The 72,089-nt window shown below is 37.4% G+C and overlaps 4 protein-coding genes and 1 long non-coding RNA gene across 5 annotated transcripts; 4 read left to right on the top strand and 1 right to left on the bottom strand.

Moving 5' to 3' along the window:
* Positions 1-1,338: 1,338 nt before the first annotated feature.
* Positions 1,339-6,896, top strand: LOC110738085 (O-acyltransferase WSD1-like). The gene is made up of 4 exons (XM_021918457.1): positions 1,339-1,584; positions 4,284-4,583; positions 6,275-6,412; positions 6,557-6,896. The coding sequence occupies exons 1-4, from the start codon at positions 1,366-1,368 to the stop codon at positions 6,707-6,709; spliced, it is 810 nt and encodes a 269-aa protein (XP_021774149.1). The 5' UTR covers positions 1,339-1,365; the 3' UTR covers positions 6,710-6,896.
* An 8,573-nt stretch (positions 6,897-15,469) lies between these two features.
* Positions 15,470-24,243, top strand: LOC110738104 (O-acyltransferase WSD1-like). Its single transcript, XM_021918473.1, has 5 exons — positions 15,470-15,751; positions 20,319-20,918; positions 22,663-23,013; positions 23,346-23,483; positions 23,877-24,243. The coding sequence occupies exons 1-5, from the start codon at positions 15,533-15,535 to the stop codon at positions 24,018-24,020; spliced, it is 1,452 nt and encodes a 483-aa protein (XP_021774165.1). The 5' UTR covers positions 15,470-15,532; the 3' UTR covers positions 24,021-24,243.
* Positions 24,244-33,435: 9,192 nt separating this feature from the next.
* LOC110738163 (uncharacterized mitochondrial protein AtMg00810-like) lies at positions 33,436-34,302 on the top strand. Its single transcript, XM_021918536.1, has one exon. The coding sequence runs from the start codon at positions 33,436-33,438 to the stop codon at positions 34,300-34,302; it is 867 nt and encodes a 288-aa protein (XP_021774228.1).
* Positions 34,303-34,818: 516 nt separating this feature from the next.
* On the bottom strand, positions 34,819-42,234 carry LOC110738105 (V-type proton ATPase subunit e2-like). Its single transcript, XM_021918474.1, has 4 exons — positions 41,881-42,234; positions 40,399-40,446; positions 36,159-39,126; positions 34,819-35,219 (listed from the first exon to the last, which is right to left on the bottom strand). Exons 1-3 carry the CDS (start codon positions 41,976-41,978, stop codon positions 39,060-39,062), a joined length of 213 nt encoding a protein of 70 aa, XP_021774166.1. The 5' UTR covers positions 41,979-42,234; the 3' UTR covers positions 34,819-35,219; positions 36,159-39,059.
* Positions 42,235-42,619: 385 nt separating this feature from the next.
* Positions 42,620-43,639, top strand: LOC110738106. The gene is made up of 3 exons (XR_002514560.1): positions 42,620-42,832; positions 42,973-43,381; positions 43,459-43,639. It is a non-coding gene; the product is annotated as an uncharacterized LOC110738106 (long non-coding RNA).
* Positions 43,640-72,089: the final 28,450 nt, after the last annotated feature.

A 72,089-nucleotide genomic window follows, 5' to 3' on the forward strand; every position in this document is an offset into this window, starting at 1 on the left:
TAGATCTTGTGAAGCCATCTTAGAGGTACTCTCCCCACAAATGACGCCAAATGTTTTGGGGTTTTTATGTCCCTTGGGAGAGTTACAACTCAAAGATTGGATTCGACAAGGGCGCCTATACCTGCAAAACAAACGGAGCTCCGAATGGTCGGATCGGAGGTCTGCCTCCGAAGATTAAGTTAGTACGAAATCGGAGTAAAATGTGTGGAAAATAAGTTATCTGCTCGGATTCCAAGATCAGGTGTTCTCTGTTTTAGAGAGCAATAAATGCCTTAATGATTAAGACGTAATGATTGAAAGTTTCAAGATCTCCCAATAATTGAGGGAATCTTCCTATTTATAGGGTCCTAGGAAAACGTGCCCTACCCTAGGGTTTGATGACCTAGGGATTAGGGCAGCGCCGTTGCAGCACCCCTTGGGATTTGGGCCTTGAAGGCCTTCATTCCATGCCCGAGTGACACGTGTCGTCCATCTAGAAGGTCCATTTGGACGTCTCTCAGAGGGACACGTGTCGCTCTCTGTTTGGTCCACTTAGGGGTATTAAATACCCCAAATCATCATCCTTCTCATTATAATGACCTTCTCATTTGACCCTAATTTTATGAGTGCATTTGGCGTGAAATTTTGTATGAGAAAGCGACACATTTATAGTTTGGAAGAAAGGATGATGTCAACAGTTTTCTGTTTTAGAAAAAGTTAATAGATAAGGGAATTAAAATTAAACAAGATCCCATGTGACAATGTTTTGTCAAAACTAATATTACAAAATATTATCTAATATAATTTTATATCATCAATAGGCAAAAGTATGTCATGTATATCAACTAAAACAGAAGGAAGGAAATAGTTTGGGGTTTCGGTGATTCTCAATGTTGGAAGAACAAATGAAATCTTTTAATCTCTGATGGAGAGGTTCTAATAAATCACTGTCGAATACGACCCGTGAATGATGGTATCTAGCTATATGGTGATTGTTAATCGATTTTGAGACTTGTTATATTGATTACTCGACTAGTAACGTATGTCATGACGCATTCTTGTCATGGATCATCCGAGGTAGGAAAATTCCTCAAACAAAGACAATCAAATACGAAGTAGAGTATTATTTTACACAACCATGAATTCTGATTTAATAGTAAAAGACCATTCCAAAAACGTTTATTAAAAATTACATTTTTTTTGGTTTTCTACAGGATTTTTATATCATATCGTACGTACTTGTCACCAATACAAGGTTTGCTACTTATTACGTACCTTAGCCTCTTGAAGTATCTATAAATATGGATCATTTGCTCAACCTTTCTAAATTATAAAATTAAATAAGTGTTGTAGTTTATTTCATAAAATAAAAGAGTTTTTTAAAAAATGGACTATTCAAAATTGAGGGTTAACACCAAAGTTAAGAACGAGAGCTTAGAGTTGGATGAGCCAGCAAGTCCAACTACTGAATACTTTTTGAGTGAGGTGGTAACACTCTACGTTCTTGGTTTTATGGAGTTGGAAATTCCTGTTGATTTTTTAACTATCTTTGATTTCATCAAGGATGTCTTCGCTAAAGCTCATCCCCGTTTTTATTCTATTGTGGTAGTTTTTTCTCTCTATCTCTCTTTCATTCTATTATATTTTACATGCATAACGTGTGACAAATAAACAATAATATATATGTTCAGTTATTGATATTTTTAATGGTTGATATATATTTTAGAAATATATACTGAGATGATTGTAACAAAGTTAAAATAACTATTTTTCATTTCATATAAAACAAAAACAATAGTAAAAATAAAAATGTGAAAGATGTTGTGTTTATGAATAATTTTAAGTTAATTAAAATGTGACAATACATGAAAAAAAATAAATGTTTGTGGTTATAATGTTTGTGGTGACTAAGTCAAAATGCATATCATAGGTACACTTAGCTTGTCATCATGGTGACTAACTTTGTTCATGAATACGTAGTATATCTAATTACACAGTGATAAAAAATTTAACAAAAATGTAATAATTTTATTTTAGATGTAGTATTTGGTATATACTATATTTTAATGTCAAATTTATTTATATTGTGTGTAATTAAATTTTTACAAGTACTACTGTACTAATAAGTAAGGGATGTAAAAATTTTGTAACTACTACATTAAACAAAATAACTTTTTAAATAAATAAGTAATAATATAAGAATCTTTAAAAAAAAAAAATTCCTCATAGCAATACTTCTTACACTTTTATTTGAGTGGTCTACCATATATAACATGGTTGAGCTTATGGACTATTCATAGCTATGTTGCCTATGTAGGAACATTATTCATTTGGTCAACACTAACAAGGAGAAGGAAAAAACAAAAAAAATTAATTAATTAATTAAAAACTAATGTAATGAGTCTAGATTTGAATTAAATTTTGTAACACTGTATCTGTATTAATTGGCTAATAGAACTAACAGTCAAATGAAAGTCATACTCTATATAAAATTAACTTAATTGTAGGTAGGTTTACAAGGAGCGTTATGATGATTACATATCATCTATAGCTACTTCACAACTTCCACAACACAAACCTCTATGGGAACTTCACATTATCAACAACCCAAAACACATCAATGCAAAAGGAATTTTCTTATTCAAAGTTCATCATGCAATTGGTGATGGTACTTCTCTAATGGGAGTTTTTCTCTCTTGTGTTAAACGAGTCGATGATCCTACACTACCTTGTACTTTCCCTTCTAAAAGTAGTTCGAGTACCATTCAAAGAAAGATGTCTAACACAGAGCAAATTGTGATGAACATGTTCAATATCGTTCCTAGATTTATAGCACCTATCATCTATTCATTGTATGATTTTGGACAAGGTGTTGGGTCAGTATTTATTGAAGATGATCAAACCCCAATAAGGTCGGGAAATATAGACACGAGTCTTCCAGGTTCGACTAGAGTTTGTTCAATGTCTTTTTCTCTCGATTATTTCAAAAGAATCAAGACACTACTTGGAGTGGTAAGATAGTTTTTTATAAAATTTATATATATATATATATAATTAAGAAAAGTTTTAAAATTACCACCAAAAATGAAACCATTTTCGAACTAATCACCCGTTTAATTTTTTATTTTAAATTACCACCCTTTAAATTAAATAAATGCTCAGATTACCAGCTATTTCAAAAATCTGGTGGATTTAACGTATGTGGGCCCCACCTAACGCTTATTTTGACCCTTTTGATTGATTTTATCCCGATTTTTCTCTTTAAAAACGATCTCCTAACTTCAATTCACATTTTTCTCTTTGAAATTTGGTAGAATTTGGTGAAGGAAATGTGAATTAAAGTTATGAGAGCGTTTTTAAGGAGAAAATCGGGGAAAAATCAGTCAAAAGGGTCAAAATAAGTGTTAGGTGGGGCCTAAAGACGGAAAATCCATCAGATTTTTAAAATGAGTGGTAATCTGAGCATTTGTTTAATTTAAGGGGTAGTAATTTAAAATAAAAATTAAATGGATGGTAAGTTAGAAAATAGTTACATTTTTGGGTGGTAATTTTAAAATTAACCTTATTTTTATGTTTTTTGTTAATTAAATTTATTACTCCCTCTGTGTTTTAATAAATGTTACAGTTTGATTTTTTTCACTATTTACATAATGGATTTGACTTGATTAATTTACTAATGTATAAAAAAACAAATGTTATTGTATAATACTCCATCCGTCCCATAATAATAGACAAATATACTATTTTGGGTGTCCCAAAATGTTCCTCCTATTACTAAAAATAACACCTACTACTTTTTAGCTTTTCAATATAAATTACACACATCTAAAAAATCATTACTTACTTTTTCTCTTTTTCACACAAAATACACACATACCTAAAATAGCACTACTTATTTTTTTTAACTTTTTCATACAATATTCTCTACTTTTGATTATCCCCATACAACATTCTTCACTTTTTATCTTTTTCATACAATATTCCTCTATTTTTTCCATCCTTTTTAAAAACCATACTTTTTACTTTTTTAGAGTTATTTTCCTGTAATTATGGGACAAAAGGAGTACATTGTTATATTTGTTATAACGTATACTTTCATATAATCAACTTTCCTATAATTTTATTAACATATGATTAGATAAATTAACGGCCAAAGTCGTGTCTCGACAAGCGTGTTTGGTCCAATTGTAACACTTATTAAAACATGGAATATAACTTCCTATTTTAATTTATGTATTTTTGTTGTGAAATAGACCGTAAATGATATCTTTGTTGGGATAATATTTCTTGGAACTCAATTGTAGATTCGAGAAAAAGACCCAGGACAACTACGGAAAAAACAATCGACAGCAACGATATTTATCAACGTTAGGAGTATGAAGGGAAATTTTAACGCAGAAGAGATGCGCAAAGGAAAGTTATTTGGAAATAGAATTACAAATATTGAAGTACCATTCCCACATTTGGAGGATATTGATCTTATAAAGCCACTCCAATTTATCAAGAAAGCACACAATATTATCAAAAGGAAGAGGAATGGTGCACTTGGTCTCCATCTCATGGCTGGCCTGCTTGAGGTTATAAGGACAATTGGAGGCCTAAAGGTTTGTTATCTTATTTATTTTCAAAAATTAATTTTTTTTATGCTTTTAACAATTACATAATCCCCTAATTCCGTATTGTTTGTAATATGAACTCACTTTTTCCTGAGATTTTTTTATTAAATGTTGCAAATAATAAGAGACCGAGGGAGTTATAATGAGAAATATATTATATAGTAATATTTAGAGTTAAGATTACAAAAGGGGTCCAACTTTTTAGAAAATATTTTGTTTAGGGTCTAACTTTTTTTTTACTTTGTGCTTGGTTCTAGAATAGGTTTTTCGGTGATATTTAATTCATTGTGTACCAAAAAGTTAAATCCTTAGTTAAAAAAACTTGGACCCTTCTAGTTAACCAATAAAGAAATTTCTTTTTAAAAAACATAAAAATAAAACAACCAATTAGAAAAATCGAAAAACAATTTAACCCTTTTTTTGTAGTGCAAGCACACTTTTAAAATATATATTTAGCTAATTATTAGTACTTTAATAATAAATTAATAGTTCAAGCTTCATTTCATTGAATCTGTAATTTAGAAGAAAATCAATAAATTTTGTTATATTCACAATTTTTGTAGACTATTTTTAACTAATTAAAAGTGTAAAATTGATAATAATACTAAGAATTAAAAAATTTCATAAAATAAGAATTCAATAAAATATGAATCTTATTTATAAACTTAGATTTCAATAGTTAATGCATAACTGACATACCCAATTATTGTGAAAAAATTTGGATATTTTTATTGCACCCTTATTCTAGAGAATTCAGGTACAACAAAAAATTAAAAATTATTTTGTAAATAATTATGATAATTGTAATAATTTTTTTATGAAAGTCATTTATTTTATAAATTATAAAACCTTACGAAGTATTACTAAAACATTTTATCGTTTAAAATAAAATCAGTTTTTTTTTGGAAAAAATATCAATGATTTTAGTTTAATTTAAATTTTTATCATTATTCCAAAAAAAAAGGTTTTTGTCACCTATTTCTATAATTAAATGCATTAAGGGTCTAAATTTATTAGATTAGCAGGGTCTAACTTTTTTTTTTTTTTTTTATCTAAGATTAACGGTGAGTTAAACTAACAAAATTTCCAACCTAGACCCCATACACAAAGTAAAAAAAAGAAAAAAGTTGGACCCCAAACACAATAATTATCAAAAAATTGAACCCCATTTGTTATCTTTTCTCGTACTTCCTCCGTTTTTTTAAATGCATCTCTTTGATTTTTGCACTATTCACATATTACGGTTAATTTAATTATATAATATATCATTAGATTAGTCGTAATGTCTAGTTTTATAATATAATTCTGTTACAATTTTTACTAATAGACAATAAAATATATTAGTAGTCAAAGATGTATCTCAACAAATGTGCCGATCAAACTAATGCAAATATATATATATAAAAATAAAAAAATAAAAAAAACAGAGGGAGTTTTATTTAATGTTTTGCGTTGACAAACACAAGTGTTATAAAACATATTACTGGGCCTCAACTAAAAGTTTAATTTGATGGTTGAGAGTGAGGAATATATTTTATACTCTATCAACAAGTTTGAAAATCAAACTGTAAAAACAGAAAATAAAAAAATAAATAAATAAAAAGGCTTATTACAATGTTTAAATTAAATGAACACAAACAATATAGATGTATAGATGACATAAATGTTCACCTTTGTAGGCTGCTGCACGAACACTTGAACGAAGATGGAAGAATTGTAGCTTTGCAATCACGAATATGATTGGGCCAACTGACCAAGTTAGTTTTGGAAACCACCCTATCAATGGCTTTTACTTCGTACCAACTGGAATTAATATGGTAAGATAATTTGTGTATCTTTTTATTTGATTACCAAAATTATCTATGTTTTACAGTTTTTGTTGTTGAACTTTTAGGACAAGATTGATTAATCTATTTATGAATCTCAAAAAGTAACATATAGTTTCTCGTGTCTTATTACAGAGTTTAATAGTGTCCGTGCTGACCTATATGGATAATATAAGACTTGGTTTTGTTGTTGAGAATCGCTTCATTGATCCCCACAAGTTTATGCCGTGTGTTGAAAAGGCGTTCCAATTAATTTTCGAAGCTGCAACAACTACTTCAAAATTATAAATATGTTTTATATATTTAAGTATATATAGAAAATTCTTCTCTACTCTATTTAATTTTTAATATTTTCTTTATTGTACTCAATTGGTTTTGAGTTTTTCATGCTACCCACCAATAATATATATGAACGGGTTCATAAATAATTCATAAGGAGAAAGTTTGTGTATAAGTAAAGCTTGTATAAGTAATAATTTACAGCCTTATTATATATGAATGAAAGATTTGTAACTTTTTTATTCTTTATTTATTAACTTTCTGTTTATTCTTAATACATACTTTTAGAATACTTAACTTCCTTCTTGAGGATTTGACTTAATTTATGGTTTTCCCTAACTAATTTTATCTTGAAGAGAAAAAATAGATAAGAAAAGACAAAGAGAAGCTAGTAAGATTGTGCGCAACAAAGAGCTCTTGATACAATTTTAATGCTTTCAAAAATGTTGAATCTTGTTAATACTTTGATTAGTCAAATGAAGATTAGGATCAATCAAATGAAAGTTTGGATCAATAAAATGAGAATCATAATTATGAAAATGATAAAATTAATGATTTGATAGTTCCTAGTGACCTACTAAATGCATGATGCATCAATTTTTGACAAACTTAGACTTAGCACTGTTCATTTTACCTTAAGAAAATAATATTAAATAAAAATAATTTCAGTTCAGCAAAAGTAAGTTCAGTTATATTAAATTAGTTTCAGTTTAGTAAAATTCAATTTTCTTAAACAAGAATTATGATAGAAATTCAGTAAAAAAAATAATTTCAGTTCAGCAAAAATAATTTCAGTTCAGTAAAATTAATTTAGTTCAGTAAAAATAATTTAAGTTCAACAAATATAATTTTGTTTCAGTAAAAATAATTTTAATTCAGCAAAAATAAGGTGAAGTGAATGGAGCCTTAATAAAGAAAAAATAATTCCTCATCTTGTATTTATCAACTTAACTTTAAGGAAATTTCAGCAAAAATAACACCTGCTAGGCTACATAAGACAAGTCATCTAATAATGCATATTGGTGCAGATTACAAAAACTTAGATATACTAGTCTATTCCTAAGTAATTGATACGTTCTCTTAGATATATAAGAAAATATTAGGTAGGAAATAAGCTTAGCTAGGATTAATAAAATAATTCATTCATCCATTCATAATATAATATAAATTCCTCTCTTTCTCTCTCTCTCTCTCACGGTGTCTAACTTTTGGGGGTCAATTTACGTACCCTGTTCATTGTTGAGATTAATTAAATGCCCTAACTATTCACCTTACAGATGCCAAAAGAACAGTCAAATTACTTCTTTATATGAATAAGGTATTTTGTTTCATCAATTGAAGCACATTATTCAAATGTTCAATATGCCTTCAATACCAAAGAAGCTAAGGATTGTACACCAATATGTCATCAAAATAAAGACACATTTTCTTAAGATAGAGAGGAATGAAAATGTGGTTCATCCATCCTTGAAAGGAAGTCTAGTAATCCCAAAAGGAATTTCTAGAAATTCATAGTGCCCATACCATTGTGAGTCTGAATCCACGCACCTTAAATTGGCGATATCTAAGATCGATCTATCTTGCAGAATAATTGAATACATAAGCACTAGATGATAGCTCATCAAAAATCATCAAAAAGCTCATCCATCACTAGTAAGGGAAATATATCATGTACATTTTTTTTTCTCGTTAGCTCTATCTATATATATATATATTTCGCACACACATCCTCCAAGAACCATTCTTTATTCCCACTACTAGTACGACAAGATCAAGATGCAAATGGGCTTCAAGCATTCAGCCATGTTGAATGATACCTTGAGTTAGCTAGCATGCATTTCACCCCCAAGGTTTTCAAATTTCAATGATGTCTCTATGCTTCAAACGATATCTAATAGGGTCTTATATTGATTACTTGACTAGCACCACACTCCTATGGTATCCTATGATCAAACAAACCTCTAGCAAGAGGTAAACTTTTAAGATCCTTAGATTAAATTAGTTGTCACTTGTAAAAAGTACAATTAAGCAGATTCATACAGATGATGTGAACCAAGCACCGCAATCAAATTCCCACTATACTAGTATACTCAAAGAGTAACAAAAGTATGTGTTATCGATTTGATGTTCAAAGTGGATTTGTTGTACCTTCTAATACACAATTAAATAAATTTATTAAGGTGAAATCTACATAATATTTTTATTAATGTATGTTTCAAATTATGTAAAGAATCTGATTCTTGTCCTACATTAAAGATGAGAGGAGATATTTGGGAGATTAGTTGCAAAAGCATATATAACTCTTAACGTTATTCATGATAAGTCAAAAAATTTAATGTTAATTTACATGAACATGCTTGATTTAAGAAAATGCTTTCTAACACCGATAAATGAGAGAAAGATAGGTATGATAAGTCAAAGAATCTAAAGTTATAAACCATAGATTAGAGAGTAAAGCATAGATTTGGGGTCTAAGTTTTAAAGAAAGTTTGTGTTTAAGATCCAATTTGTTTTTTTATTTTTATTTTGGTTTTCAGGGTCTGAGTGCAATTTTCAGGCCAAAATTAATTAAATAACAGAGGATGAAAAACTTAAACCCTTAATTAGAAAACTAGTCCCTTTAGTTAACTAATGAATAAACTTGGACCCTTCAAAGTTCAACCTTTTCATTTACTAATTTCGGCCCTAATCACTTTTTTTATAAAAATAATATTAAGTATAAATATTTTCATTTCGGTAAAAATAATTAAGTTCGGTTAAATAAAATTATTTTGGTTTAGTAAAAGAAATTCAAGTTGAGTAAAGATAATTTCAGCAGTAAAAATAATTTCAATCCAGTTAAAATTACTTAAGTTTGACAAAAATAGTTTCAACTGGTGAAGTGAATACGGCCTTATACAAATCATGGCTAAGTAGCTAGCTGCTCACGAATTTTTAATGGTGAAGGAAGGTCTCTAACAATGGCAGAGGTATTTAATGGTGATGTTGACGACATAAATTCCCTAGTAGAGTTGTACACGCTCAATTACAATTATATCCTTAACAGTACACTTGAATATACTATTTTGCTCCTCAAGGTTATAAACTTAGATATTCTCTTGTTACACAAAATGTAAAACAGAGATAGGTTTTTTTCATTATAAAATGTCATTTATTTTGTAAACATACGTTCACCAAACATATCAAGGCTAGGAAGAATTAGGAGTTTTCCTTAAGACAATGGCTTAGTGGTTAAAACTTTAGCTTTAAAACTTGAATACTGAATTAATTGAGAAGAGCATCATGTGACACTTAAACTAGTACCATTATATATATATATATATATATATATATATATAGAGAGAGAGAGAGAGAGAGAGAGAGCTGTCAGTTTCTGACCCGAACCGTTAAACCCGACTGTTTCGAACCGATCCGAAAAGGAACTGAACTGTTTAAAACCCGTTTTTTGGAAATCGAAAACTGACCTGACCCAATTTTTTCCAAACCGAAACTGAACTAAACCGAATTTGTGCAAACCGTTACTAACCCGACCCGTTATCAAGCCAAACCGTTACAACCCGAAACTGAAAGCAACCCAAACCGATTATGTTTAAACCCGATAGTAACCCGACCCGTTTTAAACCGAAAACCGTTAAAACCCGATAAACCTAAATTGTTCCAACCCGTAACCGTTGTGACCGAACCGGTTATAATCCGTAACCCGTTGTGACCGAACCGTTTACGACCCGTAGCCCGTTATGACCAAACCGTTTAAAACTCGTAACCTTATGACTGAGTCATTTACAACCTGTTACCCAATATGTTTATGATCTAATCTATTTCAACCCACTACTCGATAAACCCAACTTATTTATGACTTGACTTGATTATAACATGACTCGTTCCTACCCATTATCTGACTAATTCGACTCGATAATCATCCGACTCAATTTTAACCCGATATGATTTTGATTAGAAACCCGTTTCAAATTGGGTAAACTCGTTTTCAAACCAACCAAGTTCAATCTAAACCGATTATAACCGAAACAATAATGGTTGGACCCGATTTCACCCGATCTATTTTGAACCGAAACCCATTTTCGAACCGACCCAGTTAAACCCAAACTGATTATGACCCGAATCAATTACGACCCGTCCTGATTAAGACCCGAACTGTTTTTAACTGAAACTCACATTAAATGGGCTAAACCCGTTTTCAAACCGACCCAGTTCAACCCAAATTGATTATGACCCGAACTGACTAGAACCCGACCCGATAAGGACCCGATCCGAATAGAAACTGCAATTAAAAAAACCAAACCGAACTGACCCGATAATTTTCAAAACCGACCCAAACCGACCCGCTTATTATTTCAATCCGTTATAAACCGACCCGTTATAACCCGAAACTGATAAACCCAACCCAAACCCGAACTGTTTAACCGAATTGACACCCCTATATATATATATATATATATATATATATATATATATATATATATACTTGGTTATAATAAGAACTCAACATGCTTCCCGTGTCATTAATGATATTTTTGTAATATTTCAACTTTACAAAGTGATTTCCAATTTCATTTCTAAAAATCAAATGAAAAGTTAGTAAAAGTAAATAAAATCAGTCATAAAGTAAATAAAATTGCCTTAAAAGTTAAAAAACTGGAAAACAGTTTTAAAATTTGCAAAATTACGAAAATATCATATCATTAATGAATGCGGGTGAGATGTGAGCAGTCGTATGAAACGTGATTAAAGGCTCCTTATTAAAAAAAAAGTTACTCCCTCCGTTTCAATTTATTAGTCCCATATACTATTTTGGGCGTTTAAAAAAGATCTACCCATATGGAATATATTCTACTTTTAACTTAGTTTTTATTTCCTATTTTATACATAATAAATTCTGATTGCTTAGATTAATTGATTGTGAGTTAATGAAATGACTCTAAGTAAAGAAATTACTCCCTTGATTTATGCAATTATGGCTAATGCTTTCCTAAAAAAAATCAAAAAAAATTAAATAAAGCAAAACTATTTGTGAATTGTTTTTTTTACTTTAATGCTAGATTCCAAATATTCTCCTTTTCTTATTTTATGTGATTGATTCCATATGGGACTATCATATTGAAACGGAGGGAGTATAAGAAACTACGTTATATAAAATTTAAGGTATGTGAAAAATTACCTTATTAAAAAAATGTCATAAGAAACTACGTTATAAACACTAGATGTTGTAACTACCTTGTAAAACACTTAATGTTGTAAAAAGCTCCTTTTACTGGATTATTGCATTGAATAAGGGACGCTTAATGACCCATTTTCAATCATTTTTTCTCCTTTTCTCACCCCAATCCCTCCAAAGTTTCCGTATGTATAACCCCTAATTCTCAATCTCTTTTATTGTTAAATCAAGCACAAGATAGTAACTTATAACATTTAGTTTTTATAAGATAGTTTTTTACAACAATTTTCTTATAAAGTAGTTTTTCACAAAATTTGATGTAAATAAGGTAGTTTCTAAAAAAAAAAAAAAAAAAAAATCTATTAATTTATTTGTTTCATACTCTTGTCTTATAATTTGCCTTCCTTCTTTATTACTTGCAAGTCGCAACTACTAAAACCTTCTCCTCTTAATTCTCGTTTCCACTTGACCACTTCATGAAGTTTAGAAGTTGGGATGTGGAAATTTCTATAGACGTGTGGTTGTTCAATTGCATGGCAGCAGCCAAGCAATAGCAAGTAAAGTTTTAGTGATGTGCTAAGCTTCAATCTCTACACATCCCATCAATCTCATTTTTACCTCCAACTACTATCCACCACCCACCATAACTAATGCGAAGTCAATAATTAAACTTTCGATTTTCTTAAACATGAAACTAATTTTTTTCAATTGTAAACAACACTTGACACGAAATATTTCCTATCAATTCTTTCCAAACCTAGCAAACTCACACATTCATACACGGTTTTTGGACCATATATATTTTATCTAAAATGCAAACTATTCTCTAAATCACTGGATTTGATTTGACCCAACCCTATTTGATTATTGAATTGAAATTGGAATAATTCATTTGAAGAGACAAATTTTGATCATAATTTTCTTTTTTAAACAAGAAATTCATTGAACAGAATAACAAGATTATAATCCAAAACACACAAGACAAGACAACTACATTAACTGCATGTTCTCTTCAGCTTATTTTCAGTACAATTCAGTTCAGTTCTTAATTTCCTTATCTCATAAAATATTCAGTTCAGCTCTGCTCAGCTCTAATAAATTCAGTCTAGTTCAGCTCAATTCAGTTAATCAGAATAGACCCTAAGTGACAAAGACCCAAGAAGGACCAATGCGAGCAAGCTTCATACGGGCCAACTTGTTGGACTCCAAATCAAGAGACGAAGCCGGATGTTTGAGCCTGCACAATCCATCTTACAACCTATAGAAAACCTATCATAACATACCTTACCTAGCATCTAAGGAAGAAATTGAGAAATAGTCATTTGTTGGTGATTCAAGCTGAGTCAAAACTTTGAGCCTCGATGGAAAAGCTAAAAATTGGAATTTTGGTTCCTATTGACTTCCTACAAATCCCTGAGAAGCAACCTCTTCCATCAAACTAACGTGAAAGGTTTGAGTCATGATCAGCTCTCCTGAAACATGATTAGAAACATCAATTATAATCGATTGGGAAGAAGCACAAGACCGTTTGAGAGGGAACTGCTTGGTGCTTTGAGCCACCAAAAGGAGTGATCGAAGAAATCGAGGCCTCTGCTTCTCTGGCCTCGATTATCACCTTGGGGATACCTTTCGAATTTTTAGTTTAATAGGGACAACCCAAATCATCGTTACAAATTAAACATGAACCTCGAATGGTAAATCTGAGCACATTAACGTGCATAAGACGCTGCAAATTAGAGGTAATAATCTAAAGAGAAGAACCGATAATAAAGAAGATCTAAACATGTGCTTTAACTTTGGAAAGGACACACTTTCCAAATCTTTAGAAACCTTATCATCTGACACTAGCGAAGAAACTCCACTTATAGAACTTTTGGCAGCACACTCCATGCCATTCTCATTGGGCAACAAATCTACAATGGCCTCTAAGTTATCACAGACTTCTCAATAGAAGCAAATATAGATTTTGGTTTAGCCCTTGAACTCCCCAATGTTTGACATGCAAAAGAGGCACAGTCTAAAAGCCTCTCAACCTCCTGTAATTCATTTAACCTTCCAAGCTCCTCGGATCACTATTAATTGCGCATGCCTTGCAAAGGTCGGATTTAGTTGATAAATCGATCCACCCCTTAAATACCAAGGTTCTCCTAAACAAGCCTTTGGGCTGGCTGGAATCAAATCCCAAAACAAATGAGCATATTACTTAATTACTCTATCAAATCCTGTACTCAAGGCACATGCAACCAGATTGAGATTTAAGGCAAAGGTTGAAGATCGAAGCATAGGGAAAAAATTTAATTTTTAAAAAGAAATTTCAACCATATATAGTTATCCATAAGTAAATTATACGAAGTATATACTAAAACAAATCTTGTTTAAATCATCTCAATGTATAATTTTTAAAATATTAAATTTCATATTGTTAATCAAAGATATGTATTATTGAAAACATTGAAATTAGTCTTCTTGTAAACAAACATTAATTAGCAATGTAAGGTACGATTCGTGAGTATAAGTGATCATAAGATCAAAAAAAAGGTTAAGGTTGGTGACATTATGGAGAGTTAGCAGTGAAACTTCATAATGTTTGTGTTCGGAGGTTAAAGTGAGGTGTACTTGCTATATCATGTTTGCTAATGATTAACATCTCAAATTATCAATAAGTAAACATTGCATATAGTGAATATTAATAAAATATACATCGAGACGATTCAATTAAAAATATCCCACATGAGTATATTTTGTCGTAACTAATATTATAAAACCTAATATAATACAATACTTCCTCTGTGTTTTTTTTACTTGACCTGTTTCTTTTATCACGTTTGCCAATGCAAAACTTTAACGGTTAATAACTTTAATTCTTCATAATTAAAAAATATAAAAGTTATATATTATGATAGTATTTATTGAGACAAATTCAAAATGATCCAACATAAATATGTTTTTCCTTACATATTATTCACAAAACACGGTCAAAGCAGGTCAAGTAAAAAAGAACGGAGGAAGTATGTGATTAAGCGCATCAATAGCAAAACATGTCAACTAAAATAGATCGGTAGAAGTAATTTGAAGGTTCGATGATGTTCAATGTTGGAAGAACATAAGAAACCTTTTAATCTCTGGTGGAGAGCTTCTAAGAAATCATTGTCACCTGTGAATGATGGTATGTATACGGTGATCGTTAATTTTGGTTTTGAGACCATTTTAAGCTTAAGGGGAGGGCAAACAAGGTAATTAATGACTTGTTACATTGAATGATGGTATATTATAAGTCATCCGATATAAGAATATTCCTAACACAAATTAAAGACAATCAATTACTAAAGTTTCTTTCAACCATGAATTCTCATTTAAACAATGAAGTTTCCCGCAAACTTCTCCATAATGTCACCAAAGTTCTTTCCAAAAAAATGTACGGAGTAATACAAGACCATTCCAAAAACGTTTATTAAAACTAACATTTTTTTTGTATTCTAAAGGACTAATAAATTGTCAACAATCCAAGGTTTGCTACTTATTATGCACTTTAGCTAGCCTTTTGAAGTTTCTATAAATAGGGATCATTTGTTCAACCTTTTTAAAAATATAAAATTAAATAAGTGTTGTTGACTTGTAGTTTATTGCATACTTTAAAAAAAAAAATAAGTTTTTAAAAAATGGATTATTCAAAATTGAGGGTTAATACCAAAGTTAAGAACGAGAGTTTAGAGTTGGATGAGCCAGTAAGTCCAACTACTGGGTACCTTTTGAGTGAGGTGGTAACACTCTATATTCTTGGTTTTATGGAGCTCGAAATTCCTGTTGATTTTCTAACTATCTTTGCTTTCACCAAGGATGTTTACGCTAATGCTCATCCCCGTTTCTCCTCTATTGTGGTAGTTTTTTCTCTCGCTCTCTCTATATCATTCTATTATATTTTACGTCTATAATGTGTGACAAACAAATAATATGCGTATATATTCAATTATTGATATCTTTAATTAGTGATACATATTTCGGAAATATATATTGAGATGATTGTACATAGCATAAATAACTATTTTTTATTTTATGTAAAAAATAATAATAAAAATATAAAGGTGAAACAGATTGTGTATATGAAAGTTAAACTGTGACAACAAATGAAAAAAATAAGGCCAAATTAGAAAATAACACCTGCAAAAGACCCGATTTTGATTATAACACCTTAACATTTCGAAATTTTATTATAACACCTACAAAAATCCCAAAATTTTGGTTTCACCACCCACTAACGGATTTTTGGATGGAAACCGTTAGTGGGACCCACTAGGGACACGTGTCAGTTGTTTATTGGCTTAAAAATAAAAATTAATAAAAAAAAAACCCTAACCCCCTAACCCAGCCAGCCCCACCATCGGCACCACCTACCCAGCCGCCGGCATCACCTGCCCTCGCATAATCCGGCGATACCAGGCCCAGCCCAGCCCTGAAGTTGAGCAGCGAAAAACCTTCCGGATTAACGCTTGCAATTGACGGTTTCCTGAGCAGTGAAATCGCCGGAACTTCACCGACGAAACTCACCGGATTCTGCAGGATTTCAGCCCGTTTCTTGAGCCACGAAATCTTCCGAACAACCACCTGCGAATTGACGGAGAACCACCTGCGAATCTGCTGAATTTCGCAGCGATTTCAGCCGGTTTTTGCGAAGCAACACCACCGGAATTTGGCTAAGACAACTTCCCGTTTGACGCCTGAAATTGATGGAGAACCACCTGCGAAATTTCGATTGGTGCTTGTAGCGGTTGTTGACGGTGGTTTGGTTATGGGTCTGAAAGAGGCGAAGGGGCTAGGTGGTTTTCGTGGAGGGTTGTGGTGGGTTGGGGTGATTTTTCGGGGAGAAGGAAGGGGGAAGGGGATTTACGGGGGGGCTGATGTTGGTGGGGGTGACGGCCGGTGGTTTCGCCGGAGAAGGAATGGAATCCAACGACAGTGGGGGGTCTCCGGCGGTGTAGTGACGGTCGGCGGTGGTGGGGCTGGTGGCTGGGTTAGAGTTTAGGGGTTTTTTTTTTTAATTTTAATTTTTATTAATTTTTATTTTTAAGCCAATAAACAACTGACACGTGTCCCTAGTGGGTCCCACTAACGGTTTCCATCCAAAAATCCGTTAGTGGGTGGTGAAACCAAAATTTTGGGATTTTTGTAGGTGTTATAATAAAATTTCGAAATGTTAAGGTGTTATAATCAAAATCGGGTCTTTTTGCAGGTGTTATTTTCTAATTTGGCCAAAAAATAATAATGAAGTACAATTTAACTTCATAATAATAATAATGTTTTCTTTGGTGTAACAATAATTTTGAAGAAAGAATACAAAAGTTAGGTGAATCTTCACTCAACGTTATACTCAAACTTATCTACTCCCTCCGTCCCAAAAAGAACGACCCATTTGGCCAAAACTTTGTCCCAAAAAGAATGACTCATTTGCATTAATACACTCACCAATTTGCTACAATATTTGTGCAAAATTAGCTTTCCCATATAAAAATTTGATTTTCCATGTTATTTTATTACTTTCTCTCTCTATTTTTTTACAAACCCCATGTAAATTTATCTTTCCAATATACTTTTACTTCTTTTTACTTAACTTCCTTAATACCCGCGTAATCAACCCAAATGGGTCGTTCTTTTTGGGACGGAGGGAGTAATAAGCAATAATTTAATGCATGTCAATTTACAGTGTGTATACATTAAATTGCTACAAGTACTAATAAGCAAGGGGTGTAAAATTTTTGTAACTATTACATTAAATAAAATAGCTTTTTAAATAAATAAGTAATAATATAGGAACCAATTACATAATACTAAAAGCGAATCTGACATGAAACTTGTCATGTTTCGACTAAAAACTTTCCCGCCACTTTTTTCTTTCTATTTTTTTTCTTTTTTGTACAAAATATTCATTAATATTATTTTATATATCCTATTATATTTAACTTTCAATTTGGCAACTATATACGAAATATATTCTATATGAATATCTTTCATATTTTTTATAATAGGTATTTTTCTATAATAAACAAACACATAATAAGGTAATATATTAGAATAATAAAATGTACTACTCCCGTACTTCGTTATCATTCTACAGCGTATTTTTTCTTTGAAAGTTTTTTTTCTCTAACCAGGATTTGATACTTTAGCTATGAAGTAATAACATTACAATTCAATAACTATAAACATAAATATAAAACAAAATTAAAAAATCATGATTATTAATTTTCATAAATATTAGTCAATTAAATTTGTAAAACATTGTGTCAGTTATAGTATGCTATAAAATATTGTGTCGGTCAAAACATGCCAACAAAATAGGGACATATGGGTATATAACTACATTGCACGAGTTATAATTATAAATTGCATTCTCATATAAACCACTATAATCATTAAATTTTTGTGTTTTTTTTAATGTTTAATAATCAATAACTTTTGATAACAATATAATATTAATTCAATTTTTTTTTTTTTTTGAAAAGAAATTCAAGTATTTGTTCCAATTAAACATATTGTTTTTTTAAAAAAATAAAAAATAAAATTATTGTTGTATTAACATTATAATTCACTGATTCATAATTTGATTAAGTAAAAACCGTGCGTTGCACGGGATTTAAACTAGTCTTTAAATAAATAAATAAAGAAAAAATTCCTATTATGATTTAGACATTTAGGCCTATGTTATTTCTTTTGGTATAATTTATGTGAAATAATAAATGCACATTATTAGATAGGTAGCATAAACCCTTGCTTACACTTCATATATACTTTGTACTCGTATTTATTTGGGTAGTATGCAATTATATTATACTAGGTTAAGTCCCATGCCATGCACAATAATTTTAAAAATAAATTTTTTAAAAAAAAGTCTAATTTTTTACTTTATAAAATGAACTTGTTATGAAAGAGTCTATTATTAGCAAAAATAGATATTTTAAAATACTCATATATGCATATTTATATATTTCACTTACATATTTATATCATTTTCTTCTTGTTAACTAAATAAATATCTTAAAATATTGTATAACCCGTAAATAGATTTCCTTTTAACTGTACAGTATTATTCATTCTCTCTTATGAAATATTTTTTTACAATAATTAACTAACTTAATATTTTTTTCTTATATTTCTCGATAAGTTTTTCATACACAATTAAATACAAAAGTCTTTAATTGAAATAAATAAATAATTAATTAATTAATTAATTAAAAAAAATCCCTTGTTGTAATAATGGTCAGTAGTACATATTACATGTCAGAAATTAAGTTAAGAATTTGATTTTTTTTTTAGTTTTTTACTTAAGCTTATTATTTATGGTATTATTATATATTGTGGAAGAAGACATTAAATTTTTTTATTCTTTTATATTTGTATAAGCTTAGATTTGTTTTCTAAATAGATTAATTTGTTTATTAAAAAAAAAAAAAAAAAAAAAACACCAAGTGATAACATGTGTCACTGCTGGTCTGTCTTTTAGTATATTATTACTGTTATTGATGGTTGAGCTTATGAACTACTTAGCTAGGTAAATTACATTATTCATTAAGTCAACACTAACATGCAAGGTGAAAAAAACTAAACTAATGAGTCTAGATTTGAATTAAATTTTATCATACTATGTTAATTGGCAAACAGAAAAGTCAAATGAAAGTCATAGGTTTATATTACTCAATATTCTTGTCAATGCACAATCAATCAATCAATAACTATATACTAAAAGACACATCAGCAATGACACGTGTCATCTCTTGGTGTGTCCTTGGTTTTTTTTTCCTAAAAAAAATTATTTAATAAGAAACAAATCTTTACATATATAATACTATATCGTAATGATTACTTATGGTGTTTAATAGAAAATTTGATGTATCATTTCCTTTCAAAATAAACATATTGACAATTATAAACTTAAGCAATAAAATAAAAAAATTAAATTCTTAACATAACTTATGACATATGGAGTTTCTTTTTTTTTTTTTTTTTTTGGCAAGACATATATTATATTATTATGTACAGTACTACATTTATTACAACAGTACAAGATCATATAATTTTTTTTCTTCTTGAATTTATTTATTTAAAAAAATATATAATAGAAGCTACAAATTTTTAAAAAGAAATACGAATATCAAATCAACAAAAATACTTTTGTTATTTCCTTGAATTATTTATGATTAAAATTTTAATCAATTAATAATCTATAATTAACTATGAACACTTCAGTTTCACTTGCCAAGAACGACACACATTTATTATTCTTAGTGTGATTTTTTTTTTTACCATTTTTTTGTTGTTCTTCTTCAATTGATATGAATATAACATATGAAAGTCGAATATTTAATATAATCTTCTTTTGAAAAATAGTAATTGAAAATTACCGTGCATGACACGGTACCTAATCTAGTTTTAATAATATATTGTTCCTTTCAGATTAAAGATCAAAAGGGTAAGAAAATGTGGAAGAAAGTAGAAGTGAATGCGGAAGATCATATCAAAGTAGCAAAATTTCCAGAAGATTTATCCGCTGAAAGTTATAAGGACCATTATGATGATTACATATCATCTATAACTACTTCACAACTTCCACAACATAAACCTCTATGGGTAATTCACATTATCAACAACCCAAAACACATTAATGCTAAAGGAATTCTCGTATTCAAAGTTCATCATGCAATTGGTGATGGTACTTCTATGATGGGAGTTTTTCTCTCTTGTGTTAAACGAGTCGATGATCCTACGCTACCTTGTACTTTCCCTTCTAAAAGTACTTCGAGTACCATTCAAAGGAAGATGTCTAACACGAAGCAAATTGTGATGAACATGTTTAATATTGTTCCAAGATTTATAGCTCCTATCATCTATTCATTGTATGATTTTGGACAAAGTGTTGGATCAATATTTATTGAAGATGATCAAACCCCAATTAGGTCGGGAAATATAGACACGAGTCTTCCAGGTTCGACTAGGGTTTGCTCAATGACATTTTCTCTCGATGATGTCAAAAGAATCAAGACACTTCTTGGAGTGGTAAGATAGCTTGTTTAAAATTTATTCCTTTTTTTTTTATGTTTTCTTTTAAATCATATCATATAACTAATATATAAAGTTAAACTTTTAGCCAGGTCACGAGGCTGCGACACTTGGCGTTCTAACTTTTTGCCACGTGTCGCGCCACGTTGAATAGATTTAAATAGACCTCATAAGATAAATAAAAAAAGTTAATTTAGAATTTTATTTGGATAGAATTATAGGATAAAATTAGTTTAATATATGAAGTTAAAATTTTAGCCAGGTCACAAGGCTCGACACTTGGCGTTCTAACTTTTTGCCAAGTGTCGCGCCACGTTTGATAGATTTAAATAGACCTCATAAGATAAATAAAAAAGTTAATTTAAAATTCTATTTGGATAAAATTTTAGGATAAAATCAGTTTTATTTTCGATAAAATACCAATATTTCAAATGTACAAATTCAATTATAATTTTATTAAAAAAATTATTAGATTATAATTCTTAAAAATTAATAAATTATTTTTTGTATCATAATATTTTTTTGGGCAAAGGAAACAGTTCAAAGCATAAAACATGCATTTATAATATATACTAATCGGTTAAAATAATATACTTTACAATCTGACAAATCGTATAATGATTAAAAATTTATTTTATAATTCAATAAACAACCCGGGCATAGCACGGGGCACAAAACTAGTAACTAATATATAAAACTAAACTTTTAGTCAGGTCACGAGGCAGCGACACTTAGCGTTCCAACTTTTCGCCAAGTGTCGTGCCATATTGGATATATTTAAATAGACATTATAAGATAAATAAAAAAGTTAGTTTAGAATTTTATTTGGATAGATTTTTAAGATAAAATTGTTATTTTAGAATTTTTATTTTCGATAAAATACAAATTGAATTACAATTTTACTTACAAAAATTATTAGATTATTATTTTCAAAAACTATCATATAAATTTATTTTTTATATCAGAATATTTTTTTGGAGCGAAGAAAGCAGTTTACAGTGTAAAACATACATTTATAATACATACTAATCAGTTTAAATAATATACTTCACAATCTAATAGAATTTTATTACTGTATAGACCTGTCAATTAGGGTCAGGTTGTGAGTCATGTCGGTTGGATCACTTCAGGTTACGAGTCAAGAAATGTTCAACCCTTGCCCAAAGTTTTGGGTTTGGGCAACCCAACGGGTTTTGAATATTTATTTTATTTAATGTATTTTTTGAGAAAATTCAAGTTTATCAATATGATAAACAAAATTTGTTTATCAAATGACAAAATTGTAAATAATCAACAACTTTTTATCAAATATGGGTCTCACTGTTGTTGATATATTTACGAAAATGCCATGATGACTAGGTATTTATGTTGTTTTATTTACCATTTTGCCATTTGATAAACAAATTTTGTTTATCAATTTGATTAACTAGGGCTTACTCGTATTTTTTTGGTAATTTTTTTTATTTTTTTAATGTATTAAATCGAACATTTCCACCAACATTATTATTAGTCATTACATGCCTACTAGATAGCAAATCGTCATAAAAGCACATTAATTCCTAACTAATTTTGTATCAGTGATATATTTAAAATTTGATATATAGATTATAAATTTATCTTAAAATTCAATAAACAACCCGAGCATCGCACGGGGCACAAAACTAGTATATATATATATTTATTATTGTTCGCGAATTATATAACTTCCTATTTTAAGTTATGTATTGTTGTTGTGAAATAGACTGTAAATGATATCGTTGTTGGGATAATATTTTTTGGAACTCAATTGTACATTCGAGAAAAAGACCCAGGACAACTAAAGGAAAAACAATCGACAGCAACGATATTTGTCAACGTTAGGAGTATGAAGGGAAATTTTAGCGCAGAAGAGATGCGCAAAGGAAAGTTATTTGGAAATAGAATTACAAATATTGAAGTACCATTCCCACATTTGGAGGATGATGATCTTTTCAAGCCACTCCAATTTATCAAGAAAGCACACAATGTTATCAAAAGGAAGAGGAATGGTGCACTTGGTCTCCATCTCATGGTTAGCTTGCTTGAGGTTATAAGGACGATTGGAGGCCTTAAGGTTTGTCATATATATATATATATATATATATATATATATATATATATATATATATATATATATATATATATATATTTTCACCTTCCAACCTTGAGGTTGGGGTTCAATCCCCACTAAGGACACTTTGAGGGTGGAAATCCCTTACCCTTCCCCCTCACTCTCAAAGTGTCTAACCCGTAAATACTGGATCAAAAAAAACGGTGAGAGTTGAAGTATGGTCAGGGTATATTATTACAATGGTTGAGAGTGAGAGATAACTAAAGTGATTATTAGAGTGTTTTTCCGAATTTATAGGCTAGAAGATTAACATAAATATTCACCTTAATTTGTAGGCTGCTGCACGAACACTTGAACGAAGATGGAAGAATTGTAGCTTTGCAATCACGAATATGATTGGGCCAACTGACCAAGTTAGTTTTGCAAACCACCCTCTCAATGGCTTTTACTTCGTACCAACTGGAATTAATATGGTAATAAGATACTCTATGCATCTCTTTATTTGATTACCAAAATCATCTACTTCCTCCGTTTTCATTTACTTGCAACACTTCCCTAAAAAGGAAATATCACAATACTTGCAACACACTATAAAAGGAAAGTTATTTTAGGAAAAAACTATACTATTTCCCTTAATTAAAGCACATGGCCCACTAAATTACATTCCTAATAATCACTCATCCTATTTTAAAGTTTATTATATCATGCAAACCTACCTTTCTTAATTACCGCGCTAAAGGGTGTGTTGCATCTAAAAGAAAACGGTGGAAGTATGTTTTACAGTTTTATTGTTGAAGTTTTGGGATAAGATTGACTACTCTATTAATCTCAAATATTAACATATAGATTCTCGTGTCTTATTACAGAGTTTAATAGTGTCCGTACTCACCTATATGGATAATATAAGACTTGGTTTTGTTGTTGAGAATGGCCTCATTGATCCCCAAAAGTTTATGCCATGTGTGGAAAAGGCGTTTCAATTAATTTCCAAAGCTGCAACAGCTACCTAAGCTCAAAAAATGAATCTGTTTGATCCATTCAAGTATATTTAGAAAAATCTCTATACTCTATTTAAGTTTTAAAATTTTTCTTTATTGTACTCAATTGGTTTTGAGTTTTTCATGCTACCCACCACTAATAAATATGTACGGGTTCATAAATAACCCATAAGGCGAAAGTTTACAGCCTAAATATATATATGAATGTAAGATTTGTAATTTCTTTTACTCTTTATTTATAAACCGTATGTTTATTCTTATTACATATTTTTAGAATACTTCCCTCTTGAATCTTGAGCATATGACTTAGTTTATTGTCTTACCTAACAAATTTTAAAATTGAAAACATAATATATATATATATATATATATATATAATAAAAAAAGGAGAAGCTAGTAAAATTGTGCGCAACAAAGAGCTCTTGATACAATTTTATTGCTTTCAAAAATGTAGAATCTTGTGAATACAAATGAAATTTTAGATCAAATAATAAAATGAGAATCATTTTTTTCGTGTTTAGAGAGCCACAAAGGTAAGGCTGAGAATCGATCTCAAGATTTCGTGGAATTGGAAGGGAATCTCTAACCATTTAAGCTAGAATCATAAATATGGGAATGATTAAGTTAATGATTCAATTGTTCCTAGTGACCTACTAAATGCATGATGCATCTATTTTGACAATCTTGGACTTGATTAAGAAAAAATAATTCCTTATCTTGTACTTCTCAACAGTATGGAAATTTCAGAGGAAAAAAAAATGCATAAGACTCATCTAATAATGCATATTAAAGCCTAGATTGGTCATGAATATCCTTCTAAATGACAAGGTGCGTGGAATTTACACATGACAAATGGATTAGAGAGCAAAAACAAGCCTAAACTCATGTCCAAATATGGTTTCACACATTACTCAAAATATTAGTTTCAGTCATGTCCACTTGATGGAACTCAGGAGTACTCTGACATGGGCTTGGACACCTTGAAATTTTATATTGTTAGTGATGACACAGCAGAGTGTGCCACGTCAGATGATGAGTATGCAGAAGGTTGTTAGAAGAATTATGTTATAACATAATTCTAGCTGATGTAATAATTAGTTAAGAAAAAGTTGTTATAACAGCTGGTAATATATATAGCTGTACTTACTCTACATCTCATGACTTTTCTTGATTAATAAGATTTCTCTCTTCTTCTCTCTAAATTCTCTCTCAATTAGACTTAGCTTTATTGTTCTTCACTGTATTTCAATATGGTATCAAAGCAGGAAACATGAAGATTCTTCGATTCTGTGATATTTTACAGTGAATAATAGTAAGTTTTGATCTTAAACTTTCCGCAAATTCTGTTAAATTCTTGTTTGTTGATCAAAATAGATCTTCAGCAACTGTTATCTTACAATTCTTCGTCATTTCTGGATTCAAATTTCTGCGGATTTTATTGAAATCTTGAGAGTTTGATCAAATTTTTGATAGTATCATTGTTTAAAGTATTCAAATTAGTCTGCATTTCAAATTTCAAGTTCAAATTTCTTGATTAAAATGGCAGCAACCTCGTTTATACCAGTAACATCTGATCCTACTTCACCTTATTATATCAATCCTTCTGAAAATACTTCATTGCCGATTGTTTCTGAGAAATTCTCTAGAGAAGCTTATGGTGAATGGAAGAGAAGTATGATGATAGCCTTAGCTACGAAGAATAAGCTAGGGTTTGTTGATGGAACCTTGCCTGAACCTCCTGAATGTGATCCTAATTGTGCAGCCTGGAAACGTTGTGATGCTATAATCATATCATACATTTTGAGATCTCTTGACAGTTCTATTGCTAGGAGTGTATTGTTCTTGACTACTTCTCAGGAAATCTGGAAAGATTTAGAAGAGAGGTTTTCTCAGACTTCTGGACCTCAGTTGTATACTTTGTAGCAGTCTTTGACAAATCTGAAACAGGGATCAGATACACCTATTACAGAGTTTTTTACTCAAATCAAAGCTATTTGGGATCAAATTAATCAAATGAATCCTCTACCTTCTTGTACAAGTGCTGGATGTACTTGTACTCAGGTTTTCTTGAAGCAGCAGCATGAGGAAAGGTTGGTACAATTTCTGATGAAACTTGACATTAAGTTTGCTGCTGTTCGTACAAACATCTTGATGATGCAGCCCTTGCCAACAATTTCTATGGCATATAAATTGCTTGTTCAAGAAGAAAAACAAAGGCAAGCTAGTTTGGTCGATGAAGATTCAAGTAGCAGATCTATGGCTTTTACTGCAGACTGTAAGAAGAATTACAAGAATTATTCTCAGGGGCCTAGAATGACTTTTCAGTGTAATGGCAACAAACCGGTAGTAGCAGGGAAGAGAATTTTTTGTGATCATTGCAGATTTCCAGGACATACTATTGATAGATGTTACAAGTTGAATGGTTATCCACCTAATTTTGCAAAGAATAAAGGGAAGAAAGTGGCAGCTGTGGTTCACATGGATGATGATGCAAATGAGCAAGAAGAGCATGTTACACATATTTCTACTGACCAGTTCAATAATATTCTCAAAGCCTTGCAATCTCAGGAGTTGGATGTACCTACAGAGTCTTAGGCTCATGTTGCAGGTACTTGTCTCTTAACTTGCTCAAATGAAAAATGGATTGTTGATTCTGGTGCTACAGATCATATTTGTTCTAGTCTGGATTTATTTGACAGTTATAAGGTGTTTGATAAGGTTCCTAATACCATAACAGTAGCTGATGGTAAGCATGTTCTGGTTGAGCACATAGGGACTGTTATGTTTGACAATGGAATAGTGTTGCAAAATGTGTTACATGTTCCTGAAGTTTAATCTAATTTCTACTCATAGATTATGTAGAGATTTGGATTGTGAGATTTTTTTACTCATGATAAGTGCTTAATTCAGGGGCCAACTTTGAGTCAATCTGTGGTTCTTGGTAAACTGGTGTCTGGGCTGTATGTTGTTGATGATAAGAGTATAACAAATCAAGTTTGGGAACAATCTCAGGAAGTAGCAGTAGCTGATGATGGAATTAATAACAAGCTTGAGGATGCTAAACTTTGGCATCTAAGAATGGGACATATGCCCTTTAACAAGTTGCACTTAATTGTATCTGATTTTGATGAAAAAATAGGAAAGGAGACATTATGTCAAGTGTGTCATAAAGCTAGGCAAACCAGGAAACCTTTTCCTGATCCTGATAGTTTCATTAAGTCAAATAAGTGTTTTGATTTGTTGCATATAGACACATGGGGACCTTACAAAACTAAAACTCATGATGGGTTTAGTTATTTCCTCACTATTGTAGATGATTACTCCAGGAATACTTGGACCTTTCTTATGAGAAATAAAAGTGATGCAGTGAATATTTTTACAAATTTGTTTGCATTTATCAAGACTCGGTACAATAGTAGAACTGATAATGCAAAGGAGCTGTGTGAAGGTGATATAATGCTTGTTTACAGAAGATTTGGCATTAAATATCAAAAGTCTTGTGTTGACACTCCACACAACAAAATGGAGTTGTGGAGAGAACACAGACATTTACTGGAAACTGCAAGAGCTTTGTATTTCCAGTCAAGGGTTCCAGAGAAATTTTGGGGAGAGTGTTTGTTAACAGCAACTCATGTGATTAATAGGATGCCATTGAGTTCTGTGCAGTTTGCTTCACCATATGAGCTGTTGAATGGAAAGAAACCTGATTTGAGTCATCTAAAGGTGTTTGGGAGTCTGTGCTATGTATCTACTTTAAAAATGGGTAGAACAAAGTTTGATTCAAGGGCTACACCTTGTGTTCTGGTGGGATATCCACCAGATCAAAAGGCTTATAGAATTTTTGATCTGGAATCCAAGAAAATGATAATTTCCAGGGATATCACATTCTATGAGAAACATTTACCCTATCACTATGAAACACACAACCAAAATACAAAATATCCAATTTTCTTACCTATTCATACCTCTTTTGATACAGATACAGAATACACAATCCCTGAACCATTTCAGCTTGAAACTGATAATACTCACCCTGAACCAAATATTTCTACAAATATACCCCAAACTATACACATATCTATTTCTCAATCACAACCAAAACCAAATCAACCTGAATCACAACAACCAGAAATTTGTCCTGTTCCTGTGATTCAGTCTGCTGATTTGAGACAATCAGACAGGCCAAGGAAAAGACCTAGCTACCTGGACAGTTATATATGTACTGCAGAATCAGTCAGCAATCATTGGTGTAATATTGTTCAGTTTGATGTGCTTCCTTCTCCTATGAAATTTTTGATAAACAAAACAGCTGTGATCTCAGAACCAACAAGCTATTTAGAGGCTTCTCAGAATGAAGGGTGGGTTACAGCTATGAAGAAAAAGTTAGATGCCTTGGTTCAAAATGAGACTTGGGAGTTGGTGCCTTTACCTAAGGGTAAGAAACCCATAGGGTGTAAGTGGGTGTATAAGGTGAAGTTAAAAGCTGATGGGAGTATAGAAAGATTGAAAGCCAGGTTGGTAGCTCAGGGTTTCACACAGAGGTATGGAGTAGATTACTTTGAGACCTTTTCACCAGTGGCCACTGTGAGATGTTTACTTGCAATTGCAGCAAGCAGAAAGTGGAATTTGTTGGACATTAATAATGCTTTATTGCATGGAGAGCTTATTGAAGAGGTTTATATGAGGGTACCCCAAGGTGTTGCAAATCCAGATAACTTGGTTTGTAGACTAAAAAAGTCACTCTATGGGTTAAAGCAAGCTTCAAGACAGTGGTTTGCTAAGTTGAACTCAGATTGCAGATGATGGGTTATGAACAATCAAAGAATGATTATTCATTATTCATTAAAAGGAAAAATGGTTTGCTCACTATTGCAGTGGTATATGTAGATGATATAATAGTCACTGGTTCAAATGAAGAAGAAATCATCAAGTTCAAAGAGCACTTGCATTCTGTTTTCAGTATCAAAGATTTAGGGGTGCTGAACTATTTTCTAGGGATTGAGGTTTGTCATTTACAAGCTGGCATAGTGATCACTACTAGAAAACAGGTTAATTGTGACAGAAATTTTTCGTCGGAAACACCTTGTTTTCCGTCGGAAAACCCATTTCCGACGGAATTCCGTCGTAACCGGTTGTCAGAAAAGTTGTCGGAAAAACACCCTTTTCCATCGGAAATGGGTTTTCCAACGGAATTTCCGACGGATTTCAGTCCGCCGAGAGTATTTTCAAGCCCGGGAAAGTCCCTCGGAAAATTCCGACGGAATTGAATTCCGTCGTAAATTCCCGACGGAATTTCCGTCGGAATATGCTTTAAACAAAACAAAAAAAAGGCCACCACCACGCTGTACCACCGCAAGCCGTCACCCCACACCACCTACCCCCACCTCACACAACCAGCCAACCACTCACCAAGTCACCTAACCCACACCCAACCCCACCAACCGTATCACCATCACACTAGCCCGTTGCACCACCCACACCAGAACCCTACCTGTTTCGTGGTTTTCTGATGTCCTGCGGGAGAGTTACAATTCCGAGACTGGAACCGGACGCCTGTACCTGCAAAACAACGGAGACTCCTGGTGGTGGGAGCTCCGCCTCCAACGATCAAGTTAGTACTTGTTTGAGGAGTAATTAATGTGGAAATTAAAGTGATTGGGTCTCTCTAGGTGAGAGTGTTTAATTGCTTAATCCCCTTTAATGAGGATTAATTAAGTATTTATAGTCTTTGAGAAGCGTGTCAATCCTAGGTTTAGGTTAACCTTGGGCTGATTGGGCTTTCCTCGGAAGTTGGGCCTGGGTGGCCGGTTTCTCCATTAGGCATGGAGTATGCCACGTGTCATGACATAATAGGTCCAAGGTGGACGAATAAGCGGGTGCCACGTGGCAAGCCCTGAAAGTTCCAACTGAGGGACACTTGGCAGGACCTGATTGGCCTACGTGGCGCATTCCGATTGGTGGGAGAAAAATCCCCTAATCATTTGCCCCTCACAGGTGGCACGTGACTGGTCACGTGTTACCTGTGACAGGTGTCGCACTGTAACAGGCGACGGCCTGCTACAGGTGTCACTCGGCGAAAGGCCGAGAGATTCTCCCGCCCAAATTATGAATTCTGGAAGTGACCCTTCGCCTTCTCACTTCGCCTATATATAAGGGAGTGTTGACTTCAGTCATTTTCACACTTGAGAACTTTGTGAGAGAACATTCGGACCCCTGAACTTGCTCTGACATTTTGGACCCTTTCTGCCTACCGCCTGCTTTGACAAGCCGACTGCACAGGATTTTCAGAACTTCATCAATCGTCACTCGTTCAGGTAACCGTCGGTTCTCTTACTCTTAATTTTCTCTTTACTTTATTCTTTTTTGAAATGGCACCACGGAAGCACACGACACGACCTAGGTTAGTGATCACCCGGTCACCGGGGACGGCTGAATCTAGGACAAGGAGTGCCGCCTGCCCTTTTCTGGACCCATCTTTGCCCTTTATACAAAGTCCGACTGTATTTGTGTCTATGCAGAACATGATGGCCAGAACAAAAAAGACTTCCAGGATCTCAAATTCAGACGGCTCCTCCCACAGGGTGCCGATTAGTGAAGCATCTGACCAGGCGCCAGATGTGGAAGTGAAACAAAGCGGCTTGAAAGCCGGCAGTTCTGAGGGAGGAGTCAAAGTGACCCCTTCCCATTTTATAGTTGACAATTCTACATTCTCTCCTGCTCCTTTTAAAGGAGAGGAGGCGGGCCCCTCCGGGAGAGGGGAGGAGTCGTCCTCTTCGGACTCGTCAGAGGACGATTCCGAGTCTAGCTCTTCTGGCCATGCTTCTCTGGACACAGAAGAGAAAAACAGTCGCCTGCAAGAGGCGAGGCTTTCTCACGCAGTTGAGAAGGGGGACGATTGGGCGGAGCCATCCGCCTCTTATCGAGAGCAAAATACCCCCTACTACTGCACGGTACCTCGGGGCCGGATCACGGCCATGCAAGAGAAAGTGGAGAGCTTTATCGCAAACCACACAATGGGCCCCGGCTTTTTAGTGTTTGTGCCGGATCCAGAAGACACAGTCGTCTGGCCGGCTGGTACCAGTTATGATAGCGCCTGCTTTGGCTGCTACGAGGCGGCCATCAAGGCTGGGCTGCGCTTCCCACTACATCCAGCTGTTCAGCGGATCTTGGATGGGTATGAGTTGAGGTTATGGCAGTTAGCCCCGTACTCCTGGGTCAATGTACTCGGCTATGTGGCCGGGTGCGAACTGCACGGGGTGGAGCCGAGCTTCGAGGCTTTCGCCCACATGAACTACCTCAGCCGGACCCCTAAGGCAGGCGGTACCGGCTGGTATCAATTGACGAGCCACAGGGGCTACCTCATGACGAGAGGTAAAGCAAACAAATGGAAGGACTGGCGGAGCACCTTCCTCATCATTGAGAGTTCAGACACAGAGCTGAACAAGCGCTTCAACAGGTGGAACAGGAATCCGCCCCTTCTTGCAGGCGGCCGCAGCATGCCGCCTGTTCCCCCCAAGGCTAAGAAAGAGATCCTAGATAAAGGACTCTTCAAAGTAGAGGCGAAGGTGAACTCTACTTCAGGGGTACGAGAGCAAGTACCCCTGCACTGCGTCCCGAGCTTCAAATGGCTCTACGACGAGTACTTTTTGGCCGCCTGTGGCCTCAGCAGTCGGTGCTCAAGAGGTAGCCGGCCTGTCGAATACTCTGTTGTTCCATGCATTTCTTGTTATGACTTATTAACTTTGCTATTTGTTTTTGCAGCGGACGCTATGAGCAAAATTACCGCCTCCAAGACTGCGGCGGCCATGTTGCGGGCCTCCATCATGCAACAGTCTTCAACCGACTCCCCCAACAAGGGGGCACCCTTGGTGGGCTTCGAACCTTTCACCCTCTTTTTGGAGTTGTGTTTATGCATATACTGACTTTTCTCTTCTTTTTTAGACGGGCGCTCCAAGAGCTTCTTCTTCCCAACAGCCGGACCCCAAGGCCCGGAGGACGACTGTTGCGAGCTCTCCTGGTTCTGCCAGGAAACATGCGGCGGCTGAGAAACAGCCGGCCACTTCTTCTAAAACTCCAGCTGGGCCGCCTAGAAGTATGAAGTTGTCCTTGTAAATTTTAGACTTGCTCCCTTTTTTACTAGGTCTAATCCGTTTGTTTATGCTTGATGCAGCCGGCCCTCAGGAGCCTGACTTGGTCGAGGTGGCCAAGTCTATGATCAAGGCCGTTCCTCCAGCTGAAAGGGAGGCGGTCAGGGGTGTCGGCACCCTTGACCTAGACGGGATTGCAGGGGTCCTTGCTGAGGTATACTTAGCATATTTTTGAGTATTTGAATTCCAGAACGCCTGTTTTCTTTTTTGTTTGGAAACTGACGCCTGTTCCCCTTTGTTTACCACTCCCGGTATACCCCACTACCCACCTACAACCACCACCGCCACAGCCACCTAACCATATTTACCACTCCGCCACCCACCTAAAATCACCACCGCCACCACCCAAAATCATCACAACCTAGAAATTAACAAAAAAATTAAAAAAAAAATTAAAATCCGAACGCAACCCACAAACACAATCTCCATCCAACAGCCACCACCCACCACCACCATAAATTGTAAAAAAAAAAATCCAATAAAACAACAAAATAAAATCAAAATTGAAAAAAACGAAATACATACCTTAATTAGACCACGCATAACCTCGAAATTGGGTTTAAGAGGCCAAATTCGACCATAAAAACTCTAGATCTAGAGTTTTCATGGTCGAATTTGACCCGAAAACCTTTGTTTTAAGCATGAAGAGAGAGAGTAAGGGCGAAAAAGATGAATATTGTAGTTGATGTTGATGCCGGCGATGGTGTTGTTGATGTTGGTGTTGTTCGTTGTTGATGTCGGTGGTTAGTGTTGGCTATGGTGGGAGATTTGAGGGGAAAGTAGAGTAGAGGAGAGATGGAGAAGGAGAACGAGATCGAAAGAGGGGAGTGAGATTCAGAGATCGAAAGAAGAAGGAAAGAGAAGGGGAGTGAGATTCAGAGAGAGGAGTGAGAACGAAAGAGAAGGGGAGGAGAGAGAATAGGAAAGATAAGGAGAAGGAGAAGAGGCGGAAAGAGAGGAGTGTTAGGGTTTGTAGGAGTTGATATTTTTTAAAAAAAATTAAATAAATTCCGACGGAAAATTTCGTCGGAAATTTCCGACGGACTAAAATCCGTCGAAAAAAGTAATTTCCTACGGAAATATCCGTCGGAAAGCACATATATTACGACGGATTTTTATTCCGACGGATTGTAGAATTCGTCGGAAATATCCGACGGATTTGTAGAATTCGTCGAAAATATCCGATGGAATTAAAATCCGTCGGAAAATTCGATATTTCCGACGGAATAATTGGTCCGTCAGAAGTAGTCCGTCGTTATTTCCCTGTTTTCTAGTAGTGGATGACACAGAAGAAATTTACAAAAGAGCTTTTGTTAGACTACAATTTGGATGTTTCAAGGACTGCAAAGACTCCATTGCCTGCAAATTTGAAGTTATTGGAAGATGAAGGTGAATTGTATTCAGATCCTGAGCACTATAGAAAAATTGTTGGAAAGTTGAATTTTCTTTCTCATACACGACCAGATTTGGCTTTCTCTGTTCAGACCCTAAGTCAGTTTATGCAACAGCCAAGATTGCATCATGTGAAGGCTTTACAACATGTGTTAAGATATGTTTCTCATACTTTGGGTCAAGGTATTATCCTATATGCTACTGATCAGTTATCCTTGACAGCATATTCAGATTCAGATTGGGCATCTTGTCCTAATACTAGGAGATCAGTAACAGGATATGTTCTGCTCTTGGGAAAATCACCAGTTTCATGGAAGTCAAAGAAACAGCCTACTATCTCCAAGAGTTCTAGTGAAACTGAGTACAGGGCTATGGCAGCTGCATCTTCAGAGACAACTTGGTTAGTCAAACTGCTTACTGAATTGTGTGTTCTGAATTTGAAGCCAGTAGCATTACACTGTGATAATCAAAGTGCTATACACATTGGGAAGAACCCTGTGTTTCATGAATGCACTAAACATATCGAATTGGATTGTCATTTCACCAGAGAAAAGGTGCTGGAGGGTCTAATTGTGCTGACTTACACTCCCACAGCAGAGCAGCTTGCTGACATTATGACTAAAGCTTTGAGTTCCTTCCAGCATAATAAGCTTAAATCCAAGCTAGGAATGTATTCTGATGTTGATATAGTTCCTAGCTTGCGGGGGGATGTTAGTGATGACACAGCAGAGTGTGCCACGTCAGATGATGAGTGAGTATGCAGAAGGTTGTTAGAAGAATTCTGTTATAACAGAATTCTAGCTGATGCAATAATTAGTTAAGAAAAAGTTGTTATAACAGCTGGTACTATATATAGCTGTACTTACTCTACATCTCATGATTTTTCTTGATTAATAAGATTTCTCTCTTCTTCTGTCTAAATTCTCTCTCAATTAGACTTAGCTTTACTGTTCTTCACTGTATTTCAATATATATGATATGATCCAGTTCGAGACATGGACACAAGGATATTTACTTGTGTCGACACCAGTAGGCTTTCAGCACACTTGACCATGGGTTAAAGCATACATCTTGTAGACACTAGTAATTTCCGCCACCATTTTCTGATGTTCGCAGCAGGGTCAGCGCCCCACGATCCCCAGGCAGTAAGATCCCAGTGATAGGTCTTGAGAAAGAATAAACAATGAGGGTAATGTGTGAAAATAGATGAAAAGAAAGGGTTGTTTACTTGTTTTAGTAATTTCACCTTGACATTTAGTGACTCAAAGAAGAATCCAGCAAATTGTAGATCAACATTTCTAGCCATATGTTCATGACGTTTGGAAGGAAAGAAATTATATTCTTAATGAGACCAATGTTTTCCAAGGTAGACTGATTATCCTTTAACTATTTCTATCAATAATGCAACTACAGTACAAGTTCATATAAATTATATGTACTACAGAATATACTAAGTATGTTCAATCTAGGTGGATAAAAAAAGAAAGAAGTGAAACAAAACTTATCTGAATGGAATAAGGCTCCACATAACCCAGACACCATACCAAGGGAACACTTTAAGTAATTATTACACCGGTTGGTACTATCCAGGATTAACACAGCTTTGGCCTAGTAAACTCTATTCAAAATCAGTTGGAGTGGAGTGATTGAAACAATGCGCAGTTCTGAAAGCCTGTAGACAATAAAATCACAATATATTAGGGATGGCTTCAAGAACCTATAAGGGACCTTGACCAGTACAGCAGAAACAAATGTATTTGGGAATGCAGTCACAAAATTTCAGCATATGCAGCACGATACATGAAGTTGCACAGAAATATAAACATGAGTACAGTTTAAATTAAAACATATAAGCAACACAAACTGAAACTGAAGATCGGTTACTAATGTACTGCACAGTAATTGGACAAAGGCTTGTTTTGCAGTTTGTTAGTTTTTGGAAGTTGGCTTGCTTGATCGACCAGTTGTAAGTATAGCAACATATATTCTTTTGGTCAGATGGTAGCTTTAGCTATTAATTTTGATGTTTGACAAAGTCATCTATTATATGTTAGCCGATTAACACTTTATAATTAATACACAAAAGAATTTACTTTTAGACAGCATATCCAACAAGCTACCAAACAATGCCAAACTAGATGTTCTATAAATTAGGTTGAAACACCATAACTGTACCTGCCTCCCCCTTTGAGAAATAAGTGCATCCAGAGAGGGGTGCATCTACAATTCTTCTTGTGTTGAACGCATATACAATATATATTAAAAGGGGAAAAAAATGCAGCATCAGCAGAACAACTAGAATCCTATTATCTTAACACAGCCCCTACCACCAGCAGGGCTTACAAAAGTTAAGCTGTACGCAGACTTGCCCCAATGGCTATAAACATTCAAATACAACTTAGCGATTGATCTTTCAGACTGCCATGAATTATTAGTTAAAATTTAGTTGCACGTTGCAAGGGTATGTCAAATATCAAAACTACCAAATTCATTTAGAAGTGAGGAGCATAAGCAATAATTTACCACTCATCGTGCATAACGAATTTCAGTACAGCATTTCAGCACCAAATAAAGCATGATCATGAAAAGTTTAAACAACTTCTATACTTACTTGAAAAGGTGCAATAGAATGTACAGATAAATTTCAGTTCACCAAAGCGCTGCAGAAATCTTAAATGGTCTTCCCATTGATTTCTTATCTTCTTTAGTGGGTCTCCATAGCGAATTCTCAGACTATGGTAGTGATTAGTGAACTCTATCTTTCTGAAGCATGAATTCTTCTGCTTCTAATGCAACAGAGGCCACTTCCATATATTTTCACAACATACATGGAGTTCAAAAGTTTTTAAGAACATGATCCTTGCTCTTTTGCGCCATAACAAGTTTACAAACGAATATAACCATGTATACACTGATTGCGGACAGAAAATGGGGAGCTCAAGCAGAAAAATTAGGATGCATACAACATGGAGTCTGAAATTCAAATTCAATGTACCCCAATCTCATAATTTTGTAAGGCTATGACTCTGTGTATAAATAAAATGGGAAATAAACAGAAAACAGATGAAGCCGGCATTATCTGTGTGGTATAGAAACCATGAATCTATCTTCAGATCATATCCAAATAGCCCATGCTATAAAAATTACAGTTCCAAACCAATGGATGACATGCCTGAACATAGCAAAACAGCATATAATTAGAAACTTCACAGAAAAATCTCTACTTTAAAGCAGTAAGCAAAGGGCTCATTCCAACCAGCATAGAAAATCATGCTCAGAGAGGGGAAAGAAAGAATGAAAAACAATTAATAAGCACAATCAGAAATCAAATGAGATGACAAAAGAATCAATGTGTACCAACCTGAATAGTTTCAAGTCTACAGTCAACAGCTTTTAACAAGGAGACAATTAAGTTCAGTTTTCAAGCTCTAAAAGAATAAAAGTGCATCAACATTTCAATGAAGGGTAGCAAAGCTTTTCCATTATAATGCCATTGCAGAATGCCAATATCAAGATATACAAGATATACAAAGGTGATTTTTCAGGTTCTAGGTACATCTTTCAATAAAAAAAAAAAAAAAACAGAGTTAAAAAGTGGAAAAGCAAGACAATAATATTTAACCCTGGATATAAAAAGGTAATATTTCAAATACTACTGTTTTATGTACACCTTCCAATAAAAAACAGCATCAAAGAATGGAAATGCAATAAATAAATATCTAATCCCAACAATAAAACCTGAAAATTCCCTGATGCTGGGAACAGCATTCCTTTGGTGACTTCATCAATATACCAAGATGCTGGCAGAGCATATCCCAAAAGAAAGCTCAGGTAGAAAATAGTATGTTATGCCCCAAGCTATCTGCTCTCATTTTCAATCAAATTATGAATATTAAGATTTCAAATCATACCAGCAATCAGTATATCAAGAATGTTATGCACAGAATATGCTCAAGAACAGCAAGGAAAGATGGACATGTGACATGATTGGAACCATAGCTAATAGATTGAAGGCTTGTGTCTGACACATTGGTCAGCGAGCGTCCTTCTGAAAGGTCCTCTTCTACGCTTATCATGACAGCAGAAGTCTGAGAGAGGACCAATCTTTATCCATGCCTGTCTGTTGGAGCGAATTGGATGATTGGGTCATCAGCCACTTTCATGGACCACCAAATTCCCATTATATTGTAGGCATATGAAGGCCACCTTATGCTGCTGTTACAAGAAATTGAAACTCCTTAGCAGATCATCTTTTGTGTCCTCTCAAGTGATATGAGCCTACGAGACTAGAGAAAGTAGAAAAGCTATTCCCAGTTTCCCACAAATACATCTGCTCTAAGAACACTTCATAGTCAATGGCTGACTTGATAAGATAAGGTTATTTGTCATAAATATGACCTAACACCTAGCTTCTTTTTCTGGAAAGGAAGCTTGTCTTCCAACAGACTATCTGCAACAACTAAGTAAAAAATTGCTGGTGTGCTCAGCTTCATAATGTACCCTACTCGTTCTCTAATTTCTTCCTTGCTGCTACAAATTTAATTGATGTTAGATCTTTACTCTAGCTTCTTACAATGAATCATCCATTCTTTCTCTATCTTCATATGAACAGCCATATAAGGCATAGGCTGCAACTTGGATCTGACCCCACTAGCACCCTGACCCAGCTCAGGTGCCAATTGCTCACCTATGGCTTCTCCCCCTACAGATCTAATCTAATGTTAAAAACAACTCGATCAGCTTGTTTGATAATTCATCAACTAAAGTTTAGCCCTCATAAACCTTAGCTTAGTCCTTGACACGCAAATGATCATGCCAGAGAAACGGGCTCTTCTCTACAATGCATTTGACTTCATACTGATCATAAGGGTTTCTGCTGAATTCCTTCAGTTGATCAAAGTCTCTCACCAATGTCCACTTTATTCCATTCCCCTTCTGCTGCTCCAGAACTTTTGTCTGATTTAGTAGCTCTGAGTACCAACCCAACCAAACAAACCCATTGCAAAGAGAATAAAACTTCCGAAATTGCAAAACTTACCTTATCAGTTGATAAGAAAGTAATATAGTTGTATAAAATTAGAAAGGGAGACAAGTTCAGTTTTAATTTTTTTAATAGGAATTGATCAAATGATACGTATAAATAAACCCTATTGGGTTTTAAATTAAAGGAGCTCAACAAAAATAACTAAAATTGGCTAAATCAATGCGCCCAAACACCAACTAACTTGGCACATCAAATTTTTTTCATGCCTATATTTGTGATCCACCAATCGATTTTATTTCATCCACAAAACCAACTCAAGCAAGTAGATTGGTGCTTAAAAGTACAAGGGGATATCAAAGCCAAAAAAGAAGGAATATTTTTATTCTCTGCAATAATAGGATTACATACAAATCCACATGAGAAATTGTTGCGAGCACCGCTCTTAATGAGTTCCTCTGAAAATCTGCAAACTGGTAACATATGGTATCTAGAGTAGCACTCTTTCTAAATTTCACCTACAAACCCAACTCACTCTGCTTCATTAAGTATAGGGTTGGTGAGGGGCTTCATCTGCGCAAGATATACAATAGCCCACCTACACAAATAGAGATTTATATAAACAACTTACAACAGTGAGAAAGGATATCAAAACCATAAGCACCATCAACAGTTATTCCAAAGCTTTCCAGCATCTCCGATTTGAATGGAATACACAATAGAACTAACACATTGTCAAATAAACCTAAGCAAAAATGGTCTATAACTGTAAGGAACTGCGCATGGTACGCAGACTACTATAGAGGTCAACAGAATTGATTATCAAACAAGATCAACCATTACCCCTGCCAAATTCTCTTGACTGTAAATTGTTCAAACTGCATTCTAGGCATTTCTAGCCAACAAAGGCAGTAATCATCCATTCCCTATAGTTATACAGCTGGCCTTTTCAGTGGAGCATGCAATGCCTAATAAATAAATAAATAATGTAACTAGCAAAACAATTAATGAGAATCTGATCTGAGGGGTCTACAAAGGCAAATACTCAGAAGCGGAGACAACTTCTCCAACAGACTCTTGGATAAGATTACTTAGAAAAGTAGACTAATCATATTTCTTGATGTCAGTGGGGATAGTTACACATGCTTTTTGCAGCCTGCAGTTCATCAAAAAAATCTTTCGCTCTCTAGGGAAGTAAGAATTTTTGCAAGCTGTCACCAATTGACCAAAATTTGAAAGTACTCATCATTTATCAACAAAGCTATGCACTAAACTTGAAAATTGGCATCATTCCATAGTCCATAGATCTTACACTGGGACGAAAGGAAACATATTTGTCATGATAATTTGAATCACTATGTCACCTCCCCGTGTTTCTTTCCTTCTCTCCCAAGAAAACAAAAACTTGCCATACAAAACCCACTTTTGCAATATTCCTCATTGAGTTGAAGCCATTTCGGGCATAGTCATGATTTTGTTTATCCCAATGGTTCAATTGAAGAAGCAAAGCAGCTATAGTCTTTCCCAGTGGAAAATAAGAAGAGAGATTTGAAGTGGTGACATGAGATGACAGTTGCTAGTACTCCATCTGCAGACCTCAGCCTACAGAACAACTAGCAACTTTCTCAGAGAAAGGAAATTTCATATCCGAATGACATGGAACAAATGGAGGTCTAGAAGTGATTTATAGTTTCCAGTGCATTTTGTCACAAGTTTCCAACCTAATTATAGGGTTGCACAAAAGTCATTCAAATATGATAGAGAAAAAAGCTAATACAATTGCTGGTACAACATTTTGTGGTTTTACATAGTTACTCAGCCAGTGCAATATTTTGATTCACCTAACCGGTAAGGAAAGTAATAGACTTACATCATCCAGCAGCAAACTGTTGCTGTAATAACCAATGTTAGGTGGAACCTGCAGAAATTAAAATACTTCAGTCACTAGATTAACAACATTAACAAGTAAAACAATCATTTGTACAAGAAGACTACTCCAGAGTCCAGATTATGTTCAGTGAGATAAAAATGCTAAGGGATAGCTTTGACAATTTGTAGATCACATAGGTTCATAGGATGAGAAAAGGTCCTATTACACCCAAAATCAATTTGGAAGTTATCAATTTACTTTGCTAGAATTAACTAAGTGACCTGCCACATAAAAGAGTCAAATACAATAAACAAGCGAGCTGAAAAGTAGAACTATCAGGAAAACAAAAAAATATCTTCTTTCTCATCTAGTAGATAGCAACACCCAACTTATTCATCTCCTATGGTCAATTTGTCTTTGTTTGGATTCATATGTTATGTGCAAAACAAGAGTGATACATCACCCCGCCCCCCCCCCCCCCCTCCAAAAAAAAAAAAACTCCCGCGCACGTAATATGCTTGATTTGTTGAGCATGAAATCTTCTCAGAGAAATATTTTAAACATCAACATTTTGTTTGGATAGAGAGAAATGGATTGGAAAGGAAAGAAGAGAAAGGATGCATCATCCTTTGTTTGGATAGTGGATACCTAATGCAAGGAGGGAAGAAAAGGGAATTGGGAGAATCCATTTTCTTTCCCCTTTTAATAAACCAAATCCCTTCATTGCTGGAAAGATTTGCTAGGAAAATGGAAGGTCGCCTTCTCCTACCCCTCACTTCCCTTTCCCTTCCCTCTTATTCCTTCCCCACCCTCTCCTTCCCTATTGTTATCCAAACATAGTGCAATTGTGAAATCGAGCCAAGATATTCCTCGCATAATAAAGCCCCTCATAATAGATCTACAATCCAACAAACTTGCACACTCAAATCTAATTTTCTTCAAATCAATCACCAAGCCATGACTTATCCATTCTCTTTCCCCCAATCACCCACTCATCTTTATCGACAGAAGATCACTTCATTTTTTTTACTTACTCGATGAATTCAAACCTCTCCGCCATAAAATCAAACTATTTTTACTAAATATTATTTTTTTTTAAGGTGAAGTAAACCGGGCCTTACTATATGATCTCAAACCCTCTCCTGTACACATACAATGCCATCAAATCAAATTAAAAACATCCATCTCAAAAACATAGCAAACCACATTTCTTATCATATACATCAAAGTTTTTAAACAATAATTTCAACACAAAAACTCTTCATTCTTCAATGTACCGAATCAATTCAACACTCCACTAAAAACGAAAATCAGTTATAATCCAAATTACCTAAAATTAAACCCCAAATCCCAATTTAAACAAGTCAATCAGCAAAACAGAGGAACATCAACAATCATTAACCATCAAACAACAATGCAGAGCTAAAAATGAGCAAATTCAGATTCAAAGATCCAGTAAGAGGAGAGAGAAAGAGAGATTACAGATTGGTAGAAGGGCCACGATTGAAGCAAATTCTGGTACAAAGAGAAGCAATAACTCCGATCACCAAGAATATTAGGGATGTAACAAGGAACCCCATTACAAATCTGAACAAACTTCCTCTCTTTCGCTCTGATTTCAATCGGTACGATCAAAATAAACCCCAGAAAAATACTTAGAAATCCCAAATTGATTTTGAATTTGATTTTGATTTCTGTAAAATTAGCAAATTCGGTGTCAGAATTGATAACTAGTGTGGAAAAGGCCTTCCAGTTGATTTACGAAGCTGCTGCTTAACGGGTAACGAACTAACGACTACTTCAAGGTTTGCCAAATGAATTTGCAAATCATGGAATTTTTGAATTGGTACTTTAATTAGGAAATTTGTATTTTACAACTCACGAATAAAAAAAAAATTAAATTTGTATTTGTATAATAGCAAATCATGACATTTGATGTTAAGGTTTGGCCCAACTTTTTATTACTTTTACTAGCTTTAAATTCTTTTTTTCCGGACTAAACAATACCTAAAAGAGAAAATTCAAGCTAATATGTCAGGGGATATAATAGTAACCTAACTTATTTAGGAGGGAGCCCCGGTTGCTCAAAATGATAAACGAATTTCATTGATCAAATGACAATTTCGTAAATACTTTGCCTTGAAATCCGTACAAAAATGATAAAAAAAAATGCACATGGGGTCAGATGCCAGCTGGAGGTAACGTTTAGGCTTGGACGTGGAGTTAACGACTTGTGAAACGATGAATTGAATGTCGTTAATTAAAAGGTAACTTTTTACCATGGAGAGAGAAAGTAAAGTGAGCAACTTTGTCAGAAGAGAGGAGAGAGATTAATGGAAAAAGAGGTTGAAATTGAACAATGAAGGAGAAAGCAAAGAAAATTTAGCATTAATAGCTCGATCGAGAAGGCCATTACAATTCTGGAAGTAAAGAGGTAATTTATCTCGTCGATTCCTACAATCGTTCTTCGTTGTTGATTTATAGTGCTATTTTAAATTAGCTTGTTATAGTACTGATTTTTCGAGGTAATTTATAGTACTGTTTTAATTGATGGATTTGATGTTGACAAATTAGGTTTACTCGAACTAGTAATGGTTTAATTGAGGTAAGTGAAGTTAAATTATTCAGGGTAATGGTTTAATTGTGCAAAATTCATGTGGGTAAAGCTAATTTATTGGTTTGATTGAGGGGGATTTGATGTGGACAAATTAGGCTAACTGGAATTAGTAATGGATTAATTGAGGGAAGTCATGTTAAATTGTGCGATAATTCTGGACTCCTACTCGCCACTTCTGGTTGTTGTCACTGAGGCAAGGGTTTGGAAGCCAATGCTGAAATTCGTACACAGTGAGCTAAAGGGAAACTTCAAGGTTGAGGTTGTTGGGCCAAATGAGTGTTGTGTTTCTGGGCGACGGAAGCTTCTCCATACTTCTCTTGCATGAAGAATACGTTATACGAAGAGGTTATGTCAGCAAACATCATAGTAAGTTCCTTTTTCTATTAATTAATACAAGTATATTTTAGTTCAATTTAACAATTTTTAATTTCATGTTTTTGTAGGTTGAAACTTTGCTAAACGTTGGATTCCAACCAAGCAAATGGTTGATTGACATTGGAAGGGCAGACCTACCACAAGGCAACATTTGAATAAATAATAACTCATCAAAATGATTTACACCATTTTGGTTTTAGCAGGGATTGTAAGGACATGCCTTGTAGTGATGATCAAATTTTATGTGATTTCGATTTAAATAAATTAATTGTTTTTTATGTATGTAGTTGTAGGTGTCGTTTGAAGTGCGTCTACGTTAAAGCATGTGTGAATATACTTGGCACTCATAGGAAGTAAGAATTGACATTATACGATTAGGGACAAGAAAAAGTAGGGAGCCGCCAACAAGTTTTTAAGGAACTTGTAAACCGTTCACGGATCATTAAAGGCAACCACTATAAAAGGGACAACGATAGGCAACAACGATTGACCCGTGAAGGTTACACCCCATTCATAATCCATGAGATTACTAACTTCATATGGTTCGGAACCACGAAAGGAGGATCGGGGATGATGGTACGAAGTGAGTCATGGAGTCACACTCGCCCGTATTGGCCTCTACTCAATTCTTATAGTGAAAGTGATTACTGCAATCTCAAAGGCATGCAAACAAAGATTCAATTTGCTCCAAACTAAAAATTGGTTGAATATTAATGCAACACTAATTCTAATAATTAGTGATCACTTCAATTAATAACAAGATTAAAAAGGAACCTAAACCGGTTGTCCAAATTATCTTATTAGGTGTGATTTTCAACTACATATTCCCTTTAACATGCAATATGGTGATCATAAAAATATAATAGAATAAACATTAATATTGGAAGCAATTCAATAATAAATTGTTAGTCAAATCAAATATAAATTAACCTAATCATGATACTAAAAATATAAAAATAAAATAAGTAATCAAATAATTAATTAATTACATTACGCGCATTCCTTAAAATTGCTAAATCATGAATAAATTGTTAGTAACTTCAATAAAATATAAATCAAATTAAAATTAAATTAAATAAAAAGTAGAGTTGATTTGGTCAAAACCCTCAGTTTATTATACCTTTCACGCCTTGGTTTAAGTATAGAACTTCGGGTATTGTATGAACTCCTTGGATTGCTTAAGGAAGGAATGATGTAGTTAGGAATATAGGTTTAAGGCTTAGAATATATAAGAGAGAGAGAAGAGAATGATTTTTGTGTAGAAGAGAGGAAGAGAGAATGATTTTTGGTGCCCTGAGCTGTAGAATAGAGGGGGGTATTTATAGGAAAAATGAGTAGAGGGAACACACGGAACCCTAAAAAGATAAAACCCTAGTTTTGGGGCGCCGTGACACGTTAGCATATTGTCACGACACGGCAAAATATGTCGTGACATGAGAGAATTCAGTGTAACGCGGGAAAGCAGCAACCCTAAAAAGGATAAAACGCGTGCAGGGTTTACGTGGAGAAAACACGGGAAAATCCCGTGACACAGAACATGTACCGTGACACGGCACAGGGCACCGTGACGCGAAATTGTCCACCGTGGAACGGTACGGTACATCGTAAAAAAAACGCGTGAGAAAAATGCAAAAATGACATGGAAAATAACACTAGCTGCCGTGCCACGTCAGGTATTGCCGCACGCGGCAATTTTGCTGTTGCGCGGCAATTCCAGTTTTTTACCCTTTTTAAAATTATGATAAATTTTGATCCGTAACTCAAAATAAGGAATATAATATAATATATTTTTAGAAATATTATCAAGTCTAATTTCCAACTCAATTTGAATAAGGTCAAAATAATTTGTAGACTTTAAGATATGGCCGTTTTAGTGAAAGGGTGTCGGTCTTGGGCCAAGTTTAGTATTTTGCTCATATGTTCTTCGTTTTAAATCAGAATTGGTCTTATGATACATTTTTGGAAAGCTTATTTTAAGGCCTATAAAACCAAATAATAATTGGAACAAAATTATAATTCCATAAAATCAGTTTCTCTCGGTTTTGTGATGTGGACACGAAAAGTTGAAAGTAAGTTTTGTTTAAGGGAAATGAGCTAGGAATTGGATTGGTTTATGAAATGTATTTTATAGAAACATGGATTTAAGCACTCCAAAGGTTAAATACTCAACCCAACCAATAATGGCGGTGAAAGGTTGTTCATCATCGGGTTTGGTTTTGGAGAGACATTTTTAGGTGTCTACAGTAGTGAACTCTGAATGATCTAATCGAGTGTGTGTTACATTCTCCATTATATCATGTAGTCATGTATTAATTTCCATTATATCATGTTTTAATCTCTATTATATCGTGTTAGCCAAATATAAATTATGGTAATTTGAGTTCGGCAATGATATGTTTATATTGTTGGGTTGTATAGCGTGGCCTAGTATCACCTCTAGTGTGCTCATTAACCTACAGGTCTAATTCCACTATCATATAGTTTGTCCCAATATCACCTCTAGCCAAAATATAACCTCAGGTTTGGCCCAAATATAACCTAAAGTGTGGCCTGATTCCACTACACCTCTTGTGTGGCCTGATAGCGCTAAACAACTAAAATAGGATCAAAATTTAGGCGGTATTAGTGGCGCCAAATATGAAAAAAAAAATAATTATAGTTTCCCTGGGATATTTCCGCCTATATAATTGCAAATACCTTCACAAAACATAATTGCAAACCTACATAGTTCAACACAAACTATAATTAGTCTCTAATGATCTCCCCAGCAGAAATAGCTGTAGATGAAAGTAAAAGCCTCCAAATACATGCCAGGGACATTAAGAGAAGGCAGGGGAGAGGGTTTTGGATCAACCATGGATGTAAACAAAAGTTTGTTGTTTACAAGAACAGGTTGGTTCCAAACACTCTTGTCGAAACGATTACGCTGGCCGTCAAATTCAGGCCTCCTCGCCCTGTAGGAGGATTTATTGAAATGGGTAAAGGGATATTGGTTGTTATACAGTCCGTATCAAGTGTTGGAGAACATAAACTCAACCTCCAATTAGTCACAGCTGCAACCGTTGCTGACTGGATTGCCCATGGGCGAAGACCCGCTGGTGACATATTGCTCCTTAAAAATAATTCCATTGTACCAGCTCACCTACCAGATCTGTCAGATTTGGCCCTATTACCTGTTCCTCTCAAGATGGAAATACAGAGGATTATCATCAAATACGGTGGTGCAGATGGAATTGGCGTAGAACATGTCATCCCGAGGTGCGTGGAAAATATAGTAGACCCAAGTTCAATACTACTGACTATAATGGAAACGTGCTCCCTTCAAGTAGGAACACATCAAATAATGGAGATCAATAGCTACTCTGACAACTTGAAGGTTTTTAGGATAAACGGTTCACAAAGCTTAAAACAATTATCAGCTAGTTGGACTTGGTTATTAGGAAATGTATTGGATGGTCGGAAAGTCACACTTCAATTCAGCATAGCTAATTCATCAAGTTACGAGGTAGGAATAAGGGCCATGGTTTGGAATTGTAGGGATATGATGAGAAATTCATTTCTCCCTCAATTCAAGCACTTGTATGAGCTACACTTACCCGACTTGATTGTTTTAACATAGACTAGGTGTTCTGTGCAAATGGCTCATTTCATTTTTAATAATGTCAACTTCTACCGCTCTATGGGTCATTCAGAGTCTGGGGTAATTGGAGGTATTTTCCTGATTTTTCGGGATAAAAAACAAACAATACAGAGTCGCAAGGAGGTGATGAATGTTTGGAACATTATCTCAACTTAATTTTCATGTTATGTTCTTGACAATTATATTTTAATATTTATTATATAGTTTGTAGTCCCTTTTATTATGCCATATGATATTTTGCTATTTTATGGAGTCATATGGCATAAGTGTATTGCAATTTGGGTAATGTAATGTCCTTTAATTTTGCCATATGGTCAAGTGTATTAAATTTTGGGTAATGTAATGATAGGATAAGGTTGTCGCATTTTACATTTGTTCAAACCCAACAACATTTTAAAACATCAATGGGACGAAATCTTATTGTCTCAACCGAAGGTAATCGTAAAAGGGTCACTACATCAATGAGTTCACTTATAATATCTGTTTGGGCCCAATTTAGTCCAATTGGGCCTGGTCACTGAATGATCCAATTAAAAGCCCAAGGCAAAGGTTCAACTCTCCAAATATGCTAAAGTCAAAAATCAACATCCTCAAAGCCATGTCAAGGTCAGTCAACGGCCCAATCAGCTTGGCCCAGCCCAACTGACTTCCGGGCCCAATCCGCCTCCTTCATTAGCCAAGGTATAAAAGCCAACAATTTGGTCAATTCTTGGTAAGACAAAGATAAAAAGACAATAAAGCCTCAAGCAACTAAACTCTTGCACAGCTTTCTCTCTCTAATATACTGACTTAAGCATCGGAGGGGCCTTCCTCGGCGTCCCCCCCGAGGCTAGTTTACGTGTATTTGTTGTGCAGGAAACCCTCGGCTCCGGCGTCGTTCGGACCGAGACCAAGTTCCCTCAAGATAAAAGGATCTTCCGAGATTCGATTGTTTTCATCCGAAACAATTTGGCGCCGTCTGTGGGGAACGCTACTAAATTTCGCGTCAGTCATCAAACACTCCGGCAGTCGCCATGACTAAGAGTGGAAAGAGTTCCAAGAAGGCTAAGAAGGGAGGAGGCCGGATTACGGTGAGGGAACGCCAGCCGGTTTATCCCTCCCCGGAGCAAGCCTCTTCCGAATCGGAGGCCCCCATTTCTCCGGAAAGGGGAGCCTCAAGAGGTCCTAGCCTCCAGGAGGAGAACACCTCGCACCACACTCGGCAGCCGGGGCCATCCCCGAGACCGAGTGGCTCAGGTGCGAGGAACTCCCCGCCGCGCCATAGCGTGCAATCCAGGTCACATCCGCAGGAGACTCCTCCCTCCGGACCCTCCACCGAGGAAGTGGCCAGAGCAGTGGCCATCTGCATGGAGTTCCTTAAAGCTCAAGGGGCTCCAATCCAGATGCCTGATGATCACCAGCCGAGAAACCTGAAAAGGAGGATCGGTCAGGATGATGGTGGACAAGCTCCACCACATAGACAGCTCGGCCAGAGGTGGCGAGGGGACACCCGAAACTCCGGTAAGGAGAGGAGGAGGAACCCTCAACCCTCTGACCACTCTGAAGCTCAGAATTCTATGGGGCCCTCCAAGGACCCGGAATTCGCCCGCCGAAGCGTTCACGAACGCTTGGGTTCGAGGGAGGTGAGTGTGCATAGCCGCCTCACCTTCCCAGAGGATACCGGACCCCACCCAACCTTGTCTCAGCCGGGGACGAAAACCACTTCCACCTCTGAGAGAGGAGGGAGCGAGGTCCCTGAGGCCGGGTACAAGGGGAAGGCGGTCATGGTTCCATCGAACTCGCCCTTCCAGAAGTGGATTCTGGAAGAGCATGTGCCAACGGTCAAAATCCCGGCACATATTACTTACGATGGTACCTCAGATCCTAAGGATCACATTGCCTCTTACGAGGGGCACATGTATCTGAACCCGAGGTCTGAGGCTACCTGGTGTAAATACTTTCCTACGACCCTCAAAGGTGTTGCCCAATCCTGGATCACCAAAGGGCTCAAGGAAGGCTCCATAACCGGTTGGAACGACCTCTCCAACAAGTTCAAGAGCAAATTCTCTACGGCCAACCGCCGAGAGAAGACCACTGCAGAGCTAATGAGTCTGCAGCAGGCGGAGGACGAGAGCCTCCGCGACTATCTGACTCGCTTCAGCAACGAGTCATCCGGAATCACAAGCCTGGATCAAGGCCTGGCCGTGTTCGCGCTACGGAACGGCCTCCAAGCTGGAAAGTTCCTGGACTTCATGGTCATGCATCCCCCGCAGACCCTGGAGGAAGCCTTGGAAGCATCGGATAGGTTCATCCGAGCCGAGGAGTGGAACAGATCCAGGTCTCAGTCTCGTCCGAGAATTGAGAAGCCGAAAGGGCAGCAGCCCGAAGTCTCGGCGCAGAGGAAAGGGAAGGCTAAGGCCTCAGAACCGTCCTCTGCTGCCGAGCCGAAGAAGGAAAGACACTTTCCCTACACGGGAAGGTACGATTCATACACTCCACTCTCCCTTCCCCGTGCTAAGATTTTCAGCACGACGAAGGACGAGGGGAGATTCAAAAAACCTCGTCCGTTGCCTCCCTGGCATCAGACGAGGGGAAAGGACCAGTGGTGCGAGTTCCATGACTCACCCGGACATCGCACCGAGGACTGCGTCCAGCTGAAGGACCAGATTGAGGATCTGGTCCGCAAGGGGTACCTGAGCCAATACCTCGCGGACAGGCGCGAGGAGAAAAAAGCTGAAAAAGATTCTCGGCAGGACCTCAACTTCGCTCGGAAGAAGGATAAGGGACCTCAGGGCAAGGAGTCCCTCGACATCCTAGTTATTTCCGGGGGAATCTCGCGAGGCACAGCCAAACGCCAACTGAGGGGTCTAACCCATCAGATTCATCAGGCTGAGCTTCGGCAGTCCCAGTCACCGGCGCCGAACATCCTGTTCACAGCCGAAGACTGTGAGGGGGTGGTATACCCCCACGATGACCCACTAGTAATCATTCTGGGCATCGCCAACCGCAACGTCTGGCGGACCCTCGTCGACGGCGGTAGCGGGGCGAACATCCTCTTCCGAGGAGCGTTCGACCAGCTGAGGATGGGAGCCGAGCACCTGGACCCCGCACCCTACCCGGTGTCTGGATTCAACGGCTCTTCATCGTATCCTGACGGGAAGATTACACTTCCTGTCACCATCGGCGAAGGCCGAGCAGCTAGGAATATCATGGCCGAATTTTTGGTCGTAGATGCTCCATCTGCATACAACGTGATCATGGGGAGACCCCTCATTCACGGCATTCAAGGAGTCGTCTCCACGTATCATCAAATCATGATATACGTTTCAGACGAGGGACGCTCCGAGAAAATAAAGGGCAGTCAAAAAGAAGCCCGCCGATGCAATCACCTCAAGCCATCCACGTCTCGCCGAGGCGACCGTGGCGATGGGGAGGAAAAGCACCGGGACCGAAACGCCAAAAAGCCGAGAGGCTCAGACGTTTCGGCTAATGAAGCCCCAGACAACGAGAAATCTGATGGGGGCCAAAAGGCTGACTTCGCCTCAGAGCCGAACGACTCTGATGGCCAGCCGCGGTCAGGAAAGTCTGCTAATATTGATAGCAGGCCGGAATTCGAGGAATCCAACTCTAAGAGCATGGAGACGGATGACCTGACCGAGTCAATAGAACTGACCGTAGGAGATCCGAACAGATGTGTTAGCATCGGGTCGTCACTGGAGCCAAACACCCGTGCGGCACTCGTCCAACTCCTACGGGCCAGTGGAGACGTGTTCGCCTTCTCAGCCGCAGAAATGCCCGGGATTGATCCGGACTTCGTCTCCCATAGGCTTAATGTCGACCCCTCCAGTCGACCCATTAAGCAGAAAAAGCGGAACTACTCCGCCGAAAAGAACCAGAACATCGCAGCTGAGGTCGATAAGCTCCTAGATGCTGGGTTCATTGAACCCTGTCAGTATCCGGAGTGGCTGGCCAATGTTGTAATGGTTCAGAAGGCAAATGGTAACTGGAGGATGTGCGTTGACTTCACGGACCTGAATAGGGCATGTCCCAAGGACTCCTATCCGCTGCCGAGGATCGACCAACTGGTCGACTCGACAAGCGGGCATGCTCTGCTCAGTTTCATGGACGCATTCTCGGGATACCATCAGATCTTCATGCACCCCGAGGACCGAGCTAAAACAGCGTTCATAACAAGTTCCGGGTTGTACAATTACAGAATGATGCCCTTCGGATTGAAAAATGCGGGGGCAACATATCAGAGGTTGGTTGATCAGGTTTTCGCCGAGCAAAAAGGCCGAAACATGGAGGTTTATGTTGACGACTCAATCGTCAAAAGCATAAAAGAAAAAGATCATGTCACGGACCTAGCCGAAACCTTCGCCACCCTCAGAAAATACAAAATGAAGCTGAATCCGAAGAAATGTGTCTTCGGCGTGAAGTCAGGCAAGTTCCTCGGCTTCATGGTCAGCAAGAGGGGGATTGATGCAAACCCCGCCAAAGTACAAGCTGCTTTAGACCTCCCCGAGCCGAAGACAAAAAGGGATATTCAGCGTCTAGCCGGGAGAATGGCTGCCTTGTCCAGGTTCATCTCACGAGCCTCAGACAAAGGGCTCCCTTTCTTCAAGGCGCTGAAGCTCCAAAATTCAAAAGGCATTGAATGGGGAGACGAACAAAAGTCAGCCTTTCAGCAGCTCCGTGAACACCTGGCTCAACTCCCAACACTGGCAAGGCCAGTCGTAGGAGACATCCTATACTTATACGTGGCGGTCAGTCCAGCCACGGTAAGCGCGGTGCTGCTAAGGGAAGAAGAAAAAGTTCAACAGCCGATCTATTTCGTCAGCCACACCCTGACGGATGCCGAGACGCGCTACCCATTGTTAGAAAAAGTGGCTTATGCAGTGGTGGTGGCTGCTCGGAAGTTGCGACCCTATTTTGATTCTCATCAAATAGCGGTTCTAACTGATCAGCCGTTAGAGAAAGTCCTCGGCAAGGTTGAAAAATCCGGTAGACTAGCAAAGTGGGCTTTCGAGCTCACCGAGTTCAGTATCGGTTATCAGCCGAGAACAGCCATCAAGGCGCAAGCCTTGGCAGACTTCTTGGCCGAGTGCTCCTATCAGGAGACTCTGGATGCAAGGAGGAAAATCTGGACCGTCTTCACGGATGGGTCCTCCACCGTGAACGGTTCGGGGGCAGGGGTCGTCATTACCTCTCCCGAAGGCAAAACCTTCGAGTATGCACTAAAATTTTCATTCAAAGCCTCTAACAACGAGGCCGAATATGAAGCAGCCATTGCTGGCTTAGACCTGTGCATATCGTTGGAAGCCGAGCATGTCTACCTCAAGACAGATTCTCAGCTGGTCGCCAATCAGATCCGGGGGGAGTATGAGGCTAAAGAGCCTTCAATGGCAGCTTACCTCACAAGGATCAAATCGACAATTGCGAAGCTGAGATCTTTCGAAGTAGAGCTGATCCCAAGGGGTCAAAATGCTCAAGCAGACGCACTCTCCAAACTTGCAAGCTCAACTCTGACTGAGTTAAGCCGTTCTGTCTATGTGGAGGTGCGCCGAGAAAAGAGTGTAGCCGAAGCAATATCAATCTGCTGCGCTGCACTCGAGCCGAGCTGGATGGATGACATCCTGGCTTATAAACTCAGGGACGAGCTCCCCGAGGATAGGAATTCGGCCTCCAAGATAAAGCGGATCAGTTCACGATTCCTCGTCTTCGGCGGCCAACTCCTCAGAAAATCCTTCTCCGCTCCATTATTGAAATGCGTGGGTCCAACGGATGCCGACTATATTCTCCGAGAGATTCACCTCGGCATCTGCGGAAACCACATAGGAGGGAGAACCTTAGCCCACAAAGCTCTCAGGGCAGGGTATTTTTGGCCTACAATGATCTCGGATGCAAAGAGCATGGTCAGAAAATGCGAGAAATGCCAAAAATTTGCACCGGTAATCCATCGGCCATGCCTAGATCTCCAGCCAATTCTTAATCCTCTTCCATTTGCGCAATGGGGGTTGGATATTCTGGGACCCTTTCCCGAGGCCCCATACAAAAGAAAGTGGCTGATAGTCGGAATCGACTATTTCAGCAAATGGATTGAAGCGGAAGCTGCTTCAAGCATATCTGAGCAAACTGTCAGACAGTTCATCTGGCAGAACATCATAACTCGGTTCGGCATCCCAAAAGTTTTTGTGTTCGACCACGGCAGACAGTTTGACAACCTGCCCTTGCGCCGATACACTGATCAGTTCGGGATAAAATTGGCTTACTCCGCGGTTTGCCACCCTCAGAGTAATGGCCAAGCCGAAGCCGCAAATAAACAGATCCTCAACGCTCTCAGAAAAAGAGTAGAGGATCAAAAGTCCAAGTGGGTAGAGGAACTTCCGGGAACCCTCTGGTCACTCCGGACAACCGAGAAGGAGGCAACGGGGCATTCACCTTTTCAGCTGGTGTATGGATCCGAAGCAGTGCTTCCAGTGGAAGTGGGCTCAGAAAGCCTACGAGTGAATCTCTTCTCAGCCGAGGAAAATGAGCAGCTCATGAAAGAGTCCCTCGACTTCCTTGACGAGATTAGAGATCTAGCCCGAGAAAGGATGGCTGCACACAAGCTCAGAATGAGCAAGTCCTACAACCGAAGAGTCTATCAACGACCTCTCAGAGTTGGGGATTTAGTTCTGAGGAATGCTGCAGCTGTTCAAAAAAGTCGCATTCATGGCAAACTCTCAGCATCTTGGGAGGGACCTTATGAAATTTATCAAGAGCTTCAGCCCGGTACCTTCAGACTCAAACAAATGGATGGCACCGAGCTGAAAAACCATTGGAATGCCGATGTGCTCAAAAAATACTATGTGTAAATCCTTCGGATAGTACAATCCATGTAAGTACACTGATTTTGTTTGTAAAAAGGCCATCGAGCCAGTATTCATTCAGATTGCGTGTATTCTTTAAGTCTTTATGCTTCCTACGGTTTTTCAAAAATTCAAGGTTTCATTCGGCGCTGTCCGGGGTATTGCATAATGATGCCTTGTACCTCGGCAAGCCGTAAAACCTGCCAAAAAAGGATACAAGCCCGAAGTATTGCATAGTGATGCCTTGTACTTCGGAGAATCTGTTCCTTTGGGCAAAAAGGCCATAGACTTATCCGAAACATAGCCTAAAAAATAGGAACTGATAAAGCCCCGAAGTATTGCATAGTGATGCCTTGTACTTCGGATGAATCAGTTCCGGGTGGTAGTTGCAACTCTGAAGTATTGCATGATGATGCCTCGTACTTCAGATAAACTGCTGCCCCGGCATGGTGTTTCGGATAGTTGTTCCCTTGGATGAATTGAAGAAAGTGTCACAAGAGTACCATCTCTAGAGTGAAAACTCTCAGGTGGGAAATCAGTACTTTAAAAACAGATGTAGAAAATAAAGCAAAGTGTTCAAAGATCCTCGGCTTAGCCGAGAAAAATTATCAGCCATTCCAGAATTCAGAAGACCTCATCTTCAGATTTCTGGGGGGGCAGAGGGAAATAGAGAAATGGCACAACTGATCTAATACCCTTCAGCTCAGCCGAAGTTTGATACTTATGCCAGTTTTTTCACAAGTTGAAAACATCCGAGTACAAACGGCAAAAAGAAGTCTCAGCAGAAATGATTCTCGCTAGCCGAAGTTCTGCACTTAGCAAATATTTGAAAGATCATTCAAAGAAAGCAGTAAAGTGCGAAGACTGGTAAAGCGAAGAAAAAAAAAAATACACAAGAAAGCTGAGAAAGTGAACTTCTTTGAAATAAAAGTGTTGAATTACAAAAATAGTCGGCAGCCGCCCACAAGCGGAAAATAACAGCTGCCGAAATACGTACATAAGCAAAAAGTAAAACTGCTGTACGACAAGGCAAGCTGAAGCAAAAAACAAGGCAAAAAACTCAGAAAGCGGCGAGTCTAAAGTTGAGCGCATGATGAACCGCAAGATTCTGAAGACGACTGCCCGAGTTCCTATGCTTCAGCCTGAGGATCAGACTGATCAGCTTCATTGGGCCCAATGGTGGTCTCAGCTCCAGCAGCAGAAGAAGCAGGCTTTGCACTCTGCCGAGCCTCCCTTTCCCTCTGCTCAGCCTCCAACTCCATCCTCTCAGCTTCTTCCTCGGCTTCCTCAGCCTTAAGGATTTCAGCTTCGATTGGAGTGGCATACTTCATGTGAGGGTCTTCGGGATCTTGGACCCATTCAGCACATTTGGACCAGTCCAGCTTCGGCTCAGCATGAAGGCAGACCCTTCGGCACACTCTGAACCCGTTTCTAAAACCCATTTCATACTCTTCTTGGGTATAGATACGGACTTTGAGTAGAGCCTCAGCATCGGCCAACTTCTTCTTCGTCTCCTCCAAGTCTTCCTCGGATCTCTTCAGCTCATCGACGAGCTTGGAGGAGGAGCCTTTCAGCTCGGTAAACTCTTGCTGAACCCGGGAAGCCTCGGCCTGAACTTGGACCATTTCTTCCTTCTTGGCAGTGAGCTGATCCTCAGCCTCTTGTAGCTTAGCTCTTTGAGCTTCAGCAGCAGCAGCAGCCTCTGAGAGTTGGACGTCTTTGGCCAAGAGCAACTCTTCAGCAGCCATTCGGCTGGCTTCAAGAGCCTCTAGACGCTGCTGCACTTCAGCTTGTGCAGCAGTTCCTTCTTGAATTCGGCTCTCAATAGCAGCCTTGAATTTGGAGACGTCCACTCCCATATGCTCCTGGAGGAATTTTTCCCCTTCCATCAGTGGGGGAAAAACCTCCATCTCCATAGCATCGCAGAAGGTTTTCAGAGCTTCGGCAGCTTTTTTACCGTACTCCTCAACCTCCTGCTGCTTCTCTTCAGCTGCTGCTTGCTTCAGCTTAGCAAGCTTAACTTCCTCTTCAGCCACCTTCCTTTCGTGCACAGCAGCGTCCACCCTATCTTGTAGGGAATCTATCAGCTCTACAGTGAGAGTCTGATTGTGCACGAACTGAAAACAGGGGCACAAGTTAAAAAAAAAAAAAGAGTAAAAAATAATAGCTGAAAGGTTGAGTTCAGAAAGAAATCAAGGCAAGGAAAATTACCTGCATCATCAGCAGTTGGTTAGACCTGGCTGGGTCAGGAACTGATCTACTGGATTCGCCCATCCCAGCAGTGGCCTTCAGCGACCAGATCCTTGCCCTGTCTACTTCGGACATGCCAGCAAAATTGCCGAAGTAGGCTGCAGCTCCTTCTCGGTTTTGACCCCATATGAGGTCCCAGATGTGATCTGGGATTGGAATTCGGGGGGCCGAGAAACCCATTTCTCCAGAATGCAGAGTCTGGAAAGAAGGGAAGGACGACGATGGAGCTTGATTAGCTTTGGTTGTCTCAGCATCGTCCTTCTCAGAGGAGTCAAGTACTATGACCTCCTCTTCTTCAGGGGTGAGGACGAAAGCCTCAACCTCTCTTGCGATATCTGCCGTGAAGCCTTCAGCACTTGACATCACGGCATCTTTATTTCCGTGCTCAGCAGCACTCTCCTTGATTTCTTCTTGGACCCCTCCCTTAGGTCCGGGAGTTCTCTGATCCACCTCCATCTCAGGAGGTGGTGGAGGGGTCTTTTGAAGAGATTGGGGTGTTGGCTGGGGAACCCTCGGCGATCCATTGCCTTCCTCAGGTTCCCTTATTGCGACGCCGATGGTCATCGGCCTCTGCTGAAAGTCATGAGGGCCGATGATGGCCATCCTTCGGCGCCTTTTCAGAAGGGGCTGCTCGTCCATATCTGAATCTGAAGACTCTTGTATTTGATCTTCGGGACGAACAGGAGCTTTGCCTTCTCTGTGTCTGTTACTCTCTTCAGACTGTAACAGACAGGGGGGAAGAAGAGTGTGAGTAAAAAAAAAAAAAAAAAAAAAAAAAAAAGAAAAAAAGAAAAAAAGTTGTCTAAAAACTCACCGAGGTCTTCAGCAAAGCCTCGTCTTCTTCAGCTGCTCTAGCTGCAGCTTCGGCTTCAGCAGCTCTGGAGGACCCTTCTCCTCCTTCACAAGCTTCAATAACCCGTGCAACCTCTTCGGCTGTACGGGCAGCTTCAGCTTCTTCTTCCAGCAGCTGAAACAAGGGATCCCTCTTCTTCCACCAAGGCTTCTGCCTCTGATACAGAGCAACAGCCTCAATTTGGAAGTGGGAAGAGTCTAGGTGAACCTCTCGGCGCCTTGGTTCAGTGATAGGGGGAGCCCGATCAGTTACGACTCGTTCTCGGTTGACGCCAAGGCGAGCGTAATCAATGCCGATGTTGGTCTCGTCCCGTTCTGAAAAAGAAAAGGGGAGAAGTCAATTCAGTTAGTTCGGCACATCACAAGAAAGCAAAATGAAAGAAGAAAAGAGATAATTAAAAGGCCTCGGCCCCAGCCGAAGAAAATTACCATCCCTAAACTTTCGGCTGAGGCCGACAGCTGCCAGCATATTCTCTTGGAAAACATAGTGCGTATCGGGGAGCCAAGTCTCCGGGATATGCTGCATTCGGCCGCTGCCTCCCCGGTTCGGCAGCTTGCCGAAGATGTTCTGCTGATTAAGGTTCGGGTCTGGCCCGCTATCTTCGGGAGGACCTAAACTTCCCATATCAGGATCCGGCTCGGCAAGATACCGGGGAGCGCTGAAAACATAAGGATGGCTCGGCTCCGTGGGCGCCCTAACCCAAATCCATTGACCTCTCCAGTCCTTGTCTGAAGAGTCGTTCGGCCACATGGTTAGGAACGGGGGCCGAGACTCAATCCGATACCACCCAGAACCATGGCTTCCGTGCCCACTCTGAATATTTGGCACTAGCCGATGGAGCTTTCTGAAGCAGTGCAGGTTCGGCACGTATCTGAAGAATTTGCAGACCCATAAGTACGTCATTACCCTTCGGATGCTGGTGGGGGTCAGCTGGCACAGGGAAATGTTGTAATGGATCAGCAAGTCTCGGACGAATACGTCCAAAGGGAACCTCAGCCCATACTGAAGCTGTCTCGTGTACACCCCCACATACCCCGGGGGTGGACGATGGATTCTATCGGATGCTGAGGGCATTCGGCACCAATATCCATCAGCTTCAAAAATGCCGTAGTGCAACTCAATTTGCTCAGCAAATCGATATTGATCGGCGTTCTCTACCCACCATGAGTAGGGACGGTTCTTTATCATGGCCGAAGCTACTTCGGCATCCTCCCACTCTGAAAACCCTGGGAGGATATCCCAAAGGACAGCGGGAACTTCATCATCCCGTCCTGAAGCTCTCACCCCCTCAGCCCTCTGAGGAGGAGCCGAAGAAATGGGAGTCGCCCTAACCCCTTCAGCAGGGTCAGACTCTGTCCTTCGTCCATTCCAGGTCCCAATCCTGACCCTGGGATCGGGGATTAGCCTTGCTCTTCTTGGAGCACGGGCTCCACCTCTAACTCCCCTCACCATTGACGAATTTCGAAGGAAAAAGTCGAAAAAGGGGAAAGAGTGCAAAGTCGAAGAAAGATGAAATAAAATCAAAGGAATTTACCTTGATCTGAAGCAAAAGCCGCCGATTTACGAATTGGTAGTGACAAGTCTCAGCTTCTAAGCTTAATGCTCGGGGAATTTGCGAAGTTTTGATGCGGGCTCTTGAGCGTTCTTGAGAATTCTGGGTTTGTGTTGATGAGTGAGTGGGGAGAGAAGACGCGCCTCTATTTATATCTCCAGAAATGGGAATTCAAGGAGTCTGCGTTTCAATTTCTCTCAAGCACCCCACTAAGTAGCCGTTAAACACACGACCTTGCAGTTAAATCGCCCACTACCCATCCAACTTCCGCAATCATCCACATTAACTGTTGTTATCTCATTAATCATGGGTTAATTACGGTTCAAATTCACATTTTTGGATCAACAAATCATTCACTTCCCTCCTTTTCTGATTAAATCAAACCCGACCCGTCATCCTTCCAAATCGGGTCTGGGGGGCAAGTTGTTTGGGCCCAATTTAGTCCAATTGGGCCTGGTCACTGAATGATCCAATTAAAAGCCCAAGGCAAAGGTTCAACTCTCCAAATATGCTAAAGTCAAAAATCAACATCCTCAAAGCCATGTCAAGGTCAGTCAACGGCCCAATCAGCTTGGCCCAGCCCAACTGACTTCCGGGCCCAATCCGCCTCCTTCATTAGCCAAGGTATAAAAGCCAACAATTTGGTCAATTCTTGGTAAGACAAAGATAAAAAGACAATAAAGCCTCAAGCAACTAAACTCTTGCACAGCTTTCTCTCTCTAATATACTGACTTAAGCATCGGAGGGGCCTTCCTCGGCGTCCCCCCCGAGGCTAGTTTACGTGTATTTGTTGTGCAGGAAACCCTCGGCTCCGGCGTCGTTCGGACCGAGACCAAGTTCCCTCAAGATAAAAGGATCTTCCGAGATTCGATTGTTTTCATCCGAAACAATATCCAATACAAAAAAGTCCACCACAACCAAGTCCCATCATGAATGGCCCCATCCTGAATGGCCTGATCGTAATGTAATTCAGTACAAATGGGCCAGAATTAACATAATGACCTTATAAAATCAAAACCCAACACAAATAGTCCAACTCCCAAGTTGTAGTCATAAGGATTAGTAATTAAATTGAATTAATGGACCATTGTTACGATTGACAATATCTAGCCCAATTATTTAAGAGAAAACCACATCATTTTCAGGCCCATTGTATTAAGGGTTCTTAAAGGCCAAAACATCATCTAAACCTTTCTTCTCTACAAACCTTTCTTCTCACGTTGATCTGCTTACCACCGTGGTTTCTGTCACGGGAGAATTTGGAGACTAGTTTTTTTTTTTCTAAGTTCGGGACCGAGGAGGTTCCCGTGATGGCGTCTAGACTGAGTCTAGACCAGCCTACAACACTTAAGAACTTTAAAATAAGAACACACAAGACAAGAGACAAGAACGACTAAAACACTTTATTGATTTTCGTGTCTTACAAACTATAGGAGTTTCCCTCTCTAGAATCTCTCTCTAGAACTCCAAAATCTGATACCCAGCAAATGAATGCCTTGGCCTATTTATAGGCACTGACTACAGCCCAGTCAGATAGGATAACTACCCACTATTCCCACTACGCCCATGATTTTGTAACTACCCACTACTTGGATGCATACTTGGATGAATCTGGACCTGTCCACGTAGTCAAGGGAGTTATCCACGTTCTGCATGTCCTTGTAACCGTTTGGTAACCGTCTCATGCCACTATGCCATGCTTCTATATTTTAGGAGGCATGCATAAGTGTGCCTATGTGGCATTTCATCTGCCTTCCCATTGTAACTGCCTGCTCAGCATAACCGCCCACTCCCTTAGTGCTCCTATTTTCTAGGGCCACTAAGTGAGTGGGGGTAACTTCCACATGACGTGGCTTTATCCCTTTGGAATAACTACCCACGTCCAAATGGTTACCACCCACCACCCTTGTATGCTCCTATTTTATAGGAACCGCCCTCTGGTGTGTGGCTTAACCGCGTTCCCGATTGACCACGCCAAAGGTCATGGTCAAGATAACCGTTAGCCAACCCACTAACGTCGTGGTCCTATATTTTAGGGACCATACTTAGCCCTTTTTTCCACCTCAGCATAATCGCCCCTATAATTTAGGGAGAGTGGTATGACGTGGGTGGTTACCTCGTATAACCGCCCACCATCCGCCACTACTTAGCCAATCCCTAGATTTAAGGCAACCGCATACCATTATGGTGACTAGGCATAACCGTCAAGGAGTCCCTACAAAGTAATCCACCAAGGAGAGTTTTGGTTAGACCATCTACAAGCCAAGGTCATTCCTTAGCATCGAGCATGTGGCCACGCAAGTCCATGGTTTCGTCGAAGGCACCAAAGACGTCATTGACCCGGGTCGCACTTGTTCCTCCATGCCGGAGTCACTATGGTTACCACCATAAGGACACCCTAACATGATCCCAAGAGCATCCCTTAGTCAATCCACGCACCACTAGCAAGCATGCACCGTACTAAACCCTCAGCGTTCGTTAGTCAGCCCGCATCCCTCCTAGCCGGGACCACCGAGTCGGTTTGTCCTATTGGGTGTCCACCCTAACCATCTAAGTGTGCTATGGTCTCCATAGGCCATCCTATGTCCAAGACCATGCCTAATGTCCAAGCCTTAAGGCCACCCTTGGGTCAGCCACTGACCCTTGAGTGAGCACTCGCCCCCTAAAGAGCTTTATTTAGCACTAGCCTTAGAATACTAGTGAACACCCAACTAACATTAACACAATAATGGACTCTCAAGTCCGATCCTTGAACCCAACCTTGGCCCTTAGGCCACGTATGATCTATTAGGGTCCTAATAAGTCCCCTTAATAAGTATCAAAGGTTGTTATGGAGTTTTGCCCGACCAAACACTCCGAGGATCTTTTAGCGCGCACGCGCACACTGGCCATAGGCCCAAGGCCTAGCTGACCCGTGCTCCTCTAGCACCACGGTCTAAGCACCCGGAGGTCATCCCTGATAACCTCGCATGTCGTAGACATGGTAGTGAGCTACTCTAGCCTCACTTGGCTCGTTCTTCCCGAACCGAGCGCATACTTGCTCGTATAGGAAAGTGGGATTTCGAAGGCCTTGCGCGCCTTTGCGGGGTGGTCGGCGGCCTTGCCTAGGTCGACCCGAAAGTGACTGTGACGGTTTCCAACTATGAAACGTACAATCCTGGCACACCATCACCACCTGATACACCAACCAGTAGAGACAACCCCTTCGCCACTCCTCCTAACAGTTCACCTTGTACTTAGCAAGTCATACACACACAGAGGTCCCATGTGTCTGAGCTCACACCCCCATCAACTGGTATATCAAACCTCAACCCAAAAAAAATTCAATTTATGATGGAGACCCGACAAATTGAAGATGTCAACATAGTTCCTGAGCACGAACTCCGTTGGATAATTTGCAACCCTGGGGAGGTACCTGATAAGTGGAAAGAAATGCAAATGTTGTTGAATGCCGGAGATCTACACCCGGCCCACCTCCCTAACATTTCTGATCTGGTTTTCCTTAGTGAGCCAGTAAAAAGGCTCTTATTCTAGCTGATGGCTAAACTGAATGAAGACGATTATAGGGATGTAATCCCGGATGAATTTGCCTACATGTTGGATCCTCCTCCCGTTCTGCCACCTGTAATAGAAATGATTCATGTTGAGTATATTGCAGCGACAATGGATACAAGGAGCTAGTTAAACGCTTTGTTGTTGTTCAACACTGTTCAGAGACAAAGGCAAATTCAATTCAACATACACTAGGAGGGACTTGCCGATGAAGAAAGACTTATTCAGTTATCCTTAGTTCCAAGGCACTATATTTTAATTGATCCAGCTACTTGCAAGAGACTAAGTTCCTACCAGGTTTTACTCCTCAAGATGATGTGCATGCCTATCCGTACTCACCCACAATCCCTAACACTACCATTTTGTACTGGAATGCAAGAGGGATTGCAAGGACCTCTTTCAGCAGGCACATCTGGGCCTTGATCCATCAACATCATCCACACATGGTAGTTATTTCTGAACACCGAGTACGCAGGGCGGAATCTGAAAAGATCGTGCGTACACTCCCATATGATGGGGGGTTGATGGTGGACCCGACGGCATCTCTGGAGGAATTTTTGTACTCTGGCTGTCAAGGTACTTGTCCTTCTTATCAATCAGAACCACAAGCAAGGGTGTTCAGGGTCTCATTCAGGTGTGAGCCCAATATACTCTAATCTCACTTGTTAATGAAATACTAATATGCTTAATCATAACCATAACCACGTGTTGCACATCTTGTAGGGGCCAGGGATGTAAAGCTTTTTAGCATGAAGAATGATCGTAATCTCGTAAATAAGGGGTGCTAACTCATGAAGATTGTGGTATGGTGTACTGCGTAGGTTGTTGCAATGGATTTTTATCAACAATGTTTTGTAACCCCCACAACTAATATGTTCTAGCAACTAAGTTATGTTCTTAGATTCTAATGTACTTATCTTAGATGAAAACCTATTGGGAAATTCTCAATGGTGCTCTTAAGGTTTCTATTTTTCTCAATGGTAAACACTAAAAATACAAATTATCAATAATAATCTTTAATAAGTAAAACTATTCAGTGGTAACAATAGTTAAATATTTTAAGAAAATATTAACCATGGTTAACGTTTTAAAAGAAAAAAAGCCTAAAATACCCTTTTTGAAAAAAATGACAACACCCACTTCTTCCCCGCCACCCCCTGTCCGCCCAGCCCCAACCCCTTATCCGGCCGGCGCCAGTCACGACCACCCAAATCCCCTCCCCGGCGTCGGGCTGAACTCCCTCCCCTTGGCTGTTGCAAACTTGCAACCTCTAAACCACCCAATCCCTCTTCTTTACCACCGCCATTTTAAAACCCGGCCTCCTTCCACCTCCTCAACCCCACCTGCATTTCACCGAAAATCCCAGAATTACTAAGCCAAAACCCCCATTTTTGAGCCAATCCCATTTTCGAGCAAAAATTGATGAAAACCCCCATAAAGTACCTTGAATCGAGCAGATAACGACTAAAAATTCAAATCAAAGCCAAAAATTTCGCCCCCAAAAACCCTAGAAATTTCAACCAAAAATCGAGGTGGAAAATCAAGCGAATCGAGGATGGGGGGAGGTGGGTTGCCATGTCGGGATTTTCGTCAGTGGTTGATGGAATTTGCTCGTAGATTTTAGTCGCAGGTTTTGTCCCTTGGTGGTTGATGGAGTTTGTTGGGGATTTGTTGGTGGTCTATTTTTTATTTGGGTGAATTGGAAATCGAGGGAAGTGGGAATAAGGGGAAGGAGATGCTGCTGGGCTGGAAATCGAGGGAGGAGAGGGAATCGGCTGCTGCTGGGCCGCGCCGGCACCAGGAGAAGAGAGAGAGGGGGATCACCGCCCGCGGCCGCCGCTGGAAGGGGAGGACGCTGGCAGGGGAGGGTTGCTGGCAGTGGATTGTGGTTGGGGCGGCAAGGGTTTTTTTTATTTTTTTTTATTTAATTAATAGGGTTAAATTAGTTATTTTGCCTTTAGCTAACTAGGGTTAGGCTAATAATCATGAATTAATGTCATTAATGTTACCACTAAATTAGTTTTACTAATTGAAGATTACCATTGATAATTTGTTTTTTTAGTGTTTACCATTGAGAAAAAAAGAAACCTTAAGAGTACCATTGAGAATTTCCCAAACCTATTATTGTTATCAACTAAACAATCATGACATTAATTAGAATTATTAAATTCGATCCTGTATCTTGTAATTATTATTATTATTCCAATGCTAAGGTTACAGTGATACACTCTTAATGCTATTTGTAAAAAGAATGAATCACTTAGCTACGAAAATTCTAGCAGCGCAAGCTACCATAAAACTAAGTCATCACAATTGGTTACCTCTTCTTGTTGGTCATTGCATATCCTTTCACCCACCTGTCCAACAACATAAGAATATGAGTACAACACAAACACACAATAATACTTATTACTCCTCTTAATAGTAATATTCCCTTGGATCCTCAGGCAGCGGATTGCGGACAAATAAAAGAGGGATTTGTCACGCATCTAATCCTCCTAACCTTAAGAGGTTTGAATATGCATGGGATCTCCTCGTTATGTTGTACATTAAAAAACAATAACATTCACATGTATTCGTGACTACTCTTACTTCTGAATTGAGTATAAGAGTATTTTATCACAAACCTGAATCAAACTCGGACCATTACTATCCCTAGCCTCCTTGGGATGACTCTCTCCATATGAAACATCAATCATCTGAAATTTGTTCAGTGACATTAATTCGAAAACCCTAACTAGAACCCGCGTCATTGCAAATAATTTATTCATTCAAATAATAATATTAATTCGTAACCCCTAACTAGAATTGATTCTGCAACCCTAACTAGATATCCCAATCGCAATCAAATGACATTTAAATAGAAAATTAAGGTTAAAAACCAGTTGCAATAAGCTATAAGAAATCTCCAATTCGTTCCAAACAACAGTGGATTACCAGGTACAAGTTCTTACAGGTGCAAATATCGACTCAAGTCTCTGAAAATTTCACGACTTAATTGTAGGTGCAAAGATCGACTCTAATGGTGATAAACTGATAATGGTGATACTCCTTAAGAGAGAGAGGAACTTTTTACTGAGGATAGAGAAATTTTACTGAGGAGGGAGAAAGTTACACGAGTAACGTCGTCCCACGGTCAACAAAATTCAAGTTAACAGTCAACGAAATTTGAAGTTAACTTCTGCCCAAACCAGTTACCATCAATTGTCAGAATTGCCCTTACTTTCCCAAAGGAAATGATGACGTAGCCCCTTGATAAACGAGACTTGTTTCTCGTGCTGATAAACTTGAATTAGCTCCTTAATTAGTTGGGGGTGGCACTGCAATTTTCTCCCTTTTTCTTCCTCCATTCCTCATATACACACTCTAAATAGTTTTGACTTACATTAATTTATCGTGGACCATTAATATTAAAGACATTAAGGTCGTTGTATTATTACAAACAAAATATTTACTATGTCAAAATAAATGTTATTACGTTAAAATAAAATCATTGTGATATTATAATTAAAGGTTATAAAAGACTAATTTTTTTAAATGAAAGTTTAAATATATAGAGCAATATGAATAATAAAGGTTACTATTTTAAAATTAAAGATACCATGTTTAACATAACATCGGCTGAGCGTATGAAATGTGTGTATTAATTCAGGCTCACAATAATATCAAAGGCCACACACCTTTAATAAAGATCAGTAAATCACTATGTTACAATTGGGTAAATATATTCAATAATGTCAGTTGCGCTCGTATATACCTTGAATCCACAATAACGTTATTGTGAACTAAGTCCGCATAAGTTTTGTTTTTCTTCTTCTTCATGAGAATCATGACTTCTAGAAGCATTCCTTTATTCTCCATTAAATATCCATTAAAACTTAGAACAAAATTTAACAGTGTGTCACTTTGCTAATGTTCGGCTGACCATTTAATGCGATCTCTCCTATGTTTCCATACTTCACCACTTTTTCTCCCTCTTATTTTTCATACCCCACCACCTTTTCTCCCTTTTATTTGGCATCTAACTATGCAAATTGGCCGGGCTCACCTATTTTTTTTAAGGCTTCCCATTAGATTAACCTCCCAAAAATATTTTGTAAACGTAACCTCTCTTTACTAACGTAACCTCCCAACCCCTTACTTTTACTATTCAATCACTATTTCATATTCCTCTTTCTTGATAAGAGGCCAAGTAATATAAAAAGAGGAATAGGGGATAGTTCTCTTTATAGAGATTAACGGAAAAATTAAAAGATTAATGAATTGCGCATGACTGTGAAATACAAGTATATAATATGGGCATAAAGTCTATTCATATTAATTTAAGTATGACCCTACATCGCAGACTACTAATTCAACACCATTACCCCATATTCATTGTAAGTGCAGTTTTCATTGCTATGTAAGAATAGCAAACAATATAATTTATTTGAAAATTAGAGATTTTGGTGCAAGTTGAATGGAATAGGGATTTCTATATCACACAATTTGAAGAAGTGGTAACCACTGTATCATACAAATTGAACAAAATAATATTCATTGTTTCACACAAATTGTATGAAATAGTGGACACTATTTTGTCCCAACTATATGAAATCTTATGATCAAACAAGTCGATTCCTAATCTATGTAGAATATGTTGTGTAATTTTTTTCCTTATATGTGAACTTGATGTTAGTGATGCTAATTAAATTTAATTAATTAATTGATAACTATGTGGAGGAGAGAACATGAAAGGGAAAGATCATATAAAGAAAAACGAAAAGCAAATTAAAGGGTAAAATTAGGTTTTTTTAATTGAGAGGGTGCGTTAAATAAAGAGAGGTTATATTTAGCAATCATGCCCTATTTTCAATATTTTTGTCAAATGGGGACCCTAATTTCCAGTGAATGTAGATGCTCTAAGATTCACTACAACATAGTACCTAAAATTTTATTTATGACCAATGCAAAATTAGCCTATTGTATTTCGTTAATATAGCATTAACCGCGGTTTTTTTTTAATTATACGCACCACCTCCAATCTGCCTCAAGTTAGCCACCTACTATCTCTACATTCTGATTGGCCAGAATACACATATTACACATTACCTCCGCCACGAGATTGCATTTAATTTATAATTTTTTTTAGTTTTTAATAAACAACCGCTAACAGGGTTTAAAAAATATTTCGTAGTTGCCATTTTATGTTGGTATAATTAAAGAAAATCCAAAATAATAGGTTCTAATTTAATTGCATGTTTACGTCAATTAAAAAAAGTGATTGAAAATATCCTGATAAGCTAATATATTCTGCTCACTAATGATTTGTTTATAATCGTGAAAGACATGGCTTTTGCAAGAAAGTCACTTGAAATAACACATGGCTAACAAAATTAATACGGTGCAAATAAAGGGTAAGTATTATTACGGAGTACAACAACTAACACGTGACTAACCAAATTTTTTTTTTTTTGACAAGACTAACAAAATTAATAGAGTAAATAAAGGGTAAGAATTACAGAGTACATGAACTAACACATGGCTAACAAAAATTAATACAGAGTAAATAAAGAGTAAGAATTACAGAGTACATAAACTAACACACGGCTAAAAATACTAATGGGATGTAAACAAAGAGTAAGAATTACATAGTACAATATATAATAGACATTAATCACATTATAAATAGTTAGAGAAGAGAAGATTTATTCAAGTATTTAGAATGCAAGGAGAAAAAAAAATGTTCATATCAACTGCTTTAATAACTAGATTATTAGTCACCTTTCAAAAAAAAACCTAGATTATTAATCTTATTACATCTTGTTCATTAATCGTATCTAGTAGACTAGTATATATAATTCTAAATAAGGAGTATACAAAATAATTGTATTATGTAAACTATTCCCACAACTAGAAATTTTGTTGCGGGCTGATATGGGGCAACGGATAACATTGTTTAGCGAATCAACACAAAAGCAAAGCTCCACCAGATACTTGGTGGTGAAGGTTATCATGCATATCATCTATGGAGTACTTTGAAAATTTTTGTCATAGGGAACACTATTGGTTATCCCTATCATATACCAATGTAAAATATTTTCCATAGTGGGAGGACTAATACCTATAACCAAAGGACATATATTAGAACATAAAAACTTTCAAAAATCTAATCTAAGTAAATATCAAATACGTAGTTTGTAAAATTCACTACCTTCCATTCTGATAGAAGTGCAGGTGCATGGTTTATTGCCAATTCTATGTTAGTTGTTTTGAAAATAAGTTACAGGTGGTTAACTTGAACAAGACCCATGTCACTTACTCATGTTTCCAAAAATTGATGTTACTTTGTTGAAAGCGTGACCAATATATGGCCATGTCATTTGCAAGAAACTATTTTGCATGAAGTATAAGTTATAAAATTGTAACAATTTGTACTATTTAGAAGAAATAATCCGAGTATAAATAATAATTAAAATTGTAACAATTTGTATAAATACTACGAGTATCATACTACCTGTAATGCACTTGCATTGTAAGATTATGAGGTGCATCTTAACTTAGAGTGACCAGTGCTATCTACATTTCATCCATCATGCAAAGATAATCCTAGCTTGTTCGGTTAGTTGTTGGGACTTTATTGCATGTTGTGACTCTGCATAGCCCCTTGGGTCGGGGCATTGCATAGTAGCGCTAAGATAGCAAAGTCTGATGATGGGGGAAGAGGATTATAAGAAGGGGAGGTGGAAGATTCAAAAGAAATGGGGGTGGAGAAGCAGAAGTAGGAAGTATCATAATGAAGAGAATAAAAATAATGTAGAATTTTTTTTTCTTTTTGTGTTTTTAGCAAGTAACAAAAACTATGGTGCTACTATGATACAAAACAGGTATTGCTTTATATTTAGTTTTAGTTTGTAATATAAATCTAAAGAATCTCGAGTATATCGACCGCTTAGCTTTTTTTAGAGCAAGCACAATCTTTGCTTGATTCAACAAACAATTCATTAGTTGTTGAATCTTCCGATTTTCCTGATTTTATAGTTCAAGAAGAGAATGCATACTCTTGTTAACACTTAACAATAATACTACTACACACCTTTTCCTTCCATAAGACCCTAACTTTTAACATTTTGTAACACCCCCAAAATTCGAGTCTTTAAAAACAATAAGTGTAACCTTTAACTTTTAAAAACCCAACCATCGAACTCTGGAAGTGTTACTGCTACACTTATTTTCCGTAGAAAATAAATGCAAAGCAAAAATAACATAATATTTAAAATAACTAAGTGGTCTAAGTTGTGGCAAAATAAAATAGTCATTACATCAAAAACTGCAATTATTTGAAACCAATAACTGAGAGGAAATAATTAAATTCGGGGATAAACTAAATTGTCTTAGCTACGTGATTATTCTAACGTCTCCTCACACGTAACCGAGTACCCTTTCTACCAACCTGCAAAATAAATCAGAAACAAGAAAAGAGAGAAGACTCCCAAAAATCAGATAAACTGAGTAATTCCAACTCCATCCCATAAAATAAATAAATTTTAGTTTAAAACAGTTTATACATAATATAGTCTCATAAATATTTTAATACTCAACCAAGTTCAAATAGTCACATAACATATTATTACTTTATTTAAGAAAGGGAAAGAGAACGCCAGTAAGCCGGGACTAGTCCCTGTCACCACCTACTTTATAGAGGGTCGCGCGTCACCCCAATTGGCCATAAAATAAAACATAATGTCCCTAGTGTGCACACCCCTCACTAATATCCAGTGATTAGGAGGAAGACTAACAGCAATATACAATTAATTAAACCAACTAGTAGCAACCATCACTATTAGTGGGCAACCTGTTCTTCACCCTTTCGGGTTTCATTTCCCTTCTCAAATTAAAATTCACTGTACATTTTATTAGATTATATCATCCAATTACACTGTACACAAGTATTGCACAAATCAATTTAATTTCAAGTAACAACACTTCAATTTCAGTATTATTAGACCATAGTCATCCTACATGACATGTAGACCATCAATCACGTATAATCAATCATCCAATACCCAAGATTGTATTTTTTAAAAAAAAACTCATACGATAACAAATAATCATATTTTTTTTTTCGAAATTACATATACTAGTACACAAAATAGAAAACTCATATATAATATATGATTCCATAATAACATACGATAATACACTCATCACATATAATTACATAAGCACGTATTTGACACATAATATTTCAAAATAATTTCCTAACGGGATTCTAAAGATGATGGACATTGAAAATTACCTCTAGGACGCGTGGATAAAGGTTAGTAGTTCCCCGAGTAATCACCTATACGACCTTCGTCTACAATTAAACAAATAATGAGCCTAAATTAGATAATTGTACGACTAACGGAAAAAAAAAAAAAAGAATTGAGCGTAAAATTGATTTGTCACTACCCATAGTCTAATCACCCCAAAAATAGACAACTAGATGAACTAATTGATGAGTCAAACGTGAGATATTATATATCATCATCATCATCATCATAATCACCTACCAAACTTTCGAACCCAAGAGCCAGAACATCCACCACAAAGTCTAATTAAGTGGACCAAGGAGAAGATCAGTAAGTAATTAAATAAAGTAGATAGTAATGATCAATTATCAAACCCAACAATGAGGAAAGTGACGAGTTGCTCTCCAAAGTCGGTATTTCGGCTTCGAAATTTTTTTATTTTTTGAAATCGTAATGATAGTATTAGAAAGATGAAACATATATTTAGTCTAGAAAGTTCATGGGATAGGATCAAAATTTTAACTGATTTTGTTATCAGCCTTTATCCACCTTTGCCAACTTTTTTTTCCAGTATGCAAAATCAGTTTTTTGTAAATTATCCAAAGTGAATTTTTTTTTTCACAAAATCAGTTTTCGAAAAATATCCCAAAATCAGTTTCTGAAAATTGTCAATTTTCAGTTTTTTTTTTAAACCCGAAAATATTAAATAATTAATATATATTTTAAAATAATAAATTTAAAAGTTTATACTAGCAAGGAAATTTTGGGGTATTACATCTACTCCCCCTTAAAACGAAAGTTCGTCCTCGAACCTTAAAGTAAGCTCTTAAATAAGGCTCACACTATGACCAAAGGTAAGTTAGTATTACATTCTACCCCCCTTTAAGAGTTTTGACCTCGAAACTTAGCATACCTGCTCAAAAAGTTCCGGGTACGCTTTTTCATGTCATTCTCGGCTTCCCAAGTTGCTTCTTCAGAATTCTGATTAGACCATAGGAATTTAACTAACTTTACCGCCTTATTTCGGGTACTTCTCATTTTGGTGTCGAGAATTTTCACAGGGCGTTCTTCGAAAGTTAAGGTCTCATCTAGCTCAATAGACTCGAGTTGGATAACATGGGTAGGGTCATGAACATATTTTCGGAGTTGGGAAACATGAAAAACATTGTGAACGTTGGCTAACTCCATGGGTAAGGCTAGTTGATATGCTACCTCTCCAACTCTCTTCAATACTTCATACGGGCCAATGTATCTAGGACTCAACTTCCCTTTTCTACCAAACCGCATGACTCCCTTGGTAGGTGAAACCTTAAGTAAAGCCTTTTCCCCAACTTCAAATTCCACTATTCTCCTATTCTAGTCTGCATATGACTTTTGTCGATCCTGAGCTGCCTTCATGTTTGCCTGGATAAGCCTAACTTGCTTCGTTGTTTCTTCAATCATTTTTGGCCCCAAAGTCAAAGACTCACTGATATCACTCCAACACAAGGGACTCCTACATTTTCTCTCATACAACGCTTCATAAGGCGCCATTCCTATACTCGCATGATGCTATTATTGTATGAAAATTCGATCATAGGTAATCTTTCGTCCCATGCTCCACCAAAGTCCATCACACAAGCTCTCAACATGTCCTCCAAGGTCTGAATTTTTCTCTTTGTCTGTCCATCTGTAGCAGGGTGAAACGTTGTGCTAAAATTCAGGATAGTGCCAAATGCTTGCTGAAACATTTCCCAGAACTTTGATAAA

The sequence above is a fragment of the Chenopodium quinoa genome, unplaced genomic scaffold (assembly GCF_001683475.1).
Source record: "Chenopodium quinoa cultivar QQ74 unplaced genomic scaffold, ASM168347v1, whole genome shotgun sequence".
In the NCBI taxonomy this organism is placed as follows: domain Eukaryota; kingdom Viridiplantae; phylum Streptophyta; class Magnoliopsida; order Caryophyllales; family Amaranthaceae; genus Chenopodium; species Chenopodium quinoa.

Coding starts and splice junctions, on each gene's coding strand:
- LOC110738163 (XM_021918536.1), top strand. CDS start 33,436: ATGACACAGAAGAAATTTACAAAAGAGCTTTTGTTAGACTACAATTTG.
- LOC110738105 (XM_021918474.1), bottom strand. CDS start 41,978: ATGGGGTTCCTTGTTACATCCCTAATATTCTTGGTGATCGGAGTTATT. Junction 40,447..41,880: donor CGTGGCCCTTCTACCAATCT/GTAATCTCTCTT, acceptor TAATTTCTGCAG/GTTCCACCTAACATTGGTTA. Junction 39,127..40,398: donor ACAGTTTGCTGCTGGATGAT/GTAAGTCTATTA, acceptor CTATTTGTGTAG/GTGGGCTATTGTATATCTTG.
- LOC110738085 (XM_021918457.1), top strand. CDS start 1,366: ATGGACTATTCAAAATTGAGGGTTAACACCAAAGTTAAGAACGAGAGC. Junction 4,584..6,274: donor GGACAATTGGAGGCCTAAAG/GTTTGTTATCTT, acceptor TCACCTTTGTAG/GCTGCTGCACGAACACTTGA. Junction 6,413..6,556: donor TACCAACTGGAATTAATATG/GTAAGATAATTT, acceptor GTCTTATTACAG/AGTTTAATAGTGTCCGTGCT.
- LOC110738104 (XM_021918473.1), top strand. CDS start 15,533: ATGGATTATTCAAAATTGAGGGTTAATACCAAAGTTAAGAACGAGAGT. Junction 20,919..22,662: donor TCAAGACACTTCTTGGAGTG/GTAAGATAGCTT, acceptor GTTGTGAAATAG/ACTGTAAATGATATCGTTGT. Junction 23,484..23,876: donor TACCAACTGGAATTAATATG/GTAATAAGATAC, acceptor GTCTTATTACAG/AGTTTAATAGTGTCCGTACT.